Source organism: Dama dama, chromosome 11 (genome assembly GCF_033118175.1).
Source record: "Dama dama isolate Ldn47 chromosome 11, ASM3311817v1, whole genome shotgun sequence".
In the NCBI taxonomy this organism is placed as follows: domain Eukaryota; kingdom Metazoa; phylum Chordata; class Mammalia; order Artiodactyla; family Cervidae; genus Dama; species Dama dama.
In genome coordinates, this window is record NC_083691.1 from 862,122 (window position 1) to 927,594 (window position 65,473).

General features: G+C 60.7%; 6 protein-coding genes across 11 annotated transcripts in view; 3 read left to right on the forward strand and 3 right to left on the reverse strand.

Annotated features, from left to right (window-relative positions):
- The first annotated feature begins 1,057 nt into the window (after positions 1-1,057).
- LOC133064240 (endoplasmic reticulum mannosyl-oligosaccharide 1,2-alpha-mannosidase-like) lies at positions 1,058-15,932 on the forward strand. Its single transcript, XM_061154050.1, has 14 exons — positions 1,058-1,125; positions 2,456-2,825; positions 4,461-4,569; positions 5,210-5,325; positions 6,990-7,066; positions 7,373-7,485; positions 8,217-8,402; positions 9,089-9,237; positions 9,621-9,809; positions 12,737-12,927; positions 13,548-13,668; positions 14,118-14,315; positions 14,393-14,524; positions 15,142-15,932. Exons 1-14 carry the CDS (start codon positions 1,058-1,060, stop codon positions 15,343-15,345), a joined length of 2,223 nt encoding a protein of 740 aa, XP_061010033.1. The 3' UTR covers positions 15,346-15,932.
- A 3,737-nt stretch (positions 15,933-19,669) lies between these two features.
- Positions 19,670-22,698, reverse strand: LOC133064284 (uncharacterized). Of its 3 annotated transcripts, none has more exons than XM_061154173.1 (4): positions 22,307-22,698; positions 21,049-21,154; positions 20,878-20,960; positions 19,670-20,668 (listed from the first exon to the last, which is right to left on the reverse strand). In XM_061154173.1, exons 1-4 carry the CDS (start codon positions 22,663-22,665, stop codon positions 20,602-20,604), a joined length of 615 nt encoding a protein of 204 aa, XP_061010156.1. In that variant the 5' UTR covers positions 22,666-22,698; the 3' UTR covers positions 19,670-20,601. The 3 variants fall into 3 exon arrangements, 2 of the variants coding, with proteins under 2 accessions (XP_061010156.1, XP_061010157.1); XM_061154174.1 differs by having other exon boundaries at positions 21,049-21,176; positions 22,307-22,648; XR_009694603.1 differs by lacking the exons at positions 20,878-20,960; positions 22,307-22,698 and having other exon boundaries at positions 21,049-21,427.
- DPP7 (dipeptidyl peptidase 7) lies at positions 22,636-28,005 on the forward strand. Its single transcript, XM_061154157.1, has 13 exons — positions 22,636-22,790; positions 23,122-23,235; positions 23,312-23,451; positions 23,536-23,699; positions 23,908-24,043; positions 24,120-24,201; positions 25,365-25,531; positions 25,776-25,836; positions 26,242-26,360; positions 26,852-27,008; positions 27,146-27,210; positions 27,471-27,541; positions 27,647-28,005. The coding sequence occupies exons 1-13, from the start codon at positions 22,709-22,711 to the stop codon at positions 27,753-27,755; spliced, it is 1,467 nt and encodes a 488-aa protein (XP_061010140.1). The 5' UTR covers positions 22,636-22,708; the 3' UTR covers positions 27,756-28,005.
- A 1,504-nt stretch (positions 28,006-29,509) lies between these two features.
- Positions 29,510-41,908, reverse strand: LOC133064266 (endoplasmic reticulum mannosyl-oligosaccharide 1,2-alpha-mannosidase-like). 2 transcript variants are annotated; one of them, XM_061154142.1, is made up of 13 exons: positions 41,663-41,908; positions 40,973-41,081; positions 40,218-40,333; positions 38,399-38,553; positions 38,043-38,152; positions 36,554-36,739; positions 35,719-35,816; positions 35,147-35,335; positions 32,652-32,842; positions 31,911-32,031; positions 31,264-31,461; positions 31,055-31,186; positions 29,510-30,437 (listed from the first exon to the last, which is right to left on the reverse strand). In XM_061154142.1, the coding sequence occupies exons 1-13, from the start codon at positions 41,768-41,770 to the stop codon at positions 30,234-30,236; spliced, it is 1,917 nt and encodes a 638-aa protein (XP_061010125.1). In that variant the 5' UTR covers positions 41,771-41,908; the 3' UTR covers positions 29,510-30,233. The 2 variants fall into 2 exon arrangements, with proteins under 2 accessions (XP_061010125.1, XP_061010124.1); XM_061154141.1 differs by having other exon boundaries at positions 35,719-35,867.
- A 2,845-nt stretch (positions 41,909-44,753) lies between these two features.
- On the reverse strand, positions 44,754-52,579 carry UAP1L1 (UDP-N-acetylglucosamine pyrophosphorylase 1 like 1). 2 transcript variants are annotated; one of them, XM_061154153.1, is made up of 9 exons: positions 52,360-52,579; positions 50,996-51,200; positions 50,614-50,789; positions 50,132-50,304; positions 49,776-49,969; positions 49,208-49,348; positions 48,472-48,657; positions 47,860-47,926; positions 44,754-47,405 (listed from the first exon to the last, which is right to left on the reverse strand). In XM_061154153.1, the coding sequence occupies exons 1-9, from the start codon at positions 52,562-52,564 to the stop codon at positions 47,322-47,324; spliced, it is 1,431 nt and encodes a 476-aa protein (XP_061010136.1). In that variant the 5' UTR covers positions 52,565-52,579; the 3' UTR covers positions 44,754-47,321. The 2 variants fall into 2 exon arrangements, with proteins under 2 accessions (XP_061010136.1, XP_061010135.1); XM_061154152.1 differs by lacking the exon at positions 52,360-52,579 and adding an exon at positions 51,782-52,085.
- A 5,711-nt stretch (positions 52,580-58,290) lies between these two features.
- Positions 58,291-65,473, forward strand: part of SAPCD2 (suppressor APC domain containing 2) — a 7,639-nt gene continuing 456 nt past the window's right edge. Inside the window, exons 1-7 of one of the 2 annotated variants that reach the window (XR_009694600.1) lie at positions 58,291-58,882; positions 61,277-61,389; positions 62,601-62,747; positions 62,982-63,089; positions 63,175-63,285; positions 63,400-64,181; positions 64,338-65,473. The exon at positions 64,338-65,473 is cut by the window's right edge and continues 456 nt beyond it. Coding sequence is in view for 1 of the 2 variants with exons in the window: in XM_061154161.1 (XP_061010144.1) it covers positions 58,306-58,882; positions 61,277-61,389; positions 62,601-62,747; positions 62,982-63,089; positions 63,175-63,285; positions 63,400-63,528 (1,185 nt within the window). In the remaining variant the exon portion in view is untranslated. Of the gene's footprint in view, positions 58,883-61,276; positions 61,390-62,600; positions 62,748-62,981; positions 63,090-63,174; positions 63,286-63,399 lie in introns of both variants that reach the window. The other variant, XM_061154161.1, reaches the window with a different exon arrangement.

The following is a 65,473-nucleotide window of genomic DNA, read 5'->3' on the forward strand; positions in this document are numbered from 1 at the left end:
TCACTGCCACGACAGGGCAACCTCTTTACCACATCGAGTTTGTTGGGTAAACTATTAAAACAGCTTGCTTTCACAAAACCTTTTTATTTTCAAATAATTACACCTTCATGTGAGGTTTCGCTCAGCGCAGAGAGGTCCCGGGTACACCTCGCCGTCTCCTGCAATGTCTGTCCTGCTGCGATGCGCGAACACTGTGACCAGGAGACCCTGGTCGTGCTGAGTCCTCTCTCCCGGCTGAGGCTCCCTGTGGGCCGCGGGGTCCCATGGCTACAAGCACCTCTGTCCTGCTTCCTTAGGAGCCACGTGCCCCCATCGTCTCTCACCCAGACAGCTGCTAATTGAAGCAACTGAGTTTTCAAAGATGGACAAGCTCAGTTTTCCCAGAATGCCAGGCTTTCCAGTAAACACAAGGTGCTGTGATCCAGCCCGGCCTGGCGGGTGCGCTGTCTGACCAGCGAGTGTGGTGGGAGCAGCGCTGGGTGTCCCAGGTCTGCGTCCGTCCAGGGGCTGCAGCCTGCTCGCCCTGCAGAAACGAGAGCCCGCAGGCTGAGCTGAACCCAATCTGGGCCGCTCAGGAATCTCCCTGTGCTGCATCCAGCTCTTTCCTAGGGTTGCAGGGGAGCCTGGGAAGATCTAGTGGATCAGGCACCTTCAGGGCTGGTCCAGAAGCTGTCCCTTGAACCAGCTCTCTTGGGGGGAGGGGTGAGAAACCATGACAAAACCCTCCTCCAGATGCCACCGTTTCCCTGGTAACTGGTGTGCAGGGAGGAGTCCTGAGGGCATGGCTGGAACTACCAGTGGAGCTGTGTGTGGAAGACCTGCAGAGGCCCCCGAGATGACCCCTGGAGAGGAAGGGGAGGAGGGAGGGAGGTCTCTGGGTCAGGGGCAGACAGGCCTAGGTGCTGAGCAGCAGGGGCCTGTGCTGGGGAGACCTCCTGAGGCCCAGGAAGGTCACAGCTGGGATGGCAGGAAGCGGTGGGCTCCCCCACGGGGGGAGTGGGCACTGGGACCTGGAGAGCCCTAGGGAGGGGCCGCAGAGAGCGCTGGGCAGGCCCCGATGGAGCGGTCCGGGGCAGGCCGGGCCTCCTTTGCCTGGTTTGCCGAGGGGAAACAGCTCACAGCAAGGTGCAGCGCTCTCTGCCGCATGCTGAAGACTATGGAGTCTGTTGACCTCAAGAATAAGCACTCAGTTATTTTAGCAGCAAAAGTGGACTTTGGAACATCACAGGAACTGCAACTTGGGTCACGCAGGCTATAGCAAAAGCCATAGGTAAGTCCAACAAACAAAGGAGAGGAATGGTTACTTTATAGAGAAAAGTGAGGAAGTTGAGAGTTTGTTTTTTTTTTTTTTTAATGAAATCTTCCTGGGAAAGACTGTGCGTTCAGGGTGAGGATGGTTTCTCGCCGGCTGAGTTGTTGAGGTAGGTGACTTCCTCTAGAAGAAGCGATGCGCTTGTCCCCTGGGGGCCTGTGATGGATGGTTCTTTCCTGTTAGCTTCTTCCATTGTACTTGGTAACTGGCTGTTGACCTGGAACAAGAAATCAGCCAGTTATATTACCAACGTGGGTTTATTCTGGAACAGTTAAGAACCGGAATCCAAGACAAACAAACTAAGGTGACCTTCCAGCAAGTGCTGAGAACAAAAGAAACCCTTTCGTAGATGAGAAAGGGGCCTGTTTTAAACAAAGGGTCCTTTGGAGGAAGCCGGAGCCGGACGTGTGGCGGCTTTTTATTTGCTGCACTGTCTCTCATTGGCTGAATGGTTGCCGGGCGCGGGGGCGGGGGGCGGGGGCGAGTCTCCCTCAGCCTGGGGCGTAGGTTAGCACCTTCCTGTGGGGTCTGCAATTGAGGCTGCGCCACGCTCCTGGCCTCCAGACTGCACCTCCCTGAGGTGACCCCTGACTAATTTTCACTCACAGGGTTCCCTTTACTAATTTTAATAAGTCCAATGGACTTCGCTTTGTGGCTCAGCTCGTAAAAAGAATCCGCCTGCAACGCGGGAGACCCGGATGCGACTCCCGGGTCGGGAAGATCCCCTGGAAAAGGGAACGCTACCGACTCCAGTATCCGGGCCTGTAGAATCCCATGGACTATGCCGACTCTGGGTCGCAAAGAGTCGGGCACGACTGAGCGACTTTCAGACGTATAGGTCCAATGGCTTTCCTGGTGACGGCAGAAGATCTGCCTGCAATGCAGGAGACCCGGGTTGGATCCCTGAATCAGGAAGATCCCCTGGAGAAGGGCATAGAACCCACTCCAGTATTCTTGCCTGGAAAATTCCAGGGACAGAGGAGCCCACAGCCTGGTGAGCTACAGTCATGGGGTCGCAGAGTTGGATACGACTAAGTGGCGTGCGCGCTGAGGCGCGCGCACACACGCTCGATGAAAACCCCGAGGGCCCACCTGTCTGACTCTGCAGCCCTCTGACCTCACTGAGCCCAGCCCCACCCCAAGGCTCCAGGAAGACACCCGGGTCAAGTCCACCCCGAGACTCGGGGCGCCCCGCGCACGTGGCGGGGCGGAGAGACACCACGCGGCGGAGCCGCCCGGGAAGGCTCGGTCCCCACAGGCCTTCGCGGGGGAGCCGGGCGGGGACCGGCTTGACCAGAGCCGGATCCTCGTCCGCGGGGCAGAGCCGGGTAACGGTCGGGCGGGCTTCTGCGCACGCGCCGTACCCGGCAGCCGACGCCGCCCGACTCCGAGGCGCCAGCGCCGCGGCGCCGGCATGCACCCGCGGCCCGCACCGCCCGGGGGCGCCTTGGCGCTGAGCCCGGGCTGGAGACCGGACGGCGGCGGAGCCCGGGGGCCCTGCTGGCCGTGGCGGGTGAGCGTCAGCCGGCGCCTGGCTCAAGCCTGAGGGGCCGGGAGGGCGCGGAGCGCGGCGTGAGACAGCTTCCGCGGGCGGGACAGCTGCGACCCGGCCTCGGACACGGACCCGGAAGCCGCGCCCGCACCCGCCGGGTGCGGGGGTCGCGGTGGCGCGGCGGAGGCCCAGTCAGAGGCTCGGCCCGCCCTCCGCGCGCAAGACCCTGCCAGAGCCCGACCTGGGCGCCGACCCCCTACGTGTGGCCCCCGGCCCCGCTAGTCCCCGCGGGGCCTGCGGTAGGGCCCGCTGTATTGACCAGTGTCTCGGGGGGTCTCTGGCGCAAGGGCCTTGGATGGGGACCCTCAGACGGTAGCAGCGGCCCGTCTGAGACCCCTTGCGCCTCTGTCTCTCGAAGCAGTCACCCACCCTTGACTCTTTAAGGTCACACAGAACTGACCTCTGGCGCTTCACCGACACCCGCAGCACTGAGTATGTGTGTGTGTTCCTAGGAAGGAGTCCACAGTGGGATTTCATTTATCTGATGAGATTGGTGGTTTGGTCAGGTGGCATTCTTTTCTGGCCCGACATCGACTTGCTAATATTGGAGAGTCTGTCTGCTTTCTGTCTGTCACGCCCTCCTAAAGCTGGCCTCTTGAGCTAAGACATTGAGAAACCCATTTCCTTTGGATAAACTTTGTCCCATCATCGTTTATAACTTTATAACAACTTCTTGCTCTGACTCAGGCATATGTCCCCAGAGGTGCTTTTCTTTTACTTCTGCCAGGAATCAGGAGGTTTTTGTCCAGCTACATCAGGAAACCAAAAGGAAAAACACACACAAAACTAAGGTGCCCTCCCTCACCTTAATTCTGTGACTTCTGACTTTCATGGCCTCATGAAAGTGAAAGAAAAACAAACTCGTGTCTCACACCAGACAGGCCTTGTGGTTTTTAAGTCCTTCACATCACTGATCCAGAACTAAGTCGTGAACCTGATCTCACTTCAATAAAATATGCCTGCTGGGGTCACTGTCGTCCTATTACACGGCCTGATGGGTCAGGAGTATCCAGGAGCCACTACCATAGTCCCTTTATCCTCTTTAGTTTGTTGTGGACCTGCCTTTCCTGAGGTGTTTTTTTTTTTTTTTTGACTGAGTCAGGCAGCACCCAGGAGCTTAGTTCCCCAACCAGAGATCAAACTGGGCCCCACGCAGTGGAAGCTCGGAGTCCGAACCACTGGACTGCCAAGGATTGCCCAGTTGGGCCTTTAAAAAATTGTTTTTTGCAGGAGGCCTTTAATGCCAAGCAAGGAACTTGTACCTATGGAAAGGTGGGGGCCTGAGCCCAGCTAGTGGGCTGCAGGGGCGAGGTAAGGTGGGAGGAGGCTACAGCCAGCACACCCAGCAGCCAGTCGTTCTCCAAGCCCATACCAGGGCCAGAAAAGTCTCCCCATGGGTTTCATTCTAAGTGGACCAGTGCACAGCAGTGCCGCCCCAGCCTGCGGCCCCCGTTTGGAGGAAACGTCCCCAGTTCAGAAGCAGCAGACCCCACACTTGGCCTTGGGAATTGCTCCTCATCCTCCTGGAGTCTGACATGGAAGGAGAGATTGCTCCTTGTGCCCCTTTCAGTAAAAAAGTCGTTGTCTGTCCCTCAGAAATGGAAGCAGCTGTCGAGGTTACAGCGGACGGTGGTCCTCTTCCTGCTGGCGGTCCTGATGCTCTTCGGCCTCCGGTCCTATGTCCACGTGGCCGATGAGTGGACAGGTACCAGCTGCGTGATCCTCAGCGGTCCTGAGGGCTGACTAAGGGGTGGCACAGCGATCTGGCAGCGGCGGGAGGTTGTAGACTTCAGCGCATTGGCAGGAAGCGAGATAAGGAGAAGCCTAGAATGTTCCCAGTCCCCCGCTATGAGGTGGCTGTTAATCTGCGGTGTGTGACTGTTTCCCAGACATGCTGTGAGAAGCGGGGTGACGTCCCAGCCGCCTCACACCGAGATCCAGGTCCGAGGGTACACTCGGAGTCTGCGTGCACTGCAGTGCTGGGAAGCAAGCGCAGGTGCCGGGAGGAGGGGCAGCTCCCTCCTGGCTTCTTGGAGGAGGACAGCTGCAGAGCCCCACGGCTTGCTCCTGTGAATGGCCTGTGTGCCACCGTGGGCCCTCCTTGAAGTGGAAAAAATAAAAGCCAAGTGTTTGGGTTGTGGGTGGGGATAAAGACAAGCTGCCTGGAGCCATGGGCAGGGTTTGCTTCCCTGTGACCACTCTGGAATTCCTTGACCTGCCCTTTTCGGAGGTCCCAGCCTGTCCCTTTCCAGGAGTGCTGGCTGTGTAGGTGCTGTTTCCAGCACCCTTTGGCTCTCCTCTGGACCTTGAGGCGTATTTGAGATAAAATAGACTCTCCTGTTTAGCTGTGGACAGCAGGTCGGCGGCAGCATGGCAGATGAGACCAGCAAATCCTCCCGTCTTGCCAGCCCCTCGGAAAGCAGCTGAGAACCCAGAGACCGTGGCGGGGCTGTCGCCTCAGGTACTTGGAGTAAACTCAACGTGGAGTCGTAACTGGGGTCCAGTCCAGAAGCGCTTCAGCACAGCGTGGGCTGTTTGAGAGGGACTGGGAAGAGTTCTGCTTCCTGCCCTATGTCTGAGGTTTTAACCTGAACCTCCTTGCTCTGGGCTGGTGGGACGGAGGAGACGTGGGGAGAGGAGGAGGGCCATCCTGTCCTCCGTCCTCTGCCCGTGTGGCGCTCCGGGTCCTTGGGAGGTGAGACAGATCGAGCCTTTTCTCTGGGAGCTACTGGCCGGGGGCGGTCAGGCGGGGGCTCCACTCTGGACCTGCCCAGATGGAGGTGCTGGGGCCTCAGCATCACAGTGGGGTCAGCAGGGAGGACTGGGAGTTGGCAGGTGCGTGCTGCCTGCCATCCACAAAGGGTGGGGCGGGGTGAGGCCTCGTCCTGGGGGCCCGGAGCCGTCCAGGGTGGGGGGCGTGGGCGGGAGAGCACGTGGAGCCTAGAGGGTGATGGGGTCAGCCAGAGCCGGGGAGAGTCCCCCCCAGGGGAGCCGGCCTTTGAGAGCCCAGGATGCTCCCTGTGGGGACACACTCCCACGGGCTGGGGTGTCCAAGTGGGCCCAGGCGCCCCCAGGGAGAGGCTCTGGGACTGATGCCGGCCTCACGCCCCACAGCGTGCCTGGGAGGGACGGGAGGCTGCTCTCACCCCGTCTCTCTGGAAGGCCTGTGTGTGAGAGAGTGGTTTCTCCCTTTAGAGCCAAGCGCATTCCTTCTGTCACTTCTGTGGCCACTCTCTTGTGTATTGACTTCACGGTCCGTGACACAGAACGTGGCTGTCTCCCCACCAAGAGACAGGTTTCCACACCTCAGCCTCCGTGACCTGGACTCTGGTGTCCAGGAGGGGCCTGGAAATGAAGGCGTGAACATCTCCGTCTCCTGTGGAGCGAGTCTTGGGGCCCCTGCGCATCCTGAGGCCGCTGGCACCTCCTCTCTGGGTCCGATGCCGGCACTCGTCCCCGAGACCTGCTTCATCCGTGGAGCTGTGTTTCGGCCGCACCTGCTCTCGTGACCCGGGGGCCCGGCTCGGTGGGGTTTGAATCTTGGAAGGGGGGGTATCTTCACGGATCCTCCTCCAAGGTGTCCATGGGTGCTGCAGCCAGAGGCTTTTCCATTCACGAGTCTGTGTCCTTGTGAGCTGGAGGAGTTGCTGTCACAGCCCCTGTTGGGCGGCTGGAGCCAGGACGAGTGCGCCCTCCCACAGCGCTTTGTCACTGACCGGCCGCCTCTGCCGCAGCCTTCCGAGGCTGAGGTGGGAGTCCCGGGCGCAGGCCTGGGCAGTGTCCTCTGTGGCTCCATCGACGGGGATGGGGTGGCTCAACCCTGCCCTGCTACCCTTAGGGTCTGACTCCCAGACACGCTCTGGCCAGGGGCTTAACCGACCCTCCAGAGCTACACTCGCCCGTTGGCAGAGCCTCCGTCAGGTAGTCAGAGCCAGGAGCTGCTGAGAAAGGGGCTCCTCCCGAAGCTGCGCATTGTAGGAAAAATGGAAATCATTTCCTTTAGGAAACTGCAGCTGCTCAGCCAGTCCACAGTGTTCCCTGTGTGGTTCCAGGTCTGACTGGGGAGGGGGAGCGTCCTAGAAGCGGGATGGAATCATCGCACAAGTGACCCTTGTCTCTGTCCAGAAGCCCCAAAGGCATTTCCGACGAGGACCCCCCAACCTGCAGACGAGAGCACCTGATGGAGACGCCCAGGAGAGGAGGCAGGCCCAGGCCCAGAGGAGGGCAGAGGTGGTGGGAGAGGCTGGCTGGGGAGCAGAGGGGCAGAGACACACCCTTAGGTACTGGGAGCGTCAGAGATGGTCTGAACGTAGGAAACCCAGAGGCGTCTTTTGGTGGTTTCCCCCTGAAAAACAAAGAGAACCAGCCTGACGCTTAAGGATAACTTTCCTTTGTTGCAGACTGTGCCCCTGGGCAGCAGGGTCAGTGCCTGCTCACTTGAGGTTCCCCGTGTAGAGTGGGAGGGAGAGCAATCCGCCTCTGCTCTGAGTCTGATTCTCTTCCTCCAGCTGGACGGGAGCAGGGACAAAGGCGGAGCAGGGCGCCAGACACCCTCCCAAGAAGGCAAAGGTCCCCCGCTGGCCTTTTCAGCAGCAGGTCCTGACGACTCAGGCCAGTCAAGGTAAGGGCTGCCTGCGCCCTCCAGGCCTCAGCTGGCGTTTGTTCTGAGGGGCGCGGTGTTGGGCACGCTGGAGAGTTGGGCTGGCCGTGCAGCTCCCGTCGTCCCAGAGCACAGGCACCAGGGGTCCTGGGACAGGGACTCTTCAGAGCCTTGGTGATGACGCCAGCCCCTCTGCGGCTGTCTCCGCGGGTCCAGTCCTGCAGCGCGGGATTAACACGGGCAGGAGGCTGATCTCCGCACCCGTGTCCTGGTGATGGAGGCCTGGGTGGTGCTGTGCAGGTCTATCCTTCGGGGATCCTCCCAGGCGAAATAGCCCTGTGTGTACATGTGGTTCCCTCACATTCAGTGAGAACGACCTCGAATGTGCTCCTAGCCCCGGGAGGGGTCTGATCAGCCTTGGGGTGTCAGCTCCCTGTTTTCTCCACCTCGGAAGCACCCTCAGCTGATTGGGCAGAACACAGGTACCACCAGACGAGACCTTCTTGTCCGGGTCACCAGCGCCTGGCACGATTGATGTCCACAAACCAGACTGCACACCCAGGCTTACTGGTTCCTCTGCTTCCGCTCCTTCGCTGTTTCCTGGAGGGTGGTCCCTGCTGGGACTTGGTGGAGGCTGACGAGCCTGGGCCGGGTGCAGTTTCCGCTTGGGCCTTCACTGCGGCCGCCTCACTCGCTGTGGGGCCACAGGGCAGCTCTGTCTGGGTGCCCATGCCCTGCGTTCCTCCTCCCAGCCTCCCAGAACGAGCGCCAGAAGGCCGTGGTGGATGCCTTCCTCCACGCGTGGGCTGGATACCGCAAGTTCGCCTGGGGCCACGACGAGCTGAAGCCCCTGACCAGGTCCTTCAGTGAGTGGTTCGGCCTCGGCCTCACGCTGATCGACGCCCTGGACACCATGTGGATTCTGGGGCTAAAGAAAGGTACCTGCTCGTCCCTGCGGTGGGCTCGAGCTCGCCACGCGTGACCCTCGGGCCCGAGTGAGCCTGGTCTGGGAGGCGACCACACGCCGCGTCCTGCTGGGCTGTGCTTCCCGCTGTCCTGGCTGCCAGTGTGGCTGTGCTGGCCGCGGGCAGTTCTCTGTCCTCACACGTCCGTGCGCCCTGCGCCTCCCGCAGAGCGCCGAGTGTGGCGGAGGGCGGAGTGCAGGGGTGTTTGCAGCCCATGTTTCTGTTGCGGTCAGGAGGGCCCTGTGGTGGGAGGGGACACGTGCGCCGCCGCAGCGGCCGGCAGCGCCCTAAGTCTCCCTCTCAGTCCTTGTCGGTGCAGACAGGGTGAGACGGGCGACGTGCCCCAGATGTTTCTGAGCCGGCGCGCTCACGGCCCCGTCCGTCTTCCAGTCGCACTGCAGCCTCCACCACTCACTGTCTCGTGCTCCTCGGTCGTGTGGCTTTGACGTCGAGCGCTTGTGCTCACGCTGCACGGCCTTCCCCCACTGCCCGCTGGCCCTGTGTTTTCTGTGCGGTTGGAGGACTCCTGGGCTCCCCCTCTTGCATGAGGAGGTGATGCTGAAACCCTGCAGGGGATGTGCGTAGCCCCAGAGGGGGAGCGGTCACGCAGATGCTGGACTGTTAATTTGTTCCTGTACCTCTGCTGTCTCACGTGGTAGAATTTCAAGAAGCCAGGAATTGGGTGTCCAAGAGGTTATTGTTTCAGAAAGATGTGGACGTCAACCTGTTTGAGAGCACGATCCGGATCCTGGGGGGGCTGCTGAGTGCATTCCACCTGTCTGGGGACGTCCTCTTCCTGACGAAGGCTGTGAGTGTCCCGGCCTCAGGGCTGCTCGCGTCCGGGGGGGACTGGGGTCTCAAGTGCTCAGCAGTCAGTGGTTTTCTCGTGGGATTGGGCTGCGGCAGGGGTTTGTTTCCAGTTCTGCCTCCTCCCGTTCTTGAGTCTGCTTCCGAGCACATGGGTGGCTGAAGCGGTGTTGTGCCAGCCTGCTGCCTGTCCGTGAGGTCATTCTGAACTGATTGAGTCCAGCTCGGGGCTTGTAGCTGGCAGGGTTAAGGTCAGGTGAAGCCAGCACACTTGGGTCTGTCCACTGAATTACATGAAAATGGGTATTGGGTTTACTGTCGTGTCACGGAGACAAGGCCTCTGAGCGGCAGGAATCGTTGACTGATCGCTGTGTTGTGTATCAGGAGGATTTTGGAAATCGGTTAATGCCTGCCTTCCGAACACCCTCTAAGATTCCGTACTCCTTTGTAAACATCGGCACCGGAGTTGCTCACCCACCCCGATGGACCTCTGATAGCACGGTGGCTGAGGTGACGAGCATTCAGCTGGAGTTCCGAGAGCTCTCTCGTCTCACGGGGGATAAGAAATTTCAGGTATGGAGGGGCTCTGCTTCCGGCTGGTGCGGGTTTTCTGCGGGGCCATCTCTGGCTCATGGAGGCACGTGCAGGCCTGTGTGGTCATGGGTCCTGGGCCATGAGAGTCCTATCAGTTTTGGTTCTTGTCCCACGTTCTCCTGGAGAATCGCGTTTTCTGGTGATACCAGAGATGCAGACGGGAGATGCCCTGACCAGAGGCTGAGTCCTCTGCCTGGCCCGCCCCCGTGCAGTCCCGTGTCCTCAGGGCCCCGACAGCTGACGGGTTGTCCTGCCGCGCTTGGCGTGGCCTGGAGTCCACTTACCGTTGTCCTGGGCCCTCCTGCAGTGGCGAGGCCCGCCTGCTCTCTTGTGGCTGAGTGCCACGGGGTGTGTTGGAGCTCTGGGCTCTGTAGTCAGGTCAGCGTAGGTGACGTCGTGGTTGTCCCATTTGTGGCATCCAGACTGGGCCCTGCACACAAGTGTCTTGGGTGGGCAGCTGGAGTGGTGTGCGGCGTGGCTCTTGGTATGGGGGTGGGGCAGTGTGGACCCCCGAGTCTTCCTCCCAGGGAAAAAGTCCTAATTTGAAGACCCGGACCAGAAAAAGGCCTCAGGTGTGTCAGGGACTGCTGTGGTCACAGCAGTCTGCAAAGCCGTGAGCTTCTATTCACTACGGGCTTCCCTGGTGTCCAAATGCCTCCCTCAAATGTTCCGGGGACCCTGCCAGCTGAGCCCAGAGAACAGACAGCACCTGAGTGGGTGGGACCCACACTAGTCCCACTGACTTTCAGTGCCCACCACGCTCTGCCTTGTAGAGCGGCTTGGCACAGTGAGAGGCTTCAGCTTATGTAGTTCCTGCTGCAGTCACCATAGCCCTTCCGAGTTGAAACTGGAGAAACCGAGGCAGGCAGGGTGCTGGTTACTTGTGCAAGATCAAAGGTAGTGGGAGATGGGGGATTCAGACCCACTGCATCTACCCTTGAGTCTTTTTTCTTCTATTTTTTATCCATATCAGTATTTAATATTAAGTTGAATGTAAAGTGAATACCAAATCTGAAAGTCCTCTACCTGTCATCGCTTTCTTAAAAAACACACACAGCACAGAATACAGCACAATGACTACTCTCTGTGAACAGCCGCGTGGCATCAGCGCGTTCAGACCATTGTGTAGCCATCATCACCGTCAGCTCCCCAAACTGACCCCCTGTCCTCAACTAGACAGTAACTCCCCACTCTCCCAGGTCCTGGACACTAGCATCTACTTTCTGTCTCCATGAAAAATACTTTCATTTTTAAAAATTTTGCCTCTTTCTTTTCTTATGTGGTAAGAAAATCACATAACATAAAATTCGCCACCATAAAACCATCTTGAAGCGTCCAGTTCATAAGTGTTCAACCTGTTCACACAGCTGTGAAATGGATCCCCATAACTTTCTCATCTGATGAGCAGAAGCTCTGCACGCATTACATACTGACTCATTTCATTCAGTTTTCTGTTTCTATGAAGTGTGCTGTTGAAGGTCTGTCATATAGGTGGAGTCATACAACGTCTCTCCTCGTAAGAATGGCTCGTTTCATGCAGCATAGTGTCCGCAGGGTTCATCCACAGAGTAACATCAGAATTTCCTTCCTTTTGAAGACTGAATAATATTCTATCATACGGAGGGACCACACTTTGCTTTTCCATTCACCCATCAGCAGACACTGGTTTGCTTCCACACTGTGGTCACAGTGAATGGCGCATTTCTGAACACGGCTGTAATACCAGCCTGTTAGATATAATCCCTGGAACTGAAATTATGAGAGCCTGAGGCCACTCAGTGCTCAGTGTTTCTGAGGAAACGCCATGCCATTGTCCCAAGAAGCCGTACCATTCTGGATTTCCACCAGCAGCGCACAAGTGTTTCAATTTCTACACATCCTTGCAGCACTTGTTTTCTGTTTTTTGTTTTGATAGTAGCCATTGAGGTGAGAGTGAGGTGATATCTGATTCTTGTGGTATCTATTTCCATTTCATTAATGATCAGTGATGTTAAACACTTTTTCACATGCCTATTTGTATGTCTTCTTTGGCAAAATGTCTATGAAAATCCTTGGCCCTCATGTGAATCAGGTTGTTGAGGTTTTTTGTTGTTGTGTTGTAGGAATTCTCTATACATTCTGGACAGTAATCCTAAATCAGATATGTGGTATGCAAATATTTTTCTCTGATCTGTAGTTTGCGTGTTTCCCATGTGGATGGTGTCCTTAGATGGACAAGAGATTTTCATTCTCAAGGAGTCAGTCTCTGTTCTGCTGCCTGTGAAGCAGGTCTTCTGTTCCAGTCCCTGGATGAAATGTCAGGTGCTGCCCGAGGTCCAGGAACCCTGCTAACAATGGGGGGACACACCTTGTTCACGTGAGGTCCCCGCACCCGAGGGCAGTTCCACCTGGAATGAGCCACTTGCTCATAAGGGTCACTTGCAAACACACGTATTGCCATGTCTTGGTGGTTGTGAGATCACAGAGGCGTAAAGCTGCTCACTCCAGGGAAGTGTGCGCATTGATGGGCGTGTAACTGTTGGGTCTGGAGGACGGTGAGGAAATGCGCACGGAGCCTTGGGCACAGACACACGTGCTGCCCTGGCTCGATCGGAGCCCAGGTGGGATGGGTCTTGAAAGGGAATAGATGTTTCCTGGTGGCTGAGGACTTTGGGGCAGTTATCATGAGCAGCAACCTTGGGCTGGGAAACAGATGTGCCTGCCAGCCCGGCAGGAAGGGGGAGCACAGGGCAATCTTCAAGAGGAGGTGCCAGGCCCACAGCTGTGGCCTCAGACACTGTCCCAGGTGGAGGCTGGGAAGTGTCTCGAGGACGGGTTCAGTCCCGCGGTCGGCCGTCAGGTCGCTGTGTCGGAGGGCAGCCTCTCCGCGCAGCCCACCCGCTCACCGCCCCCACTGTCTGCCCCAGGAGGCCGCAGAGGAGGTGACGAGGCGCGTGCATGCCCTGCGCGGGAAGCTGGACGGGCTGGTGCCCATGTTCATCAGCACCAACAGCGGCAGCTTCACCCACCTGGGCGTGTTCACCCTGGGCGCCAGGGCCGACAGCTACTACGAGTACCTGCTGAAGCAGTGGATCCAGGGCGGGAAGAAGGAGAGCCAGTGAGGCCTGTTTTTCTGCCTTCGCGGTGGCCCCGGGGCTCGGGGTGGCGGGGCCCTCGGTGGGGAGGCTGTTTCTGCCCATCCGAGTGCAGAGCAAGGACCGGCCATGGGGCACGGCTCCTCCTCGCTGGGCAGCAGGGGTCTTCCTTGGGGTTGTGGCTGCTTGGTCCTTGGCTCCAGCAGAGGCAGCCGGGGACATGAGGGTCTCCTCGTGCTCAGGGCTTGGACGCTGAACATGCAGACATTCCCAGGGAGCAGCCTTGTCCAATTATAAAACAGAGATAAACCCCCGTCGGGTGCTGGGTTCTCTCAGCCTCAAGCCTGGGGGTGACTGTGGCCCAGGAAGTGTTACCGACAGGAGAGCCCGCAGGCTGGTTCCAGGTGAATCAGGCTGGCAGAGGCTGGTCTCCAGTGGCCCCTTGGGGCTGGTTGGGAGGCACTGGCCTCACTGGAGTGGGGGCGGCCCAGAAGCCCATGAGGCTGACCCCCCATGGGGCTGGCGGGGCCGGGCCTCATAGATCCCAGAACAGGGACCGCAGCTTGGGGTCACGCCCTGTTTGTGGAACTGAGGGCTGTGCGCCCACCTGGCCAGAGCACACAGGCCCCGCTGGTCTGCACAGGCTGCTGGAAGACTACCTGGAAGCCGTGGACGGGATCAGGAAGCACCTGCTCGCTAAATCTGAGCCCAGGAAGCTGACCTTTGTGGGGGAGCTCAACCACGGCCGCTTCAGCGCCAAGATGGTGAGTGGGAGCGTATTTCCCCGATCCGGCCTCAAGGCAGCTTGGGGACCCAGCCTCTGTGCTTGATGTCTGATGGCTCTGAGAGTGGGGATGACCCGGGGAACCTCGTGATCCTGGCCGTGGAGTGTGAGCGGTCCCGGGTGGATGTGGGTGTCCCATGACAGCAGCAGGAGGGGCTGAGGTCTGTGGGGTGCCAGGACCCCCACCCCAGAGCCCCCACCTCCTCCAGGACCCCTGCCCTGCAACGAGTCTCCACTTCCATGCTCTCGGGGAACCCCCACTCCCAGTTGCACCCCCTCCTGCAGCCAGGGCTCCATCGACCTTTGAGGTGGTCCTTCCAGAAGCTTCTCCCTGCCCGTGTGGGGCCCCAGGTGCTTGGCTTGCAGCTCTGTGCCCTGTCTGAGGCCTGACGCGCTGGACCCGCTGATGCGGTGACCCCGTGGTTTCAGGACCACCTGGTATGCTTCCTGCCGGGGACACTGGCTCTGGGTGTCCACCACGGCCTGCCTGCTGAGCACATGGAGCTGGCCCAGGCGCTCATGGACACCTGCTACCAGATGTACCGTCAGATGGAGACGGGGCTGAGCCCCGAGATCGCACACTTCAACCTGCACCACACGATGTTTGTTAAGGACGTCCAGGTCAAGGTGAGCCGGGCTGGGCCCAGGGCTGGGGCCAGAGGGGAGTGCTGGGAGGCACCGCCTGAGCCCATGTGCCTCCCCAGGTGGCCGACAGACACAACCTGCTGCGGCCCGAGACCGTGGAGAGCCTGTTCTACCTGTACCGCCTCACGGGCGACCGCAAGTACCAGGACTGGGGCTGGGAGATCCTGCATAGCTTCAACACCTACACGCGGGTGAGCCCCCTGAGTGTCCCCAGGGCCTCAGTGTCGCCTCCCAGGGGCTGCATGGGGAGGCCCTGCCCTGCCCTGCCGTGAGGGCCCGGGGGGTCGGGGCGTCCGTCTTGTCCTGTCTGGGGGACAGCTGTGTTGGGAGGGTCCCTGCAGTGGCTTGAGGCACACAGAACGTGTCTCTCCTGGGTCTTCTGTGCAGCTTGGGCAGCATGTTTCCACTCAGCGGGTGGGTGACCTCTGGGCCGCTACGCCCCAGGCCGGGGGCCACAACCAGCTGCACCCCCTGCTATGCCCAGGGCCCACTGCCCACTCTGGCAGGGCTGAGACTTGACCTCCGCCCTGTGGCCCCTGAGGTGGACTCTACACCCCTCGGGTGGCCTTGGGGCCTCTGTGAGGCCTGCACGGGTTTTGGAGGTGGCACTTGGCATCTGATCACTGAAGGGAACCATGGCTGACCTCCAGGGTGGTCATTCCCCCTGTTGGCTTTGGTGTCCTCCCCGCCCCAGGCCCTGCCCTGGGGGGCCGTGTGTTCTGGGATGGGGGGGTGCGGCGCCTCTGGCTGGCGGCCTTCCAGAGAGCTGAGCCAGCATTGTGATGCTGTGGCCTCGGCTCTCGAGCAGGTCCCCTCGGGCGGCTATTCTTCCATCAGCAACGTCCAGGACCCCCGCCACCCCCAGCCCAGGGATAAGATGGAGAGCTTCTTTCTGGGGGAGACGCTCAAATACCTGTATCTGCTCTTCTCCGATGACCCCGACCTGCTGAGCCTGGACACCTACGTGTTCAACACAGAGGCTCACCCCCTGCCCATCTGGGCCCCCTCCTAGGGCGGGACGGCTCTCGAGTAGGCGCTGCCCAGGAGGCTGACGTGTGCTGTCCGCGAGGATGCCTGTCGGCAAGACCTGGGCCCTGACCTTGGCTGTGTGGTGTCCCCCCAGCTGGCGGCACGTGCTCCGGGCCGGGCTGGTGACAGAGGCCGGCGGGCCACAGGGCCAGGATGTTTCGGGGCCTCGTAGCTGCTCGGGGTGGCCACTGGGCATCCGGTGCTCTGCCGCTGGTTCTGTGCTCCTCGCCTGGTTCCTGTTGGATCACCGTTTGGAACACGTTGGAATAAATGGGCGGTGTGATTCTGGGGATCCTGTCCACTCAGCGAGTTTCTTCCTTCTTCCTAGAAAATCAAATCATGACTACATTCCTGAAGCCTGAACACTCTCCTGCTGCCCTGCAAGGGCTTCCTCAGGGTCCTGGGCGTCTGGTCACCCCAGGCCACTTTGGCCCAGAGCCCGCGATGTGATCAGAGACAGGGGCTGAGGGTACGGCCCGGTGCAGCCCAGCTCGGGGTCACAGCCTGTGAACACGCCCGACCCAGGGGCTCGGGGCGTCCTGACCTCATGGGGATTCGGGCTCCTGGCTGGCTGCGGGTGTTTACACGTTGGACTCAGGGATCTACCCTTGCCTTTGCAAGGCTGGGCCCAGTAGATGGGCTCAGTCGGGATAGAAGCACATGTGCTCTGTGAGGATCTCCGTGTAGATGGACTGGTCTCTGAAACGCTGGGGGTAGATTGAGAGACTCCAGGCTTTTGGGTCCGAACTCCATTTTCTGCCCACTGAAAGTCATATTCTCCCCCTTTGGAAATCCTAATTCTGTTAGGTATATTGAAAAACGTCAGCAAAAAGCTCAGCAAAGCTTAAGAGAAGGGACGGTTGTCAGCCACAAGGCAGAGGAGGCAACTACCAGCTCTTGTTCCCCAAGAGGAACACGCACACACAGAGAACCAATCACAGCCTGCTTTCAATGACAGCAGCAGGAAAATCGCAAGGAAAAATTTAAAAGCAGGAAAGTGGTCTACCCAAAGGAACAAAATTAGTTGATAGAAACCATCCCTGAAGAATTTCAGACATCAGAATTATTAGAAAGCAACTTTAAGAGAATTGTTTAAAAGTGCTAAAAGAGGACTTCTCTGGTGGTTCAGTAGTTGAGAGTCCACCTGCCAATGCAGGGGACATGAGTTCGATTCCTGGTCTGGGGAGATGCCACCTTCTGAGGGTCAGCTAAGCCCACGTGCCACACTGTTGAAGCCTGTGTGCCCTAGAGCCAACGCTTTGCAACAAAGAAGCCCCATAATGAGAAGCCTGTGCACCACGATGCAGAGCAGCCCCTGCTCACCACAACTCGAGAAAGCCCTCACACAGCAACAAAGACCTCGTGCAGTCCAAAACACGTGATTTTTTTAAATACTAAGAGAGCTCACGGGAAACATGCACATGGAAGTAAAGGAAATCCAAAAATAATGAGAATGAGGATCCAGAAAAATCATGAGAAGAAAGCAAAGTCTCAGACTGAAAAGCACAATAACTAAAAGATTCACTCGGGGGTTCCACAGCAGATTGAAGCCGGCAGGGGAAAGAAGGGGTTGGAGTTGGTGCCGACAAGAGGAGCTCGTGTTAAGAGCACAGAATCCAGCACAGACCAGTGAGCAGAGACCAGAGCGCTCTGGGGCCCCGTCCTGCTGGGTCCCACGCGTGCCTTACAGGAGCTTCAGTGGGAAGAGAACAGGGAAAAATGAATAGTTGAAACAATAGTTAAAATCTTACCAAATGTGATGAAAGATATGAACCTACAAATCCAAGAAGTTCAGTGAATTCTAAGAATCAAGTCAAAGAGACTCACACCAAGACACTTTGATAATCAAATTGTTGACAGAATCTTGAAGATAGCACAAGAGAAATGACTGTTATATACAAGCCATCTTCATATTAACAGATAATTTCTCATCAGAAAATGATAGAGATGGACTTCCCTGGTGGCCCAGTGGTTACGAATCTGACTTCCAATGCAGGGGACATGGATTTGTGTCCTGGTCCAGGAGTTGAGATTCCGTAGCTGTAGGGCATCTGTGCACAACCAAACCTGCACACCACAGCTAAGACCCGCCAGAACCAAAAGTAATTAATTTAAAATAGAAAACCATAGAAACCAGAAGGCAATGGCATATTTAAAGTGATGGGTGAATAAAGCTGTCAACCAGAATCCTATATCCAGCAAAATTGACCTTCAAAAGTGAAGAATTTAGGGCATCACTGATTGAATCGACATGAGTTTGAGCAAGCTCTGGGAGATGATGAGGAACAGGGAAGCCTGGTGTACTTCAGTCTGTGAGGTCACAAAGAGGCGGACATGACTGAGCGACTGAACAACAAAGGCATTCCCAGATAAACAAGAGTTGAGGGAGTTTGTTGCCACCAGACCTGCCCTACAAGAACTACTCACGGTGTCCCTTCAGATTTAAGTGAAAGGACATTAGATAGTACCTCCCAAGCCATAGGGAGAAATAAAGATCTCTGATAAAGGCAAAACTATGGGCAAGTATAAAAACCAGCATTATATTTTTGGTTATGACTCCACTTTGTATTTACTGTAGGATTTGAAAGACAAATGCATGAACAGCAATTACAGATTTATGTTACTGTGCACAAATGTGTGAATATATAATTTGCAATGACAACATAAAGCAGAAAGGATGGAGTTGTTTTGAAGCATAGTGTATGTATGTGATTGAGTGAAGCTGTCTACTTAAGCATACTGTTATAAACTTAGGATGTTAAGTGTAATCTCCCTGGTAACCAAAGAAAATACCTGTGAGGTACATATGCAAGAGTCTCTAAGAAAGCTACTAGAGGTAGTAAGTTCAGGAAAGGTGCAGGGTATCAGATCAACAGACAAAAAATCAGCTGCGTTTCTATGCACCTGCAATGAGCAATTCAAAAGGAAATTAAGGAAGCAATTTCACTTTAAATCACATCTAAAAGAATAAAATAACTAAAACTCAATTTAACCAAGGGGGTGATTTAACTGTACATTGAAAACTATAAAAATGGAAATTAAGATCTAAATAGGTGGAAAGATATCCTTTGTTCATGGGTAGAAAGCTTTTTTTCTTTTGGCTGCAACACTCAGCTTACAGGATCTTAGTTCCCCAACCAGGGATCAAACCTGGCCCCAGCAGTGAAAGTGGAGAGTCCTAACCTCTGGACCATCAAGGAAGTCCCAGAAAGACTTAATTTTAAGATGTCAATACTACCCAAAGTGATCTGCAGTTTCAATGCAATCCTTTGCAAAATTCCAACTTTTTTTTTTTGCAGAAGTTGAAATATCAATACTCAAATTCATATGGGATTGCAAGGGGCCCTGAATAGCCAAAATAATCTTGAAAAAGAAAAAAGAAGACACACATTTCCCAAGGTCAAGACTTCCTACAAAGGCACAGTATTCAAAACAGTGTGGCGTTTTCATAAGGCTAGGATAGACACCTAGATCATGGAAAACAAGAGAGCTATGTTGTTGTTCAGTCACTAAGTCATGTCCAGTCTTTGTGACCCCATGGACTGCAGCACACCAGGTTTCCCTCCCCATCCCTGCTCCTGGAGCTTGCTCAAACTCATGTCCATCGAGTCCGTGATGCCATCCAACCATCTCATCCTCTGTCGTCCCCTTCTCCTCCTGCCTTCAGTCTTTCCCAGCATCAGGGTCTTTTCTAGTGAGTTGGCTCTTCGCAGCAGGTGGCCAAAGTATTGGAGTTTCAGCTTCAGCATCAGTCCTTCCAATGAGCACCCAGGACTGATCTCCTTTAGGATGGACTGGTTGGATCTCCTTGCAGTCCAAGGGACTCTCAAGAGTCTTCTCCAACACCACAGTTCAAAAGCATCAATTCTTCGGTGCTCAGCCTTCTTTATGGTCCTACTCTCACATTTATGCCTGACTACTGGAAAAACCATAGCTTTGACTAGACCTTTGTTGGCAAAGCAATATGTCTGCTTTTTAATACGTTGACTAGGTTTGTCATAGCAGTGATGTTGGAGTCCAAGAAAAGAAAGTCTGTCCCTGTTTCCATTTCCCCCCATCTGTTTGCTTGGCTGTCATCAAAATAACCTCTGCGCGCTGGAGGACGCTGTCAGGAGTTCACAGGCCCCACGGGACAGACGGGAGAAGACAGTTTCCAATAAGGGTTTAATAACCAAAATATACTTTTTAAAACCTCTAAAACTCAAGAACAAAAACTCTTGAAACTCAACAACAAACGAAAAAACTAAAAAAAAAAAAAAACACCCAAATTAAACAACAAAAAAAACACAACAATGAATAAACGGTGGAAACACTTTTTATGTTAAAAGGGTACATTATATGTATAATTTAATACATGCACACACATGTCAGCTTTGACACAACTGCGGGTGCCACTTGGGTCAGAGCTGAGAGCACTGAGCCCTGCTTGGAGACACCCCTTGCCCCTTCAAACGTCTCTCCAGAGACTCACACACGCTCACAAAGTGCATGAGAAGGTGACGCCACTAGTCAGGAAAATGCCAATCAAAGTCACAGTGAGAGACCACTCTCACTGTGGCAATGCTATCTCTCAACAAAACAAGTGTTGGAGAGGATGTGGAGAAATGGAAACTTCTGTGCACTGCTGGTTGGGATCTATAACGATGCAAATGCCGTGGAAAGCAGAGTAGAGCTTCCTCGGAAGTGAACAGAATTACCCCGTGGTCCTGCACTCCCACTTCCAGGTGTACCCGCCCCCACACTGAAAGCAAGGTCTTGAAGAGATTATCGCACACCCGAATTGACAGCCGGGATTTAAACACAGGCAAGAGGTGGAAACAATCTGGTGTCCACTGATGGATCAATGGATATGCACAATGTGCTCTGTCCATAAACGGAATATAATTGATATTTATCTGGAAAAAAGGAAGGGAATCCTGACACAGGCTACAACATGGATGAGCGTTGAAGACTTGATGCTCAGTGAAAGCCAGAAACAAAGATAAATTGCGTGTGGTTCTACTTGTGTGAGCTCTCTAGAATAAGCAGACTCATAGAGACAAGACAACAGAGGTCATCCCGGGATTGGGGGGAGGGGTTCAGTGGTAAAGAATCCACCTCCAGTGCAGGAGACACGGATTCGACCCCTGGGTCACGAAGATCCCTGGAGAAGAGAATGGCAGCCCACTCCAGTGTTCTTGCCCGGAGACTCCCATGGACAGAGGAGCCTGACGGGCTGCTGCCCACTGGGGTCTCAGAGTCAGACACGACTGATGACTGAACCATCAACAGCCTGGGGGAGGTGGTGTTTAATGAGTGAGGAGTTTCTGTTTGGGAAGATGAAACAGTTTGAGAGTTAATGATGGTAGTTGCACAACAGTATGGATGAACTTACAGCTGATGTATTTAAATGTGGTTGAAAGCGTATAATTTCACACACACAGCTGAACACGGCCTTAACTGCAGGTGCTGCGTGGGTCAGAGCTGAGAGCCCTGGGGCCTACTTTGGGAATATCTGTGCATCCCAAGTGCCTACCTCTGGTTCCTGGCGGCTCTGAGGTCTGAAAGGGGTAGTGTAGGCTCTGGTAAGGGGCTGGGCCTGGCTCCCAGATCCAGGGGCTGTGGAGGGGGAATCAGGCCCCAGCTTTGTCCCCAGAGTCAGTGGCCCCGGGCAGTTGGGGAGAGGGATCTGGTCCCCCAGACATACCTGCGTGCTCAGGGCCACAAGTCGTGGCTGGAGTCTCAGAGGAATCAGATGCTCCTCTCTGGGACTTCCCGCTGCTACCCAGGCATGGAGGAGCCACCTGGAGCATCTGCAGGGGTTATGCGGTGGGCCTGCGGTGGGTCGGGGTCCAGCCTCTTAGCTGACAGAGGAGGGGCTGCCATCCACGGGAAGCGACTCCTCTGTGAAGAGGCGGGCCTCTCAACACAGGCCAGGCGCCCCTAGATGCAGGGCCGGGAGCACAGGAACAGGCCCAAGGGGACGCGGGAGCAGGGCCACTTTGGCACGCAGAGATAAGAGGCGGGGGACACGGGGACGCAGGGGCGGGGGCACAGGGGCACGCAGGGGCGGGGGCAGAGGGGCGCGGGGACGCAGGGGTAGGAGCAGAGGGGGACGCAGGGGCGGGGGCACAGGGGGACGCAGGGCCGGGGGCAGAGGGGCGTGGGGACGCAGGGGTAGGAGCAGAGGGGCATGGTGACGCAGGGCCGGGGGCAGAGGGGCGTGGGGACGCAGGGGTAGGGGCACAGGGGCATGGGGACGGAGGTGGGGGCGCGGGGGCGCGAGGGACCCAAGGGTGTGTAGGGATGGGGACGCGGGAAAGGGACTGGGGTGATTGTGCTGTGGCCCTGGGTGGCCTCAGGGCGGCCACACCCACAGGGCGGAGTCACCTGGTGGACAGTCATTGTCACCACACTGAGCCGCAGCCTGGGGCCCCACCGGGCGGGGCACGCGGCTCCCTCCCCGCCCAGCCCCAGGCCAGCTGCTTTCCAGCGGGTCCAGCACCGGACGGGCGAGGCCTGGGCAGGCACCAGGGTCCCGTGGGCCAGGGACCGTCCTGGGAGTGGGGACGGGCGGCTCCCTCCCCTCTGCCACGCGTGCGGGGCCACCCCCCACCCACCGGCTCCGGGCCCAGCTCACAGGCCGCATCCCCAGCAGGACTGTGGTCAACACAGCCCCGCCTGAGACCTAGCAGGCCACCTGCTTGGCCTGCCTGGCCCCTCCAGGCCCTGGACTGGCACCACGGCAGTGGGGGCCCTTCTGTCCTCTGGGTACCGGGGCGCCAGAGAGGGGCTGGCCTGAGGGGGTGGGAGAGGGTCCCAGGTTCCAGCTCGGCATCCGAGCGAGCCGTCCAGCTCCTGCGTGGGCGCTGAGGCCCAGCCCACCCTCCTCTGCCCGCCACGTGGCCCTCGAGGTCTCTTAGGCGCTGGGCTCCTTTCCCAGGGCCGCTGACCCCACTCCTCACCCCAGGCTCGAGAGCTGTCCTCCCGCCAGCCCCGTCTTCTGAAGTCTCCCTTCCTCCCCCTCAAGGGCAGGCCTTCCCCAGCCGGGCTCTGGAGACTGGCCCGGCCGGGAGGGGGCCGGGTGGCAGGGAGGTCCCCTTCCAGCCACACGCGCATGGCATGGTGCCCGAGCTCGCAGCGGCCGCGGAGGATGGGAGGCTGGGCAGGCACACCCCCGCCCCAGCACGGACCCTGCAGCCCTCAGCCCACTCCTGTGCCCCCACGGTGACCGTCTCCACGGTGACGCAGACAGAAGGGCGAGTAGGGAAGTGCTGCTCACAGCCCCGCCCGAGCTGTCACGTGAGGGGTTCCCGCTGGTCATGTGACCCCAACCGCCTGACCCGAAGCTGCGGGGCGAGGTGGACATGAGCCCCCATCCCTGGCTGACCCTGCCCTGGGCCCTGGTCCTGCTGCTGGGACTGCAGCTGCGAGGCCTGGAGGCCAGGGGTGAGTGTGGCCCAAGGCCCCCACCCCGCCGGGCCCCCTCCCATCCCCCTCAACCCGCGCCAGGCACCCCCGCACTCACCCCCGGGCTGCAAACCCCATCCCCCACAACCCCACACCGGACCCCCAATCCCTGTGCCCCCCACCCGGCTCCCTCCCATCCCCCGTGACCCCCACCAGACCCCCAATCCCAGCTCCCCCCACCTGGCTCCCTCCCATCCCCCGCGACCGCCCCCACTCCCTCCCGTCCACCTTGATCGCTCCCCGGGACCCCCACCCCGTCCCCTGCGGCCCGATGGCTGCCCCCACCCCTGCTGAGCGTGGTGCCCTCCAGCCCACAGACTTGGGGACCCTGAGTTTCAGGAGGCCTACTTCGAGCAGCTTCTGGACCATTTCAACTTTGAGAGGTTTGGGAACAAGACCTTTCTTCAGCGGTTCCTGCTAACAGGTGAGTGGCCCGGGGACAGCGCCCACTGCTGGTGAGGGGGTGCCCTCCCCCCACCTCACCCACCTCCACCTGACAGAGAAGTTCTGGAAGAGGGGCGAGGGGCCCATATTCTTCTACACCGGCAACGAGGGGGACGTGTGGTCCTTCGCCAACAACTCGGGGTTCATCCTGGAGCTGGCAGCGCAGCAGGGGGCCCTGGTCGTCTTTGCCGAGCACGTGGGTACCGGCCGGGCCAGGGGGCATGGGAGGGTCGCCCTGGGGGCTCAGAGTCAGTCCGCCCACCCGCCCACCTGCCTGCAGCGTTACTACGGAAAGTCGCTGCCTTTTGGCGAGCGGTCCACGGGGCGCGGGTACACGGAGCTGCTGACGGTGGAGCAGGCCCTGGCTGACTTCGCGGGGCTGCTCCGGGCGCTGCGGCAGGAGCTCGAGGCCCCCAACGCCCCAGCCATCGCCTTTGGCGGCAGGTGTGCCCTGTCTCCTCTCTCCCCCCAGCAAGCGTGCTTGGCCCCGCCCAGAGCTTCTGTGGGTCTGGGACGCGTTGGGTCCTGGGAGGCACGGGGTGGGAGGACGTGGGTGTCGGCGGCACAGCCTGCACGCTGAGGGGCCGCCGAGTCTCCCTTGCAGACGGTGGGGCACTGGGGGTGCCCTGAGCTAACTCCGCAACCGCACCAGCTACGGGGGGATGCTCAGCGCCTACCTGAGGATCAAGTACCCGCACCTCGTGGCGGGGGCCCTGGCGGCCAGCGCCCCTGTGGTCTCGGCGGCAGGCCTCGGCGACCCCTACCAGTTCTTCCAGGACGTCTCCGCAGTAAGCCAAGGCCCCGGCCCCTCCCTACCCTGGGCAGCCCCAATGGTGGGTGCAGCCACACCCTTCCTCCCTCCAGGACTTCCAAGGCCAGAGCCCTGAGTGTGCCCGGGCCGTGCAGGACGCGTTCCGGCAGATCAGGGACTTGTTCCAGCAGGGAGGTGAGGCGGCTTCCCCACCCCGCCACCATCCCGCCTCCCTGCATGGGCCTGCAGCCCCCACAGGCCCGCGTCCCCCCCACCACAGCCCCCACAGGCCCCTGTCCCCCCCACAGCCCCCACAGGCCCCTGTCCCCCCCCACAGCCCCCACAGGCCCCTGTCCCCCCCACAGCCCCCACAGGCCCCTGTCCCCCCCCACAGCCCCCACAGGCCCCTGTCCCCCCCACAGCCCCCACAGGCCCCTGTCCCCCCCCACAGCCCCCACAGGCCCGCGTCCCCCCCACCACAGCCCCCACAGGCCCCTGTCCCCCCCACAGTCCCCACAGGCCCCTGTCCCCCCCACAGCCCCCACAGGCCCCTGTCCCCCCCCACAGCCCCCACAGGCCCCTGTCCCCCACCACAGCCCCCACAGGCCCCTGTCCCCCCCCCACAGCCCCCACAGGCCCCTGTCCCCCCCCCCACAGCCCCCACAGGCCCCTGTCCCCCCCCACAGCCCCCACAGGCCCCTGTCCCCCCCACAGCCCCCACAGGCCCCTGTCCCCCCCACAGCCCCCACAGGCCCCTGTCCCCCCCACAGCCCCCACAGGCCCCTGTCCCCCCCCACAGCCCCCACAGGCCCCTGTCCCCCCCCCCACAGCCCCCACAGGCCCCTGTCCCCCCCCCAGCCCCCACAGGCCCGCGTCCCCCCCACAGCCCCCACAGGCCCCTGTCCCCCCCCACAGCCCCCACAGGCCCCTGTCCCCCCCACAGCCCCCACAGGCCCCTGTCCCCCCCCACAGCCCCCACAGGCCCCTGTCCCCCCCCCACAGCCCCCACAGGCCCACGTCCCCCCCACAGCCCCCACAGGCCCCTGTCCCCCCCCACAGCCCCCACAGGCCCGCGTCCCCCCCCCACAGCCCCCACAGGCCCCTGTCCCCCCCCCACAGCCCCCACAGGCCCCTGTCCCCCCCCCACAGCCCCCACAGGCCCCTGTCCCCCACCACAGCCCCCACAGGCCCCTGTCCCCCCCCACAGCCCCCACAGGCCCGCGTCCCCCCCACAGCCCCCACAGGCCCGCGTCCCCCCCCACAGCCCCCACAGGCCCCTGTCCCCCCCCACAGCCCCCACAGGCCCGCGTCCCCCCCACAGCGCCCACAGGCCCGCGTCCCCCCCCACCCCCCCGCAGCCCCGCACGTTGTCAGCCAGGAGTTTGGTACCTGCCAGCCCCTCTCTGGACCAAAGGACCTCACCCAGCTCTTTGGCTTCGCACGGAACGCCTTCACTGTGCTGGCCATGATGGACTACCCGTACGCCACCGACTTTGTGGGCCACCTTCCTGCCCACCCCGTCCAGGCACGGCGCCCGCCCCTGCCGTCCGGAACCTGGGGCGGGGCCTGGCCACCCTGGGTGCTCAGAGCGGGCCGCCCCGGGGCCTTGCACCCGCTCAGCCCTGGGACCAGGGCAGGGGAGGGGAGTGGGTAGGGGGCCCGGCCACCCTGGGTGCTCAGAGCGGGCCGCCCCGGGGCCTTGTGCCCGCTCAGCCCTGGGACCGGAGGGGGGGCGGGGGGCGCGGCTGCTGAGGCACCGTGTTCCCCAGGTTGGCTGCAGCCGGCTACTGAGCGAGAGCTCGAGGATCGCAGGGCTTCGCGCGCTGGCCGGTGCGTCTGCCCCCCTGCCCCGGCCGCTGCTGAGCGCAGGGGCCCCGAGTTGGTGGGGGGCAGCCAGGCCCAGGGAGGGCGGTGTGGGGCGGGGCGTACGGAGGCCGGCACTTGACCCCTGGGGAGGAAGAGGCCATCCCCCGTGGCCATCCCCCCGCGGAGCACGGCCTCTGGAAGGCCCGCAGTGTAAAGGGCGGCACACCCGGCCCCAGACCCCCCTGCTGGGAGGGGCACGTCAGGTGGGCTGTCTCGCAGCCCTGAGCAACCCAGACAGAGCGGACGGCACAGCCTGCCCCCTGGGACCAACACCCCACTCCTCGCTGGGCCCACGGGACCCCTGCAGAACCCCTCTACGCAGACAGGGTGGGTGTCCAGGCACCTGGTCCCAGCAGCCCTCTCCCCCAGGGCTGGTGTACAACTCCTCTGGCACAGAGCCCTGCTATGAGATCTACCTGCAGTACCAGGCCTGTGCCGACCCCACGGGCTGCGGCTTGGGCAGTGACGCCAAGGCCTGGGACTACCAGGTTTGGGTGGCTGGGGGCCTGGGGCGGCCGGGTACGGGGGATGCTGGGGGCCCGGGGTGGCCGGGTATGGGGGTGCTGGGGGTCCGGGGTGGCCGGGTGCGGGGGTGCTGGGGGCCCGGGGCAGCCGGGTACGGGGGGTGCTGGGGCTCTGGGGTGGCCGGGTGCGGGGGTGCTGGGGTCCCTGGGACTGCCAGATACTGGGGGGGTGCTGGGGGCCCGGGGAGGCCGGGTGCGGGGGGGCTGGGGGCCCTGGGACTGCCAGATACTGGGGGGGTGCTGGGGGCCCGGGGAGGCCGGGTGCGGGGGGGCTGGGGGCCCTGGGACTGCCGGGTATGGGGGGTGCTGGGGGCCCAGGGCGGCCAGGTACGGGGGGTGCTGGGGGCCCGGGGCGGCCAGGTACAGGGGTGCTGGGGGCCCAGGGTGCCCGGGTGCAGGGGGCTGGGGGCCCGGGGCTGCATGGGCCGGCCTGATCATGGCGCGGCATCCCGCAGGCCTGCACTGAGATCAACCTGACGTTCTCCAGCAACAACGTGTCAGACCTCTTCCCGGAGCTGCCCTTCACTGAAGCCCAGCGCCAGCAGTACTGCCTGGACACGTGGGGCGTGTGGCCCCGGCAGGACTGGCTACAGACCAGCTTTGGGGGGGCTGGTGAGGCCCACGGCGGGGGTGGGGGCGCGGTTCCTCCCCCTGCACTGAGCAGGCTGTTTCCCAGGCTCCAGGACCCGGCTCCTGGGTCAGGCTGAGGGGGCCCCCTGTGCCCACCACGCTCCCTCCGCCCCTTTCAGACCTCACAGCTGCCAGCAACATCATCTTCTCCAACGGAGACCTGGACCCCTGGGCTCGGGGCGGGGTGAGTCACGCGGGAGCTGGGCCGCGGGCGTGGGTCCTGGCCGCACTCCCCACCCATCGCTGCTTCCTCTCCCTCTGTTGGTTCCCCTTTTCCTTCCGGTGGCCTGGCGTCTACTCGTTCACAGTCACCTTTCCTTTATAACGGAGCCACTTTCCTCAAGCCCCTGCAGGGGCCACATCCCACCTGCCGGGACGAGCAGCCGGGGGGCTGGGGGCTCAGCCCCGAGCTCGCGCCCCTGACGCAGTCTCCTCCAACGACAGATCCAGAGCAACCTGAGCGCATCTGTGCTCGCCATCACCATCCGCGGGGGGGCGCACCACCTGGACCTCAGGTGCGGCCAGCCTGGGGAGGGGGCGCGGTGCCCGGTCTGGGTGGGCAAGGGTGGCAGGGCTCAGGGTCGGCCAGCCCAGCTGAGCGCCTCCCTGCCCGCCTCCAGAGCCTCCCACCCAGACGACCCTGCATCCGTGGTGGAGGCCCGCAGGCTGGAGGCCGCTCTCATCGGCAAGTGGGTGGAGGCGGCGAGGGGCACGCGGCTCCGGGAATGAAGGCTGCCCGCCGCAGGGCCAGAGACCACCAGCTGGGGCCTGAGGCGAGGCAGGGGCAGGCGCCAGGCCCCAGCTCCTGCAGCCGGAGCCGTGCCAGGGTGGGCAGGGCCTTGCCCAAGGAGGCGCTGGACAAACACTGCTGGCCTGTCAGGCATGCCGGGTCCTACCCCTGTCCCTTCTGAGGCCCTGGACCCTGGCAGGCTCACACCACCTCCTCAACTCAGCTGTTGAATAAAGCAGAGTAATCGGCTCCGCGTGCTGTCCTGCGTGTTGGGCGCGGGGCCTTTACCACTGCAGGAAAACCCGAGCCACAACCAACGGCCGCCTCACCGAGCCTCCACCCTTCTCAGCCATCCTCTCCCCCTAACTACTGCAGTGGCCCCGCAACCCAAAATCCACCTGCTTGGGGCCAGGCCTGCACAGGGTGGAGGGCAACCTGCTTCCCTGGGCCGACTGTCCCCGCCGGGCCGCGGAGCGTCCAGGAGGAGGCCTGCAGTCCAGAGTTCGGACGAACCACTGCCTGAGCGGCCCCTGGGCTGCAGCATGGGGATGGGCGCACCGTGGGCTCTCGGCTGGGCTTCTGCACACAGGCGGCCAGCAGCCACAGGAGGCAGGCCCTGCAGACCTGAGAGAAGCCCCGCTGGGCTGTGGGCGAGAGGGGGCGGTGGCCTCACAGGACGGACACGGGAGGGCTGCCGGACAAGTGCCCACTGCGGGTGAACCAGGGCGGGCAAGCCCTGCAGGCCGGGGGCTGCGGCCTACGCAGAGGCTGCCAGCAGCAGCAGCATTGTCTCCTCACACACCCGGGGAAAGGGTCAGCCCGGCCCACAAGGGCACTGGGCTGGGACTGGGCCCAGCCCAGGGATCTGGCTTCTTGCTGGAAAGCCACACCCTAGTCACTTCAGTTCAGTTGCTCAGTCATGTCTCTCTGCAACCCCATGGACTGCAGCACACCAGGCCTCCCTGTCCATCGCCAACTCCCGGAGTTTACACAAACTCACATCCATTGAGTTGGTGATGCCATCCAACCATCTCATTCTCTGTCGTTCCCTTTTTCCGCCTTCAATCTTTCCCAGCATCAGGGCCTTTTCAAATGAGTCAGCTCTTCGCATCAAGTGGCCAAAGCATTGGAGTTTCAGCCTCAGCATTAATCCTTCCAACGGATACTCAGGGCTGATTTCCTTTAGGATGGACTGGTTCCATCCTTGCAGAACCAAGGGACTCTCAAAAGAGTATTCTCCAACACCAGTTTGAAAGCATCAATTCTTCGGTGTTTAGCCTTTATGGTCCAACTCTCACATCCATACATGACCACTGGAAAAACCATAGCTTTGACTAGACAGACCTTTGTTGGCAATGTAACATATCTGCTTTTTAATAAGCTGTCTAGGTTGGTCACAGCTTTTCTTCCAAGGAACAGGCATTGTTTAATTTGACTTTCACACCCTGGGCAGCCCTAAGGAATGGGTGCTGCCGGCCACACAGGACCGTGACAGGCACCTTGAGAGGAGCAGCAGGCGCTGACACCCCACACCCAGGGCACCGGGCAGAGCACAGGCCCACTGAGGCCCACAGCCAGCATCTCACAGCCTCACCCTGGGGCTGCCTCGCCCAGCACCGGCGCTGTGGGAGGACATTTCCAAACTCCCTGGGCAGAGCCAAAGCTGACGTACGGACACAGGGGAGACCGGACCCACCAGTGGCCCTTGCCCCGACCTCACACTTGAAATCAGAAAATAGACGAAGCAATGCCATTCAGAACAAGTGTACTTTTATCATGGATTAGAAGTCTGTCTGTTGGGCTGGGAGACGGTGAACATGCCGCCCAGCCCTGCCCAGCCTTGCAAAGGCAAGGGTAGATCCCTGAGTCCAACGTGTAAACACCCGCAGCCAGCCAGGAGCCTGAATCCCCATGAGGTCAGGACGCCCCGAGCCCCTGGGTCGGGCGTGTTCACAGGCTGTGACCCCGAGCTGGGCTGCACCGGGCCGTACCCTCAGCCCCTGTCTCTGATCACATCGCGGGCTCTGGGCCAAAGTGGCCTGGGGTGACCAGACGCCCAGGACCCTGAGGAAGCCCTTGCAGGGCAGCAGGAGAGTGTTCAGGCTTCAGGAATGTAGTCATGATTTGATTTTTTAGGAAGAAGGAAGAAACTCGCTGAGTGGACAGGATCCCCAGAATCACACCGCCCATTTATTCCAACGTGTTCCAAACGGTGATCCAACAGGAACCAGGCGAGGAGCACAGAACCAGCGGCAGAGCACCGGATGCCCAGTGGCCACCCCGAGCAGCTACGAGGCCCCGAAACATCCTGGCCCTGTGGCCCGCCGGCCTCTGTCACCAGCCCGGCCCGGAGCACGTGCCGCCAGCTGGGGGGACACCACACAGCCAAGGTCAGGGCCCAGGTCTTGCCGACAGGCATCCTCGCGGACAGCACACGTCAGCCTCCTGGGCAGCGCCTACTCGAGAGCCGTCCCGCCCTAGGAGGGGGCCCAGATGGGCAGGGGGTGAGCCTCTGTGTTGAACACGTAGGTGTCCAGGCTCAGCAGGTCGGGGTCATCGGAGAAGAGCAGATACAGGTATTTGAGCGTCTCCCCCAGAAAGAAGCTCTCCATCTTATCCCTGGGCTGGGGGTGGCGGGGGTCCTGGACGTTGCTGATGGAAGAATAGCCGCCCGAGGGGACCTGCTCGAGAGCCGAGGCCACAGCATCACAATGCTGGCTCAGCTCTCTGGAAGGCCGCCAGCCAGAGGCGCCGCACCCCCCCATCCCAGAACACACGGCCCCCCAGGGCAGGGCCTGGGGCGGGGAGGACACCAAAGCCAACAGGGGGAATGACCACCCTGGAGGTCAGCCATGGTTCCCTTCAGTGATCAGATGCCAAGTGCCACCTCCAAAACCCGTGCAGGCCTCACAGAGGCCCCAAGGCCACCCGAGGGGTGTAGAGTCCACCTCAGGGGCCACAGGGCGGAGGTCAAGTCTCAGCCCTGCCAGGGTGGGCAGTGGGCCCTGGGCATAGCAGGGGGTGCAGCTGGTTGTGGCCCCCGGCCTGGGGCGTAGCGGCCCAGAGGTCACCCACCCGCTGAGTGGAAACATGCTGCCCAAGCTGCACAGAAGACCCAGGAGAGACACGTTCTGTGTGCCTCAAGCCACTGCAGGGACCCTCCCAACACAGCTGTCCCCGAGACAGGACAAGATGGACGCCCCGACCCCCCGGGCCCTCACGGCAGGGCAGGGCAGGGCCTCCCCATGCAGCCCCTGGGAGGCGACACTGAGGCCCTGGGGACACTCAGGGGGCTCACCCGCGTGTAGGTGTTGAAGCTATGCAGGATCTCCCAGCCCCAGTCCTGGTACTTGCGGTCGCCCGTGAGGCGGTACAGGTAGAACAGGCTCTCCACGGTCTCGGGCCGCAGCAGGTTGTGTCTGTCGGCCGCCTGGGGAGGCACATGGGCTCAGGCGGTGCCTCCCAGCACTCCCCTCTGGCCCCAGCCCTGGGCCCAGCCCGGCTCACCTTGACCTGGATGTCCTTCACAGCCTTCGTGTGGTGCAGGTTGAAGTGTGCGATCTCGGGGCTCAGCCCCGTCTCCATCTGACGGTACATCTGGTAGCAGGTGTCCATGAGCGCCTGGGCCAGCTCCATGTGCTCAGCAGGCAGGCCGTGGTGGGCACCCAGAGCCAGTGTCCCCGGCAGGAAGCATACCAGGTGGTCCTGAAACCACGGGGTCACCGCATCAGCGGGTCCAGTGCGTCAGGCCTCAGACAGGGCACAGAGCTGCAAGCCAAGCACCTGGGGCCCCACACGGGCAGGGAGAAGCTTCTGGAAGGACCACCTCAAAGGTCGATGGAGCCCTGGCTGCAGGAGGGGGTGCAACTGGGAGTGGGGGTTCCCCGAGAGCATGGAAGTGGAGACTCGTTGCAGGGCAGGGGTCCTGGAGGAGGTGGGGGCTCTGGGGTGGGGGTCCTGGCACCCCACAGACCTCAGCCCCTCCTGCTGCTGTCATGGGACACCCACATCCACCCGGGACCGCTCACACTCCACGGCCAGGATCACGAGGTTCCCCGGGTCATCCCCACTCTCAGAGCCATCAGACATCAAGCACAGAGGCTGGGTCCCCAAGCTGCCTTGAGGCCGGATCGGGGAAATACGCTCCCACTCACCATCTTGGCGCTGAAGCGGCCGTGGTTGAGCTCCCCCACAAAGGTCAGCTTCCTGGGCTCAGATTTAGCGAGCAGGTGCTTCCTGATCCCGTCCACGGCTTCCAGGTAGTCTTCCAGCAGCCTGTGCAGACCAGCGGGGCCTGTGTGCTCTGGCCAGGTGGGCGCACAGCCCTCAGTTCCACAAACAGGGCGTGACCCCAAGCTGCGGTCCCTGTTCTGGGATCTATGAGGCCCGGCCCCGCCAGCCCCATGGGGGGTCAGCCTCATGGGCTTCTGGGCCGCCCCCACTCCAGTGAGGCCAGTGCCTCCCAACCAGCCCCAAGGGGCCACTGGAGACCAGCCTCTGCCAGCCTGATTCACCTGGAACCAGCCTGCGGGCTCTCCTGTCGGTAACACTTCCTGGGCCACAGTCACCCCCAGGCTTGAGGCTGAGAGAACCCAGCACCCGACGGGGGTTTATCTCTGTTTTATAATTGGACAAGGCTGCTCCCTGGGAATGTCTGCATGTTCAGCGTCCAAGCCCTGAGCACGAGGAGACCCTCATGTCCCCGGCTGCCTCTGCTGGAGCCAAGGACCAAGCAGCCACAACCCCAAGGAAGACCCCTGCTGCCCAGCGAGGAGGAGCCGTGCCCCATGGCCGGTCCTTGCTCTGCACTCGGATGGGCAGAAACAGCCTCCCCACCGAGGGCCCCGCCACCCCGAGCCCCGGGGCCACCGCGAAGGCAGAAAAACAGGCCTCACTGGCTCTCCTTCTTCCCGCCCTGGATCCACTGCTTCAGCAGGTACTCGTAGTAGCTGTCGGCCCTGGCGCCCAGGGTGAACACGCCCAGGTGGGTGAAGCTGCCGCTGTTGGTGCTGATGAACATGGGCACCAGCCCGTCCAGCTTCCCGCGCAGGGCATGCACGCGCCTCGTCACCTCCTCTGCGGCCTCCTGGGGCAGACAGTGGGGGCGGTGAGCGGGTGGGCTGCGCGGAGAGGCTGCCCTCCGACACAGCGACCTGACGGCCGACCGCGGGACTGAACCCGTCCTCGAGACACTTCCCAGCCCCGAGCCGGGGGGACAGGTTAAGAGCAAGCGGCCTGCATGGTGTGACCGTGTCCCAACGACAGGACAGCACAGGACCCCCAAGTCAGTGCCTGGCGGCCAGGGACCTGCTGGCGCCCTCCTACACAAAAGACCGACGGCACACGCACTCACAACACGGAAGACATGGCACATGGACTCACAACGCAGAAGACACATGGCACACGGACTCACAACACGGAAGACACACGGCACACGGACTCACAACATGGAAGACATGGCACACGGACACAGAACGCGGAAGACACACAGCACACGGACTCACAACACGGAAGACACGGCACACGGACTCACAACGCGGAAGACACACGGCACACGCACTCACAACACGGAAGAGACACGGCACACGGACTCACAATGCGAAGACACACGGCACACGGACTCACAACACGGAAGACACATGGCACACGCACTCACAACACGGAAGACACACAGCACATGCACTCACAACGCAGAAGACACACGGCACACGGACTCACAACACGGAAGACACACAGCACTCGGACTCACAACACGGAAGACACGGCACACGCACTCACAATGCGGAAGACACACGTCACATGGACACAGAACAGGGAAGACACATGGCACACGGACACACAACACAGAAGACACGTGGCACATACGGAAGACACGGCACTCGGACTCACAACACAGAAGACACACGGCACTCGGACTCAACACGGAAGACACGGCACACACACTCACAAGGCGAACACACACGGCAATGCACTCACAACACGGAAGACACGTGCCACACGGACTCACAACGCGGAAGACACACAGCACACACACTCACAATGCAGAAGACACACGGCACACGCACTCACAATGCGGAAGACACATGGCACACACACTCACAATGAGGAAGACACACGGCACACGCACTCACAACGCAGAAGACACACAGCACACGCACTCACAACGTGGAAGACACACGGCACGCGGACACACACACACACACAGCAACATACCACTGATTAAAAAATCAAATCCAACTGGAGACAGCGTCACATACCCATATGGACAGACAACTGACAGCTGGATGGTGGACCAAGGCACGTCTGGACAGGTGGACCCAGCCTGGAGCCCTCCTGCCAACGTCCCCAGCAGCACACCGGCTGCAGCCAGGCAGTGACCAGCCCAGAAATGAGTCCACCACGTCAGGGGTTCTCTAAGCTGAGAAAGGATGGACCCTGACCGGTCCCGCCCCCTTGAGACAGCAGGCTACTGAGCATCCAGACCGCAGCCAGGGCACGAGAGGGCGGGGCCTGTGAAGTGCCAGGAAGCTCCGGACAGCAGCCTGTGTCCGGCTGCCCAGGGCAGTGGGGTAACGAACGGGGTTTCGGTGAACAGTGCTGGGGTTGCTCGGGTGGAGGGAACAGTTCTAGAGGGTGAAGACAGCCAGACACGTGAGCACAGATAGCCATAGTCACAGGAGAGGGCGGGACCTCTCCACACAAACATCTCAACAAAAAAGATGGGGATGAGCAGAGAGAACAGGGAAACCTGAACGGATGCCGACATGCAGACAGACCCGCCACAGGAGCGGCCCCGCGGAGGAAGGTGGCAGACGCTGCTGAAGACACGGAGACAGCCAGACAGACACACAGGCCCGCCATGGCGCGACATGCACGGTCAGCACCGCGGGACAGGGGCCACGCGAGCGCAGCACCCCACTGCCCCCAGGACAGCATGCGGGGCCCAGTCAGGGCACCACAATGGGACAACCACGACGTCACCTACGCTGACCTGACTACAGAGCCCAGAGCTCCAACACACCCCGTGGCTCTCAGCCACAAGAGAGCAGGCGGGCCTCGCCACTGCAGGAGGGCCCAGGACAACGGCAAGTGGACTCCAGGCCACGCCAAGCGCGGCAGGACAACCCGTCAGCTGTCGGGGCCCTGAGGACACGGGACTGCACGGGGGCGGGCCAGGCAGAGGACTCAGCCTCTGGTCAGGGCATCTCCCGTCTGCACCTCTGGTATCACCAGAAAACGCGATTCTCCAGGAGAACGTGGGACAAGAACCAAAACTGACAGGACTCTCATGGCCCAGGACCCATGACCACACAGACCTGCACGTGCCTCCATGAGCCAGAGATGGCCCCGCAGAAAACCCGCACCAGCTGGAAGCAGAGCCCCTCCATACCTGAAATTTCTTATCCCCCGTGAGACGAGAGAGCTCTCGGAACTCCAGCTGAATGCTCGTCACCTCAGCCACCGTGCTATCAGAGGTCCATCGGGGTGGGTGAGCAACTCCGGTGCCGATGTTTACATCGGAGTACGGAATCTTAGAGGGTGTTCGGAAGGCAGGCATTAACCGATTTCCAAAATCCTCCTGATACACAACACAGCGATCAGTCAACGATTCCTGCCGCTGAGAGGCCTTGTCTCTATGACACGACAGTAAACCCAATACCCATTTTCATGTAATTCAGTGGACAGACCCAAGTGTGCTGGCTTCACCAGACCTTAACCCTGCCAGCTACAAGCCCCGAGCTGGACTCAATCAGTTCAGAATGACCTCACGGACAGGCAGCAGGCTGGCACAACACCGCTTCAGCCACCCATGTGCTCGGAAGCAGACTCAAGAACGGGAGGAGGCAGAACTGGAAACAAACCCCTGCCGCAGCCCAATCCCACGAGAAAACCACTGACTGCTGAGCACTTGAGACCCCAGTCCCCCCCGGACGCGAGCAGCCCTGAGGCCGGGACACTCACAGCCTTCGTCAGGAAGAGGACGTCCCCAGACAGGTGGAATGCACTCAGCAGCCCCCCCAGGATCCGGATCGTGCTCTCAAACAGGTTGACGTCCACATCTTTCTGAAACAATAACCTCTTGGACACCCAATTCCTGGCTTCTTGAAATTCTACCACGTGAGACAGCAGAGGTACAGGAACAAATTAACAGTCCAGCATCTGCGTGACCGCTCCCCCTCTGGGGCTACGCACATCCCCTGCAGGGTTTCAGCATCACCTCCTCATGCAAGAGGGGGAGCCCAGGAGTCCTCCAACCGCACAGAAAACACAGGGCCAGCGGGCAGTGGGGGAAGGCCGTGCAGCGTGAGCACAAGCGCTCGACGTCAAAGCCACACGACCGAGGAGCACGAGACAGTGAGTGGTGGAGGCTGCAGTGCGACTGGAAGACGGACGGGGCCGTGAGCGCGCCGGCTCAGAAACATCTGGGGCACGTCGCCCGTCTCACCCTGTCTGCACCGACAAGGACTGAGAGGGAGACTTAGGGCGCTGCCGGCCGCTGCGGCGGCGCACGTGTCCCCTCCCACCACAGGGCCCTCCTGACCGCAACAGAAACATGGGCTGCAAACACCCCTGCACTCCGCCCTCCGCCACACTCGGCGCTCTGCGGGAGGCGCAGGGCGCACGGACGTGTGAGGACAGAGAACTGCCCGCGGCCAGCACAGCCACACTGGCAGCCAGGACAGCGGGAAGCACAGCCCAGCAGGACGCGGCGTGTGGTCGCCTCCCAGACCAGGCTCACTCGGGCCCGAGGGTCACGCGTGGCGAGCTCGAGCCCACCGCAGGGACGAGCAGGTACCTTTCTTTAGCCCCAGAATCCACATGGTGTCCAGGGCGTCGATCAGCGTGAGGCCGAGGCCGAACCACTCACTGAAGGACCTGGTCAGGGGCTTCAGCTCGTCGTGGCCCCAGGCGAACTTGCGGTATCCAGCCCACGCGTGGAGGAAGGCATCCACCACGGCCTTCTGGCGCTCGTTCTGGGAGGCTGGGAGGAGGAACGCAGGGCATGGGCACCCAGACAGAGCTGCCCTGTGGCCCCACAGCGAGTGAGGCGGCCGCAGTGAAGGCCCAAGCGGAAACTGCACCCGGCCCAGGCTCGTCAGCCTCCACCAAGTCCCAGCAGGGACCACCCTCCAGGAAACAGCGAAGGAGCGGAAGCAGAGGAACCAGTAAGCCTGGGTGTGCAGTCTGGTTTGTGGACATCAATCGTGCCAGGCGCTGGTGACCCGGACAAGAAAGCCTTGTCTGAACAATACAGAAGTTCCTTAAAACACTAGTAGCAGAGCTGTCATGTGACCCAGCTACCTACTCCTGGCCATACATCCGGAGAAAAACGTGACTGAATGGATACAAGCTCCCCAGTGTTTACTGCAACACTGTTTACAGCAGCCAAGACACGGAAGCGACCTAAATGTCCCTCAACAGAGAAATAAAGAAAATGTGTTGCATGCATACAACAGAATATTACTCAGCCACTCAAAAGAATGAAGTAATGGCATTTTCAGCAACACGGATCGACTTAAAAATTGTCATAGTGAATGAAGTAACTCAGACAACGACGTATCCTATGACATCCCTTATATATAGAAGCTAAGAAAAATGATACAAATAAACTTACTTGCAAAACAGAAAGGGACCCATAGGCTGAGAATGAACCTTCCTTCCGGAGAAGAAAAACGGGGAGGAGACAGGAGATTGGGACAGATGCCTGTCACGCTCTACTCTAAACGGGTCAACAACAAGGGTCTGCTTCACAGCACACGGAGCCCTGCTCAGCGCTACATAGCCGTCTACATGGGAGAAGAGTTTGCCGGAGAGCGGATACATGTATATGTACGGTTGAGTCCTTTCCCTGTTCATCTGAGACTCTCACAACAGTTAATCATCTACGCTACTGCTGCTAAGTCGCTTCAGTCGTGTCCGACTGTGTGCGAACCCATAGATGGCAGCCCACCAGGCGCCCCCATCCCTGGGATTCTCCAGGCAAGAACACTGGAGTGGGTTGCCATTGCCTTCTCCATTAATCATCTATACTAGAATACAAAATAAAAGCTAAAATAGCTGCAGCACTGGACCCTGAAAGACGTCTGTCCAGGAGCCAGACCCCGTCACCAAAGCTACAGAGACACCTGACCCACAGGAGCCTGGTCCACCTGGCTGTCCGAGGCTGAGCAGACTTTAGACAGACGGCAGGAGCTGCAGTGCGGCCCCAACTCTCGAGTGTGTCCTTCGCCGTGACCCTCAGAACCAACGCCAGCTGAGGCCCGGAGGGGGCAGGCAGACCCTACCTGGGTTGGCCTGAAACCTCACAGCCTTCGGCGAAGGCCTGGGGGGGAGCTCTGCCTTCTCGCCAGGAGGTTCAGTGCCCTGCGGTGGCTTGGTCCCTGCACCCCTCCAGCTGCGGGGAGAGAAACGAGAATGCTCAGGACAGGGACAGAGGTGTGGATGCCGCAGGCCGCACCGAGCTCAGGCCCAAACGCGAACACCGCCCAGGGGGACCGCGAGTGGACGAGCCGGCAGAGGCCCTGCTCCACGAGGGTGCGCAGAGTGAAGAAAGGAAAACACTTGTTAGCAATTTCTCTTATTAAAAAAACACCAGGAAACACTGGTGCCCACATTCAGACCATTTCTAAGCTCCCGGTACCTGAGGCCGTCTCTCTGCGACTCTGCTCTCCAGCCAGCCTCTCCCACCACCTCTGCCCTCCTCTGGGCCTGGGCCTGCCTCCTCTCCTGGGCGTCTCCAGCAGGCGCTCTCGTCTGCAGGTTGGGGGGTCCTCGTCGGAAATGCCTCTGGGGCTTCTGGACAGAGACAAGGGTCACTTGTGCGATGATTCCATCCCGCTTCTAGGACGCTCCCCCTCCCCAGTCAGACCTGGAACCACACAGGGAACACTGTGGACTGGCTGAGCAGCTGCAGTTTCCTAAAGGAAATGATTTCCATTTTTCCTACAATGCGCAGCTTCGGGAGGAGCCCCTTTCTCAGCAGCTCCTGGCTCTGACTACCTGACGGAGGCTCTGCCAACGGGCGAGTGTAGCTCTGGAGGGTCGGTTAAGCCCCTGGCCAGAGCGTGTCTGGGAGTCAGACCCTAAGGGTAGCAGGGCAGGGTTGAGCCACCCCATCCCCGTCGATGGAGCCACAGAGGACACTGCCCAGGCCTGCGCCCGGGACTCCCACCTCAGCCTCGGAAGGCTGCGGCAGAGGCGGCCGGTCAGTGACAAAGCGCTGTGGGAGGGCGCACTCGTCCTGGCTCCAGCCGCCCAACAGGGGCTGTGACAGCAACTCCTCCAGCTCACAAGGACACAGACTCGTGAATGGAAAAGCCTCTGGCTGCAGCACCCATGGACACCTTGGAGGAGGATCCGTGAAGATACCCCCCCTTCCAAGATTCAAACCCCACCGAGCCGGGCCCCCGGGTCACGAGAGCAGGTGCGGCCGAAACACAGCTCCACGGATGAAGCAGGTCTCGGGGACGAGTGCCGGCATCGGACCCAGAGAGGAGGTGCCAGCGGCCTCAGGATGCGCAGGGGCCCCAAGACTCGCTCCACAGGAGACGGAGATGTTCACGCCTTCATTTCCAGGCCCCTCCTGGACACCAGAGTCCAGGTCACGGAGGCTGAGGTGTGGAAACCTGTCTCTTGGTGGGGAGACAGCCACGTTCTGTGTCACGGACCGTGAAGTCAATACACAAGAGAGTGGCCACAGAAGTGACAGAAGGAATGCGCTTGGCTCTAAAGGGAGAAACCACTCTCTCACACACAGGCCTTCCAGAGAGACGGGGTGAGAGCAGCCTCCCGTCCCTCCCAGGCACGCTGTGGGGCGTGAGGCCGGCATCAGTCCCAGAGCCTCTCCCTGGGGGCGCCTGGGCCCACTTGGACACCCCAGCCCGTGGGAGTGTGTCCCCACAGGGAGCATCCTGGGCTCTCAAAGGCCAGCTCCCCTGGGGGGGACTCTCCCCGGCTCTGGCTGACCCCATCACCCTCTAGGCTCCACGTGCTCTCCCGCCCACGCCCCCCACCCTGGACGGCTCCGGGCCCCCAGGACGAGGCCTCACCCCGCCCCACCCTTTGTGGATGGCAGGCAGCACGCACCTGCCAACTCCCAGTCCTCCCTGCTGACCCCACTGTGATGCTGAGGCCCCAGCACCTCCATCTGGGCAGGTCCAGAGTGGAGCCCCCGCCTGACCGCCCCCGGCCAGTAGCTCCCAGAGAAAAGGCTCGATCTGTCTCACCTCCCAAGGACCCGGAGCGCCACACGGGCAGAGGACGGAGGACAGGATGGCCCTCCTCCTCTCCCCACGTCTCCTCCGTCCCACCAGCCCAGAGCAAGGAGGTTCAGGTTAAAACCTCAGACATAGGGCAGGAAGCAGAACTCTTCCCAGTCCCTCTCAAACAGCCCACGCTGTGCTGAAGCGCTTCTGGACTGGACCCCAGTTACGACTCCACGTTGAGTTTACTCCAAGTACCTGAGGCGACAGCCCCGCCACGGTCTCTGGGTTCTCAGCTGCTTTCCGAGGGGCTGGCAAGACGGGAGGATTTGCTGGTCTCATCTGCCATGCTGCCGCCGACCTGCTGTCCACAGCTAAACAGGAGAGTCTATTTTATCTCAAATACGCCTCAAGGTCCAGAGGAGAGCCAAAGGGTGCTGGAAACAGCACCTACACAGCCAGCACTCCTGGAAAGGGACAGGCTGGGACCTCCGAAAAGGGCAGGTCAAGGAATTCCAGAGTGGTCACAGGGAAGCAAACCCTGCCCATGGCTCCAGGCAGCTTGTCTTTATCCCCACCCACAACCCAAACACTTGGCTTTTATTTTTTCCACTTCAAGGAGGGCCCACGGTGGCACACAGGCCATTCACAGGAGCAAGCCGTGGGGCTCTGCAGCTGTCCTCCTCCAAGAAGCCAGGAGGGAGCTGCCCCTCCTCCCGGCACCTGCGCTTGCTTCCCAGCACTGCAGTGCACGCAGACTCCGAGTGTACCCTCGGACCTGGATCTCGGTGTGAGGCGGCTGGGACGTCACCCCGCTTCTCACAGCATGTCTGGGAAACAGTCACACACCGCAGATTAACAGCCACCTCATAGCGGGGGACTGGGAACATTCTAGGCTTCTCCTTATCTCGCTTCCTGCCAATGCACTGAAGTCTACACCTCCCGCCGCTGCCAGATCGCTGTGCCACCCCTTAGTCAGCCCTCAGGACCCCCGAGGATCACGCAGCTGGTACCTGTCCACTCATCGGCCACGTTGACATAGGACAAGAGGCCGAAGAGCATCAGGACCGCCAGCAGGAAGAGGACCACCGTCCGCTGTAACCTCGACAGCTGCTTCCATTTCTGAGGGACAGACAACGACTTTTTTACTGAAAGGGGCACAAGGAGCAATTCTCTCCCGCCGTTTCAGACTCCGGGAGGACGAGGAGCAATTCCCGAGGTCCAGCGTGGGGCTCTGCTGCTTCCAAACTGGGGACGTTTCCTCCAAGCGGGGGCCGCAGGCTGGAGCGGTACTGCAGTCGACACCCAGCACCGGCTTCGTGGGTGCTCTTGGCTAGTAGCGTCCCACTCCATTGGAACCCCATGGACTGTAGCCCGCCAGGCGCCTGTGTCCATGGGATTTCCCGGCGAGCACCCTGGAGAGGGGAGCCACCTCCTCCTCCAGGGGGTCTCCCCGACCCAGGGATCGAACCCGCGTCTCCTCTCGACAGGCTGGTTCTTTACCGCCGAGCCACCTGTGAAGCCCCATTGGTCAGAGCTGGAGAAAGGAAACCCCCGCAGAGACCTTCTGTGCCCACAGTGGACGGCGTAGAGGGACCCGCAGCCCTCCTCGCCTGGGCCCCGCGAAGCCGGCCGCGCTCGCGCCCGGACCCCAGACCCCGGGTCGGGGAAGCGCCGACCTGGCCGCCCGGCCCGCCCCTCACCCGCCAGCACGAGCGACGCCTCAGGCCCTGGCCGCCACCGTAGCTCCGGCCGGGGCTCAGCGTCACCGAGATGAAGTCCCGACGCGCCGGCGCCGGCGGCGGGTACATGACGGCCGCGGGGGCCCGAAGGGCCTCGCCCTCCGGCGGCGTCAGGAAGCCCAGCTTCGAGCCGGGCTAAAAGACCAGTCGGCCTGAGTCGGGTGTCCGGCCATAGCGGTGCCGTCAACTCCCCGCCCATCGCGCCGCGCCGCCAATGCGCCTCTGCCGCGCCTCCGGAGCCCCACTGCGCCTGCGTCCGTTGTCGCGGCTCTGCTGAAGGCAGGCTCGGGTCCTACGCCGCTTGCGTCGGCTCGTGCGCGGTGACGTCACGCCCACACGGCCGCGTCTGCGCGCAGCTCACTGGCATGGCTTCCCGGCGCTGCGACAGGCTTCTTGAGGGGTTCAGGGCCGCTGAGCCGTCCTGTGCCCTCGCGCGGCTCCCCCGGGGCCTGTGGGCATCGAGGATCAGCCAGGGCTTCTCACGGCAGTGCTGACCGCGGGCAGGTGTCCCCCTGCTCCACGACGTCAGCCGGGAGCCCCTGAGCTGCGGACTCCAGGGCTGGACCCTGCCCTACCCAACCCCACCGGGTGGATTTGACCCAGTTGATGCCTGGGTGGGCAGGAAGACGCGGGGCCCGCTGCGGAGTTAGAAGCCCGGGGATTTTCATCCATCGGACCTGTCAACCGTAAAAGTAGCCAGCTGTTTGATCAGCAAAATGAGTTTGTTCGGGCATGGCGAAGGGTTTGCAGTTAAGAACGTGCAACTGTAGCAAATAATAGCTATGTCGAGACCAGGAGAGGAATATTACTTTTGTTGGTGTTTTCCAAGATCTGGCGGCCTAAGTATCGATGCTGAGTTTGATCAAATGCAGCTCTTCATGGAGACTTTATGTCCAAATCAGCCTTTAAGGTTTGTGAAAGGAAGGAATTTCAGTGAAACCTCGGGGCATTCATGTCCAGATGCGTTGTTGTCCTTCCCAAGTGGAATCTGAGCTGTCTTGGCTAGCCTTATCAGCTGGCATGCAGGCGCACCTCGTCTTATCATACTTTGCTTTATTGCACTTTGTGCATACTGTGTCTTTCAAATTGAAGGTTTGTGGCAACCCTGCATTGAGCAAGTTCATGGGCACCGTTTCTCCAACAGCATTTGCTCACTTCCGGTCTCTGTGTCACATTTGGTAATTCTTGCAACTTTTCAGTGAGCAGTTTTTTGCAATAAAGTATTTTTTAATGAAGTACATACATTGGTTTTTTAGACAATGCCTTTGCATGTTTAATAAACTACGGAAGAGTATGAACAACTTTTATATGCACTGGTACCAAAAGGTTCATTTGACTTGTTGTGAGTCCTTGTTTTCAGTGGTCCTGAATGAGACCCACAGTGTTCCTGTGCTAAAGAACACACAACATAACTACAGTGAAAATTGTTGCTTTCAGCAGGAGTGCTTGCAGAGGGTGGGGGTTAAGAACAGGCTGTTGAGGGGCAGCAGCGTTGATTATGGCCTGCAGGTCCTGGACAGACCTCCACCCTCAGCCCCTGGGCTTCCTCACGAGTTCCACTTAGCAGTGTTACAGGTACTATGCCCTGAGCCCTGGAACCCTGTCACGGGCTCCAAACCTGGAGGGGCTTCTCTACTTAGGGTGTTGGTTTGTTCTGGGGAGAGGATTTGACGGACTTAAATTTGAGTCTTGACGGGAAGAGCACTTTGGCTTTTGTCAATATCAGGTGGAGATGTTGCCCACAAGGAGAGTGGTAGCTGATTCAATAGGAACAAATGGTCAATGTCTCCAGAAACAGCTCCAGGACTGAGAGACAAAGCAAAGGCGGTGAACAGTTTACGTTGTTGGCTATTTTGATTGTTACTGTGAATTCCTAGAATTACTTACCCTTTTGGAAGAAAGAAATTTCCAGCACGGTATTTTCTAGGATGTCTTGGCCTAATGAATGGAGGTGGAAGAATTGAGGAGAGGGAGTGGTGGGTATCTTGGGGAGCCTAAGCAAAAACAAACAGGTTCAGAGACAGGTTGAGGTTCATCAGGGACCACCACCATTTGGACCACTTTAGTTTTCCAAGACAGGGGCTACTTTACCACAGTTGAGCTGAGTGTGGTAAGAGATTCATTCCCAAACTGGAAACTTGTTTCTCTGAGCTGATGATGAGCAAGGTTTGGAAAGAGCCTCATCTCTGGGGGCTAGGAGGGCGCTGGAAAGGCTGGTTGGAACCTGAAGGCACTTGAAGTACTTAAGCTTGTCACAGTCTCTTTCCAGTGTCCTGGCTTTTTGCAACACTAGCAGAAACTAAAAGGGTTTTGTTTAGGGACCATTATTCACTGGAGTTGAAGGTTAAGGATTTGAGAGGTCTCGCTTGGTTGAATGTAGGCTAAATTTGCTAAATCTGGAGTAGACATGGTTTCCTGTTTGATCCCAGTCCTTTGAACTAAAAGGGAAGGATCTCCTTTCAGCCAGTTAATGAACACAGAGCTGAAGGCTGCCTCAGTGAATCTGTTTTGAAACCAAACTCAGGTCCACTTGCCCACACACTATAGTCAGTCTCCTGATACCAAGATCAGCCTGCGGGCTCTCGTTTCCGCAGGGCGAGCAGGCTGCAGCCCCTGGAGGGACGCAGACCTGGGACACCCAGCGCTGCTCCCACCACACTCGCTGGTCAGACAGCGCACCCGCCAGGCCGGGCTGGATCACAGCACCTTGTGTTTACTGGAAAGCCTGGCATTCTGGGAAAACTGAGCTTGTCCATCTTTGAAAACTCAGTTGCTTCAATTAGCAGCTGTCTGGGTGAGAGACGATGGGGGCACGTGGCTCCTAAGGAAGCAGGACAGAGGTGCTTGTAGCCATGGGACCCCGCGGCCCACAGGGAGCCTCAGCCGGGAGAGAGGACTCAGCACGACCAGGGTCTCCTGGTCACAGTGTTCGCGCATCGCAGCAGGACACATTGCAGGAGACGGCGAGGTGTACCCGGGACCTCTCTGCGCTGAGCGAAACCTCACATGAAGGTGTAATTATTTGAAAATAAAAAGGTTTTGTGAAAGCAAGCTGTTTTATTTTATTTTTTTTTTTACTTGACTGTATTTTTATTGAAAGTCTTCCCACAAGAAAATTCCAGGCTTAGGTGCCTTCATAAGGAATTTCAGCAAGCATTTAAAAAAGAAGTATCATTTATCCTTCAAAACTCCTCCAGAAAATAAGGAGGAGGAAACAATTATTCTTTGACATCAGAATTACTCTGATGCCAAAGTCAGAGAAAAACAGATCTATAAACCCACTACCATTCATCTATCTATACAATACATTAACAAAATATCAGAAAAATGACTCAGCAATATATACAATGGATTATACAAGATGATCATGTGGGATTTCTTGCAGGAAATGCAAGATTAGCTCCCATGGACAGAAGAATCCGGCAGGCTACAGTCCACAGGTGTACAGAGTCGGACATGACTGAAGCAACTTCGCACACATGCACCATTTAAATAGAAGACAACAAGGAAAACAAAAACAAAAACACAGCCACGTGATGATTATCTCACTAAGTGCAAAAAATGAATAGAAACCACAGAAACAGATCCACACTAATACAGTAAACTGATCTTTGAAAAGGGAGCAAAGGCAAAGGAATGAAGAAAGGATAGTCTTTTCAACAGATGGGGCTTTAAAACATGATCCAGTGGTTAGGACTCCCTGCTTCCACTGCAGGGAACATGGGTTAAAATGCCTGGTTTGGGAACTAAGACTCTACAAGCTGCACAGCACGGGGGGGGGGGGGGGGGGGGAAGTGATCCAGACACAGACCTCACACCTTTCACAAATATTTTCTCAAATGGATAATAAGCCTAAATACAAAACAGTAAAACACGTAGACAATAGTACAGGGGACACAGACCTTGGGTTAGGCAATGATGCATTAGACACACCAAAAATATAATCCATGAAAGAAACACTGAGTAATTTGGACTTGACTAAAGTTTAAAATTTCTGTTCAGCAAAAGACACTGTTAGAAGAATATAAAGATATTCAGCATATTTCATTAGAGAATTGCAAATGAAAGAAACAACAATATACTATTACTACATACCGACTTGAATGGCAAAAACCAAAACATTGACAACATCAAATATAAGAACATGGAGCAACTGGAACTCTCACCTACTGTTGGTGGGAATGCAATATGATACAATCACTTTAGAAGGCAGGTTTTTGTTTTGTTTGTTTTTTAGTTCTACCACTTTATTGCTACCAACCCATCACCCTCCACCCTCGTGCACACATGCTCAGTCATGTAATCCCATGGACTTCAGCCCGCCATACTCCTCTGTCCATGGACTTTTCCAGGCAAGAATACTGGAGTGGGTTGCCATTTCCTTCTCCAAAGCAAGCTGTTTTAATAGTTTACCCAACAAACTCGATGTGGTAAAGAGGTTGCCCTGTCGTGGCAGTGAGGAGCCAGGCAGGACCCTCAACCTCCTCCTTGGTGACCCTCTGCCCCAGGCCCTCTGCTTGCCTGTGGAGCAGCTGGGGGAAGGCAAGTAAGGCACAGTTAGGACTGATGGCAGAGCCTGGATGGATGGAGACGCAGTCATCCTCCCGGCCCTGGGCCCGGCCCTGGCCCCACAGTCACACCCGGGGCGGGAGGCGTGGACGAGCCACCCATCCACTCCAGGCCCCTGGAAGGGTCACTGCCACTGAAGCTCCCGGGACAGCACCCTTCCTGGAGGAGACGGCCGCACGTGGGCTGGAGGAGCGGGGAGGGGTGGGGCGGGCCTGGCCGAGCTGTGGCCGCACTTAGGACGCTCTTCACAGGAGGAGGGGGCAGGTGCCCCGTGCTGCTCTCCAGGCAGGAAGCAGGCAGGGCCCGAGACCACAGCCAGCCGGCTTCTCCCCACCTTGAGCAGGCCGGGGGTGTGCAGTGAGGCGCTGTGCCCACCCCTTCCTGGGGAGCCGTGGGGGGAAGGAGTGTGAGCACTGAGTTGTCAGAAGCTCCCTATAGGCATGGGGTGTCGGCGAGGTGGGGCACCCTCCATGGGTCCCACTGTTTTCTGGGGGCTGAGGCCTTGGACGGAACTTGAGAGAACCCTGCCGGGCATGCAGGCCAAGCTTCCCAGAGAGCCAGCTCCAGACCTGCTGTGGGCCTCAGCCGGGCAGGGAAGGCGGGCCAGGTTGTGACCCACAGGCTCAGCTGTCCCTCCCAACATGGAGCCCTGCAGGTGCTGCCGTCCCCTCATCTCTGCAGAAAAGCGCAGCGTGGCTGCTGCTGCTCCCGCCAGGCGGGTGTGCAGGGGCCCAGGAGCCCACTCAGCTGACAGGCCCGTGCGCCTCTCAGCACCTTCCGCACCCGCCTTGGCCCCACCCCAGTCCCCTCAGTCCCTCTGCCTCCAGCCTGGACGCCACAGCAGGAGTTAAGCCAGAGCACCCCAGGGGCCCCGCAGGCCTGGGGTCACCTGGCTCCCGGGGACGGGGTGGCGGGAGGCCTCCCACCCCAGTGGAGGAGGCCTGCTCCCTTCTGGGCTCCCCGGTCTGCAGCCAGAATCACAGAGCAGCTCTCCTGACCGGAGCCCAGGCGGGGCTGCGTCCTGAGCCTTGGGCCCCGGGGTTGGCGGAGGTCAGGGCTGCAGCTCCCTCGCCGTGGCCTCATCCAGGATGAGCGGGGGCCGGAACTCGCGACCTTGCAGGTACTCCTCCAGCCCCTGGAGACAAGCAGGTCGTGATGACCGGATCCCACGTCCTGGTCCACCAGGCGAGGCCCCAGGTCGGCCCAGAGCCAGTGGGAGGCAGGGCCAGAGGGGCTTCTGGGAGCAAGGGCTGGATGCCACCTGGGTCCCCGGGCCCACGCGGCCCTCCCACAGGGCCGGCCAGAACTGCCCACGGGAGGCAGGGTGGCTGTCCTCCCACGGAGAGGCTCCCAGTGGCTCAAACCCCAGGCCCAGATGGACCTGGTCTGCCTTCCCCAACCCTTCCAGGCTTCTGACAGCTTGCTGCACCCCAGTTCTTTGACAGTCCTCTGCCACTGAGGGACCGCTGACCCTGCCAGTTGACCGTGGCAGAGCTGTGACTTCCCAGCCAAGCGCCCAGCTCACCCTGCCCTGTCCGACCCCGCCAACCCAACCCCAGGGGAGCCCCCGCTGGCTGGCCGGCTCTTACCTCTCCAGCGTATGACACCAAGGGTGAGATCTCACAGATGGCTGGAGGCTCTGCGCTGCCAGGCAGGCTGGGGGGTGCACGCGTCAGCATCAGCTCAGGGTCCTGTCCCAGCGCCCTCCCTGGCCCCACCCACCAGGGAGCTGGCCAGTCCCTGCCCACCCGCAGCCCTCCTCTAGACAACCTCCTCTTCCTCTAAACACCTGGCCCCGGGCACCGCCCCAGAGCAACAGGCCCTGACTTGGTCTGGAAAACCCTCCTTGCCCCCTGCAGGCATCTCACAGCCTGAATAGCCAGACTCAGGAGGTGGCTGTGGGCATTGGGGTAGAACCTAAGTTCCTGTTCTTTCCCCACCCTGGAAAGTGGCCTGCCTGCTGTTTTCTGGGTGCCCCGCCTGGGAAGGTGCAACCCTCACGTCCCCGGGGCCCTGAGCAGACCTCGAGGGCCGGGCACACAGCCACCCGCTTTCAGCGTGGTGCCAGGGCAGCAGCTCCCACCCCAGCTCAGCAGCTCCCACCTCAGCTCAGCAGCCATGCCAGCAGGGCCTTGGGGTGAGGCTTGGGCTGTGACACCCTGACACCACTGTCCGGGCCACACTCCGCAGCCCCCACTCACCTGGGCTGCTCGGGGAGCTGGGCCCCGTGCACGTCCAAGAAGCGGGCGCCGGCCTGCAGGGCCCACCGGCAGTGCTGGGCGAGCAGGGCCCGCCGGGACGTGGAGGGGCTGTCCCTGTCGGCCGAATCGGCGTTCTTGAGGGGGGAGAACTCCTCCTCCCGCAGCACTTGGAAGGCCACGAAGTTCCTGGGGGGCGGGGGAGACAGCTGCAGACTGGACGTGCTGGCCCAGGGGGCCTGGGCCCTAGCAGCTGAAAGCCAGGCCGGAGTGACACAGACTACATGGGGTCTGTTCTCTGGGCCCCCGGGCACGCGTGAGTCTTTATTCCAAGACCCAAGCTACCCAAGCCAGGACCAAAGCTATCTTTGGTCCTATCTTCCCTCCCTTTCCCACCACCCTGATCCCCAGAACCTGGGACCCCAGTTGGGGGCCACCTACCCTGGGAGCTCCAGCTATTTCCCCTGGAAACAACTTCAGGGCCCCAGGCCAGGGCAGAGGGGGGCTCATGAGGAAGCACAGGTGTCCCCCCCAAGTCCACAACCCCGAGGGTCCAACTGCCCTAGATGTGCCCTCCGCTCCCGCCCCAGGGACTGCTTCCTCTGGGCTTCTCGCACCAAAACCCGCCTGCAGCCCCCCAGCCCCGCTGTGAAGGGGCATCTCCATCTCCCTGCCTGTTGGGCCTCAGAACCACAAGTAGGGCGCGGGGGACAGGAACAAACACGGCTTCTGCACTGACTTGGCAAACGGGAGCACGTCAAACACGAACTTCTCCATCTTGATCCCGTTCGGCTGGAGCGGTTTTACCGGGTTCCCGTGTTCGTCCACACAGGGCACCTTCTTCACAGCCACGTGTGGCTGCAGCAGGTGCTCGAGTTCCCTGGGGACGCGAGGCCCACAGGAGGTAAGACGCAGTTCAGACAGGACGCCTCGGGGCCCCAGCCTGCCTCCCGCAGGCCTGGCCAGGCGGGGCACCTGGACAGACGGACGCAGCGGACACAGGGCACTGAGGGCCCAGCTGAGCCCTGTCTCTGCAGAGCCAGAGAGCCGGCCACCATCAGCCTCACCCCTGCCCAGGCACAGAGGCAACGGCAAGCCCCGGGGTGGAGGTGGGCAAGCCCCGGGGTGGGCGGCACCCGCCGGCACAGCCTCTCTACAGGAGGGCCAGGCCCACTTGGCTGCCGAGCTCTCTGGTGCCTCCAGCTTGTTTAAACTCAAGAGCCCTTCTGCACTGCAACCCACAGCAGCTCAGGTCTGCCCCCAGGCCCGGCAGCCAGGCTGGCCGGGAAGCCACCTGCCACGCACACCTGGTGACCATCCGCAGGAAGTCTCGGGTGAAGAAGTGGTTGCAGATGTTGCCTGCGTTGTACAGCAGGCCCCCACCTGGCGCGCGCAGCTGCGCCACCTCGGGGCTGATCTCGCTGTACTCCACCACCTGGGGGACGCCGTCCACCTGGCACACCACGCCCACCGGCTCCTCAGGGTAGGCCTTCTCCACCACCTGTAGCCGCAACAGGATGGATAGATGCCTGGCTGGGCAGATAAACTGACTGGGGCGGGACGGGCAGGGAGGGCGGGGCGGGGCGGAGGGCGGAGCTGGAGGAGGAGGCGGGGTCAGGGCCGGAGGAGGAGTCAGGGCAGGGCGGGGCGCGCGCCGGCTCACCTTGGCTCCACAGTCGGCGCCCCGCAGCACGCAAAAGCCTATGAAGACTGGGTCGGCCAGCCGCACCAGGATGTTGTCCACACAGTACACGTGCACGAACTCCACTCCTCGCCGCTCCATGTCCTCTAGGATCTGGTGGTCCTCCAGCGCGCTGTACAGGCCCCCATTGCCATCTGCCAACGGAGGAGAAAGGGCCTTGCAAGGGCTCCGGCCGGCCTCCAGCTGATGGTGTGCTAGAGACAGGGGAGGCCCCTCGGGGCTGGACCTTGCGCCCAAGGACGCGCTCGATCGCTATCCAAGTAGCCCTGTGACTGTTCCACGTGACAGATGGGAATCAAGGCCCAGAGAAGGGAGGCCACTTGCTCAGAACTACACAGCCTCTGGGCAGGATATTCTGGCCCCTGTCCCAGGCCTCTTGACCCCGAGCTAGCTCCCCATTCTCGGCCAGGCAGACCCTTCCTGCCTCAGAGACGGGGGCGTACCTGGCGCCATGGCGACCTTGTCTTTCCTCTCCAGGATGGCCCTGCCATCGAAGGTCACAGCAGGCAGCATGCGCTGTTCAAACATGATCACGTTGTTGGGATCCAAGTGGAAAAAGTCATGCTCCTTGAAGAACTTGGCCGTGGGCCCCAGCGTGAACTCACTGGTCATGATGTACCTGCAAGGGAGGTGAGGCTGAGCCAGCCTTGCGGAAGGCCTGGTCCCCCCGGCAGATGGGGCTGGCAGGCCTCCCTCTGGGTGGGGGCTGGGCTCCGTCTGGGGCTATGCTGGGGTTCAAGTCCCGGTGTGGAGCAGGACTGGGGCTACACAAGGTGGGGGACGGGGAATCACTCTGGGGCCCAGAGAGTGCAGGCGGGCGCACACCAGGGCACGGTGCAGCGGGTCCCGTGGCGCTCGCCGGCCAGCTGCTCCACCCGCCGGATCCGTTCCGCCTGCAGCTGGTACAGGGTCTTCTGGCTGGGCAGCCCCACCTGATACATGCCCTTGGGGTAGGTCACGCCCAGGCGGGTGCCCTGCCCACCGGCCAGCAGCAGCACGGCCACCTTGTTCAGGGCGATCTGATGGAGACCTGGAGGCAGGAGGCACCATGAGGGGTTCCCGAAACCCAGCACGCAACCACCGCTTCATTTTAGCGCAAACCAAACGAGCCGGGGTCTGCGAGCCACAGCGCACAACTTTCCAGATGACACTCTGACCTGGGCCGGGGCCGCACCCACCCGTAACCCTACCCCGGCCCTGCCGAGGTTCTGGCCACGCCCTCCTGAGTCCTTCAGGGGAAACACCCCGCGGGCCTGTTCGGGACCCGGGGCCGACTCCCCTCCAAGCGCAACAGCCTCAGCTACGGGCCCAGAGGCAAGGAGCACAGTTCGCCAACGCCGCTGTGAAAAGGAGCCTGTGCAAGCGTCCAGGGGTCCCCTGCTGTTAGTTAGCGGCAGCTGGCCATCCAGGGGCGCCAAGCACGAAGCACAGCCCCCGGGAATTCGGCCTGGGGGCGGCGTCCCCAGAACCAGCCCGAGCCGGTACGCGCGAGACGGCAGGCGATTTCAGGAAGAAGGCAAACTGAGCTCCAATCTCCGCTTCCCCGCGAGCCCCGCTCGGCCTGCTCCGTGGGCGTGGCCCCTTCCGGCCGCCCGGACCCCCGCCGCCTACCTTCCTCCTCCCAGAGCCGCCGGGTCTGCGGGTCTGCCTCGCCCGCGCTGCCCACGCGCTCAGGAGGCAGGGGCTGCAGCCGCGCGGCCAGGCCGGGCGGCGGGCCCGGGGGGCGCGCGCAGGCGGCGGCCGCGCGCTGGCAGTGCTGGCGCAGCGCCTCGGGCTCCAGGGCCTCGAGCTGGGCCAGCAGCGCGGCTCGGGGCTCCGGCGCCAGCTCGGCGCAGAAGCGCAGGAGGTGCTGCTGGCCGGCGCGCTGCAGCCGGGCGCGCAGGTCCGCCTCCGAGGCCATGTTGCCGCCACCGCCCCCGCCGGCCGCGCTGGCGCCTGTGACCAGCGCTCTCCGGCCGGTGTCACGGGACCCGGCGGGCGGCCCCGACTCTAGCCGGGCGGGCCCGGGGCGCCCCGCCTTGACCCCGCCCCGGCCCGGGCCGGCCGGGTCGCAGACCCCGACCCACTCCGCCTCTCTTCCGCCCCCCCCCCGATCCGCCCCGCCCCGCCACTATTCAGCCTGGGAGGCCGCTCCGAGCCCCGCCCCTGCCCGCGCTGGCGCTGGAGGGCGGGCTTCACTTTTAGTTCACCTCCTAGCCCCCAGCCCCCAGGGGAGGCTAGGGTCCGTCCCTGCCAGTGCCCGTGTTTGCGTCTACCAGGACACCTGGCGCCAGGGACCACAGTCCGGGGGCTCAGGGCCGGCAGACTGAGGGCTGGGCCGGGGCGGACAGAGCCAGATCCCCAGCAGGGCCCCCCAGAAGGCCAACCTTCCCGCCAGTGGCCCTCCCTTCTCATTCCTCCTCCTGCCCATCGCCGCGTGACCGGAAGCACGCGGGGGCTGCCCCCCGCACTGCCTTTTCACTTTAACCACCAGGTTTTAAACTTCTTGCTGTTCACAGCCTCCTTGGTAAAAAATATGAAAGAGTAGCTTCAGGCACTAGAGGACAAAATTTTCCTTTAGAAACTAGTTTCATTAAGTCTAAAAGTCATAGGTACCCACGGTTAAAACAAGTTAAAATGGTGCTTTAGGACCTGAAATGAAAAGATCTCTGGGACTTCCCTGGTGTTCCAGAGGCTAAGACTCTGATCTCCTGATGCAGGGAGGCTGAGTTCAATCCCCAGGCGGGGAACTAAGATCCCACATGCTCCAACTAAAGATCCCAGATTGTTGTTCAGTCATCAGTCGTGTCTGTCAGTGACCCCACGGACTGCAGCACGCCAGGCTCCTCTCCTCCACTGTCTCCTGGAGTTTGCTCAAATTCATGTCCATTGAGTCCATGATACTATCTAACCATCTCATCCTCTGCCACCATATTCTCCTCCTGCCTGCCATCTTTCCCAGCATCAGGGTCTTTTCCAATGAATTGGCCAAAGTAATGGAGATTCAGCTTCAGCGTCAGTCCTTCCAATGCACATCCAGGGTTGATTTCCTTTAGGATGGACTGGTTGGATCTCCTTGCAGTCGAAGGGACTCTCAACAGTCTTCTCCAACACCACAGTTCAAAAGTATCATTTTTTTCTGCTCTCAGCCTTCTTTATGGTTCAACTCTCACATGCATACATGACCATTATAGCTTTGACTGTATGAACCTTTGTCGGCAAAGTGATGTCTCTGCTTTTTAATACACTATCTAGGTTGGTCATAGCTTTCCTTCCAAGGAGCAAGCATCTTTTAATTTCATGGCTGCAGTCACCATCCCCAGTGATTTTGGAGCCCAAGAAAAGAAAATCTGTCACTGTTTCCACTTTTCCCCTTCTATCTGCCATGAAGTGATGGGACCAGACGCCATAATCTTAGCTGTTGTTTCTGTTGTTTTTTAATGTTGAGTTTCATGCTGGCTTTTTCACTCTTTGACCTTCATCAAGAGGCTCTTTAGTTTCTCTTCACTTTCTGCCATTAGCATGGTATCATCAGCATATCTGAGGTTGCTGACTTCTCCTGGCAACCTTGATTCCAGCTTGTGATTCATCCAGTCCAGCACTTCCCATGATGTACTCTGCATTTAAGTTAAATAAGCAGGGTGACGATATATAGCCTTGCTGTATTCCTTTCCCAATTTTGAACCAGTCAGTTGTTCTATGTCTGGTTCTAATTGTTGCTTCTTCTTCCTTTTCTTTTATTTAAATAATTTTATTCATTTACTTTTGGGTATGCTGGGTATTTATTGCTGCATGGGCTTTTCTCTAGTTTCAGAGAGCGGGGTCCACTTTCCAGTTGCAGTGCATGAGTTTCTCACTGTGGTGGCTTTTCTTGCGGAGCACAGGCTTTAGGGCGCTCGGGCTTCAGTAGCTGCAGCTTCCAGGCTCTAGAGCACGGGCTCAATAGTTGTGGTGCACAAGCTTAGCAGCTCTGCAGCATGTGGGGTCTTCACAGAGCAGGGATGGAACCGGAGTCTCCTGTATTGGCAGCCTGATTCTTTACCACTGAGCCATCAAGGAAGCCCTAACTGTTGCTTCTTGACCTGCATACAGGTTTCTGAGGATACAAGTAAGGTGTTCTGGTATGCCCATCTCTTTAAGAATGGTCCACAATTTGTTGTGATCCACACAAAGGCTTTAGCATAGTCAATAAAACACAAGTAGATTTTTTTCTGGAATTCACTTGCTTTCTCCATGATAAAATGAATGCTGGTAAATTGATTTCTGGTTCCTCTGCCTCTTGGAAACCCACCTTGTACATCTGGAAGTTCTCCATTCACAAGTATGTGAAATCTAGTTTGAAGGATTTTACCTTGCTAGCGTGTGAGATGAGTGCAATTGTGTGGTAGTTTGAACCTTCTTTGGCATTGCCCTGCTTTGAGACTGGAATAAACACTTAACATTTTCCAGTCCTGGGGCCACTGCTGAGTTTTCCAAATTTGCTGACATGTTGAGTGCAGCACTCTAACAACATCATCTTTTAGGACTTGAAATAGTTCAACTGGAATTCCATCACCTCCGCTAGCTTTATTCATGGTAATGCTTCTGAAGGCTCATTTGACTTCACACTGCAGGGTGTCTGGCTCTAGGGAAGTGACCACGCCATCGTGGTTTTTCCAACTTACAGTTCTCCAGTAAATTCTTGCCACTTCTTAATCTTTCCTCCTTCTCTTAGGTACTTACTATTTTTGTCCTTTACTGTGCCCATCCTTGCATGAAATGTTTTCCTGCTATCTCCAGTTTTATTGAAGAGATCTTTAGTCTTTCCCATTTTGTTGTTTTCCTGTATTTCTTTGCATTGTTCATTTAAGAAGGCTTTCTTATCTCTCCTTGCTATTCTCTGGAACTCTGCATTCAGTTGGGCATATTTTTCCCTTTCTCCCCTGCCTTTCACTTCTCTTCTTTCCTCAGCTGTTTGTAAAGCCTCCTCAGACAACCACTTTGCCTTCTTGCATATCTTTTTCTTTGGGGATGATTTTGGTCACTGCCTCCTGTACCATCCCGCATGCCACAACGAAAGATCCTGCATGCCGCAACTAAGACCCAGTGCAGCAGGAAGGAGACAGACAAAGAAAGAAAAAAAAGAAAAGAAAAACCTCCTCCAGCCTGTCCAGTGAACGCCTGTTAAGGTACAAGCCCCATCTCTTCCAAGTACCCTTCCTGGGTTAGGAAGCAGAGCTTAACAGCCTCTTGAGGGCCCCCTGCACTTGCTCGGGACCTGAAAGAAGTGGGCCTGCCTCAGGGCCTTTGCACCTGAATGGCTTGTTTTCAGAAAGTCAGAGGACTTCCTGCTCCACTTTGCTAGATCTCTGCTCACAAGTCACACTTGGGGAGACCCTTCTATCTTTTTCTGTTCCTCCTTGCCTTTCTGCACCCTCCCCTGCCCGGCTTCCCCATGGGAACTGAACCCCCCGAGAGCTGGCTGTTGTCTGCTTCACTGCTGTGCGCCATCACTTGATCCATGACCAGCACACAGTGGACACTCAGCCAACGCGTGTTACCGGAATGATCATGCTGGGCCCCAGGTCTAGCACCGTGACTGGGCTGGACGGCTGTGAGGGTGCACGCGCTGTGTGAGGGGCTGGTCCGCTCCGTCAGTCTGTGGCCCTGAAGGGAGGTCTGCGACAGGTGCTCCAAGTGGACAGTGTGCATGGGAGGTTGGGACTCAGCTGAGGTCAGAAGGATTTGGATAGTTGAGGCCACGTAGCCAGAGGCACCTGCAGAGCCAAGAGTAGCGGGGCCGGCCCACCTGGGCAGAGGGGGCAGTGACAAACGGGGGTACCTAGGAGGCGCAGGTGGGTGACAGCTTCTTGGGCCACAGAGGACAGCGTGGTCAGTGGTCAGTGGTCAGTGCCCCTGCCGGCTCCAAAGAGCTCCTGGCTGCCACAGAGAAAATTACAACGAGGGTGGGTACCTCACAAGTTTAAAGGCCGCAGAGGACCTACCTCTCCCATCCCCCACCAGGGTGACAGCAAACCTGAAAGCTACAGGTGGGAAGGTGTTGGGCAGGTTGGAAAGCAACATGGAAGGAGGAAGCGATCAGAGTTCAGGATCAGAAAGACATGGGGACCACGCCTTAGTCCCACGTCCAGAGCTGGCACTGACTCCAGCTTCTCCATGCCTTTCTCCAGTGCCTAGTGAGGGGCCATCAGAACACCCATGGACCAGGAGCCGGCAGGGCTCACCTTTTCCACGGCTCTAGAAGCCCTACGGGGCTTTTGCTTCCTTGGCACAGCGGGCTCAGGCTTACAAGGGCCGTGGCCTAGCCTGGGTCCCGCTGGGCATGCCGTCTGAGAGGCAGCAGCATTGCCTGCTGCCAGCCGCCGGCCTCCACACCCACGCTAACCCCATAGAGCTGTCCCCAGGCCGCCCCCTCCCACAGGCCTCGCCCTGGTTCAGCGTCCCACCCAAAGATGCTCTTTCTGCTGCTACCTCCAGGGAGGTTTCCACTGAGCACCACTGTGGACCAAGAAGCACAGGGCTCAGCCTTCTGAGCAGGAGGGCGTTCCTAGCAGGAGAGCCCCCAGTGCAGAGACTCAGAGCTGGAGGAACGCCAGGACCCTGAGCACAGGGGGCTGGGGTGGGGTGGGGGGTGGTTGCTGGAAGCAGAGAAGGGGAGACGAACGGCGGGACAAAAGACCTGAATGCCTCTGGGGACTTTGGCTGGTCCTGCCACTAAAGGGGAAGGCAGGGACAGACCAGTCTCCATGGGGTGACTCTAGGCTCACAGCTTTCTAGGTACCCCCCAAATTCCTCACCATAAGAGTCCTCACTTTGAGGGGTAACCCCAGGGGAGAAGTGGACCCAGGACACTCCCTGGCCAGGGCAGCTGCCCTTACAACAGCTTGAGACTCAGACCAGTGCCTGGGGCGCAAGGACAGAGGCACAGGTAGGCAGGCCAGCCACGGGGTGGAGCCCATGGAGGAGGTGGCCGTCAACTCTTTGTTCTTTTACCCGCCAAGGTAAACAGTCTTCTTCTAAAGCGGCAGGTAACTCATGTGCTCTGTTCAGTGGCAAAGTGGGGTATCAGTTACATGGAGAAGACCATCAGTGGAGGAAAGGGAGCGGGGCAGGGCCTCAGGGCAGGCTAAGGGGAGGGCAGGGTCCCAAGCAGGCAGCTTCTTGGGTCCTTCCCTGATTTGGGGAAGGTCCCATCAGTGGGCCCTGAGATGAGCCCCTCCCAGAGTGACCAGGGAATGAAGCAGGGGCAGTGGGCCGGGTGCGAGGGGGGTGCACAAGCCTGCCTAGCTGGCTTCAGGGGGCCGTGAATGCCCTGGTTGCAGCCGGAGGAGGTGTCCAGCCAGAGGATGGGGCCACAGCAGACGACCTTGTGAGCACACGGCAATCTGGGGACACAGGAGAAGTGTCTTTGTCCTGCGGCCGGCAGGAAAGGCCAGGCTGTCCCAAGGGGCCCGGCGGAGGAGCGAGCAGTGGCGGGGACAGAGAGGCTTCTGTGAGCGGAAGCGCCCAGCTGGCTGGAGCCCACAATCCCCTCGGGGCCCGCCTGGCGCAAGAGAAAGGAGCCCCAGGGCTGCGCCGAGGCAGCTGCGAAGAGCGCGCGGGGCAGCTCAAGGCGGAAGGGGGGTCCCTGGAGGGCTGCTCTCCCGCTTACCCCGGGAGGCCACCTGGGGACAGGTTGCCGCCGGCCCCGGGCCCCGCCCTCCGGAAGGTGGGCTGGGCGGCCAAAGCCAGCGAGGTCGGGACCGCGGAGGGAGCGGCCGGCGCGGTGGGGACAGGGAAGTCTACGGGGGTGCTCGGGGGTCCCGCCCCCACCCGCAAGCTCGGGAGGGAGGCGGACTTGGGGGACCCTGCCCCCTGCCGCCGGGCGCCTCTGCGCGCCCCCGGCCCCTGTGGGCACGGCGGGAGCGCGCGAGCCACCGGCCCCTCCACCCGAAAATCAAACCGGGGCTGCCGCCCCTTCAGCCAATCAGAGAGGAGACGAGCTAGCCTCGGCCAATGGCCGCAGAGAATGCTAATGAGCGCTGACGCCACGCGGAGGCCCATTCAAAAAGTCGCCGCTATTGTCGCGGCGGGTCGCGCGCCGCCGGGCCCGCCGTCGGGCCGCGCGGAGGCCGAGCCGGGGCGGCCCGAGGCCCGAACGCTGCGGGCGGGCGCCCATGGCCGGAGCCGCCATGGCCGAGTCGGGCGGCGGGCCGCCTCCGGCGCCCGGCACGGAGGGGCTGCCGCGCGCCTTCCTGCAGAGCCTGCGCACGCTCTTCGACATCCTGGACGACCGGCGGCGCGGCCTCGTGCACCTGCGGGAGATCGAGTCCCGCTGGCGGGGCGCCGACGCGCGCGAGCTGCCCCGCGGCGTGCTCGAGGGCCTGCGCCAGGTGGCCCCAGCCAGCGGCTACTTAACCTTCGAGCGCTTCGTGGCCGGCCTGCGCACCGCGCTGCCCAGCGCCGACGGCGGCACGCGGGCCCCTGCACGCGCCCCGGCCCGGGGAGGCTGCTCGGTGCCGCCCGGGGGCCAACCGCCGCCCCAGCGCCTGGTGTTCGCGCCGGCCGACGAGCCGCGGACGGTCCTGGAGAGGAAGCCCCTGCTCCTGGGCGCGCGCCTCCCGCCGGCTGGCCCAGGCGTCGCGAGTCGGAACCTGGAGAAGCCGTGCGGCCCGGCGGAGGCGGCGCCCGGTCCGGCGGAACCCGAGCGGCCCCAGGGCGCGGCGCTGGAACGGAGCCCGAGCAAGGACTCAGGTGAGTGCGGGGCGGCCCCGGGGTCCGCCCCGTAGCTCCCCGCGGGCTTGTGAACCTGGGTCAACCCGGCTTCCTGGAGGGAACGAAGTTCCTCCGCACCTCGGGTGCTCGGGGACACGGCCAAGGAGCTGGTGGGAGCCCCCACAGACCCCACCAGGAGCCCACTTCGAGCTAAACCCGAGCGGGTAGCCGTTTCGGTCTGAGGGCTCTCCACCTCAGTACTTGCTCACACCCGGGCCCTTGGGCTCATCTGGTGAGTCAGGCATAGGCAGTTCTCACTGGTGTCGAGGGAGGGGCCTCTGGCACCTGGGAGGGATCAACCACAGCCCCTGGGGTTGGCCCAGCTTCCGGTCCAGTTGGCAGGGACAGGGCATGACTGAATGGTCCCCTGTTTATCCCCCAGAGAGCCTGCCCTAGGAACAAGACTGGCATTATGGGGGAGGGGGGGCGGGGCTCCTCCGCCCATTCAGCCTGGGCAGGTGCAGGGCTTCTGCTGGGCAGCTGCGGCTATTTCCATACTGCCCGCCGCTCTGACAGCCTTGCTGGACCCCCTGCCCAGGCTCAGACATACTCCCCAACCCCATGACTGCCAGCTGGAGCTGCGGTGGCCCCTGCCTCCCTATTGAGCCCATCAGATCCTCGGCTGGGGGCTCCCGAATCCAGGCTCCTCGCTGCCCAGCCTCCGCATCCCCCCGGGTGTGAAGGGGAAGCGGGCTTCGGGGCGTGCGGCCCTGAGTGCGGCCCGTGCTGTCCGCGTGGTTGCATGCGGTTGGGAATCCGCCATGGGACTGGGGTTTGCAGCCTCAGGCCTGTCGTCACACCAGGTCCATCACTGCAGTCCTCTAAGGTCCAGCTGCGGCATCCACTGTCACCTTTCACTGGCCGAGGCCCAGATGGGGCTCATGACATACTGTTTGGGTTCAAAACCTGGAGGTCCAAGAACCCTTAGCACCGCAAGAAGAGAAAGCTGCCCCACGTTCACAGACCCCCAAGCCCTCCCCTCCGTCCAGGCCCTCCTTTCTGTTCCCTGTTGGGGTTCAGTATGCACCCCAGGCTGGCCTTGAGCCCCATAGGTACAGGCTGCTAGATCCCGTTCATCCGGGGTGGGGTGGGGTGGGGTGGGGCGGGGCGGGGTCAGGGATGCCTCTGCCTGCTGGGCCCCTAGCGTGCTGTCATCTGGGGGCCCTGGGCTGCAGACCTGATGGTGCAGACCAGCCCAGGTGTTCCGGGGTGCCCCCAGCACCCCTCTGCTGTGCCTTCTCTGCCTGTAGCACAGCTCGGCAGGTTGGAGCGTGAACTCAGCCTGCCTGGAGCTGGGCTGCCAGGGCTGGCTGGTTGGAGCCGGTCTGCCAGGGCTGGCTGGTTGCCCATGTGACCAGCTGGTGCCAGCCCTCCGGATGTGTCCCTGTCAGACATACCTGTGCCTGCTTCTTGCGTCACCTGCCCACCGCCGTGCCAGGCAGGGTATAGGGCTCGGGAGCCCAGGGAGGGCGCCCTCTTCACCTGCACCCCACTCCCCCCTCACGGGCAGCCCTGCTCGCCCACCCTGTCCTCCAGGGAAGCTGGTGGCCCTCCAGGAGGTCTGCCCAGGGAAGCCCCTGGCCTTCTGGCTGCACGCCAACTCTGCGGGTGGCCACGTGTGCGTAGGAGTTACTGCTGGGGCTCCACTGGTGCAGGTATGCAGGGACCATGCTGTAGTCTCCTTCCTGGGAGAACGCTGGGCTCTGCTACCTATATGTCCTACATTCCTCCTGCTTGAACTCCGTGTGTGCTAAGTCGCTTCAGGCATGTTTGACTCTTTGCAACCCCATGAACTTCTGTCCCTGAATTTCTCCAGGCAAGAATACTGGAGTGGGTTGCCATCCCCTCCTCCAGGGGATCTTCCCGAGTCTTTTTGTGTCTCCTGCATTGGCTGGGGGGTTCTTTACCACCAGCACCACCTGGGAAGCCCCAGTCACCTTTAAAGGGCCCGGGCGGACAAGGAGAGAGGATTGGAGGCCAGAGGTCGCCTCTCTGGCTCTGAGTCCAGCAGCCTTTGAGCACTTGAGTTATGGGCCCTGGGTGTGCAGAGACGAATGAGATGGAGCCCCTGCCCCCCGGGAGCTTGCACAGATGGTGCGAGTGCAGACCTGCACCTCGGTGGCCGCACGGCTGTCTGCAAGGCAGGTGTGAGGGCTGAGAGAGGGCCAGACTCCACCAGGCCCCGGCAGGGTGTGGCCGCGGCAGAGGCTCTGGATCGCTGAGGATCCCAGAGGCACGCAGGCCTGGGCACCTGGCTTTGTGCAGCCAGGGTTGGTTGGGGCGTGGCTCCTGGATGGATCTTTGGGGGCTTGGGGGAGTCAAGCTTGCCTCACAGGCCTGGAAGTGAGCCAGGCTCTCACTTCTCTGCTGCAGGAGCAGTGACCTGCAGGGCCTGGGAACTTGGCATGGGGGATGCCCCCTGGGGGCCCCGAGCCCGAGGGGAACGGCGGAGACACACCATCACCAACGGTGTGGACTGTGACCTGGTGAGTGGGGCCCGGGGGATTCTACCATCTTTCCTGGGTTTGGACTCGGCCCCCACACTCGTGGTTTCCCGGACCATTCCTCTGCCTGGGAGGGGACAGCTGGGCTTGGGTTCCAGGGGACCCTGTGGCAGGAATGTCGGCGGTTCTAAACCTCAGTTCCTGTCCTGGGTTTGAACCCACCTGGGAGCTGGCCCACGGTCAGGTCAAGAAGTCCTTTGGTCAGCCCCTCCCCGGCACTGCACTGGCCCCTACCTGCTTCCCTGGCACGTCAGGCCAGCCCACTCGCTGAGAGTGACCACGTGCCATAAAGAGGGGGGAAGGTTCCCTTGGGGACGCTGTGTGGAGGGGCTGAGGAAGGCCAAGACTGCCCCCCAGCCCCCGGAGGAGGAGCAGGGCTGTGTTCCCAGTGCAGAGGCTCACAAGGACTCCTGTTGGTACCGGGGTGTGTGAGTGCAGGCGTGCAAGGAGGTGTGTGTGAGCGGGGGTGTGCGCGCGGGCTGGTAGTGAGTTCCAGGCACGGGCCAGTGCAGGCCATCCTGTCCTGCTGTGTGCCGCGTGGTGCCCGTGGGTGACATGGGGCGTGCTTGTGTGGTGCCCGTGGGTGACGTGTGTGCCCATGGGTGACATGGTGGGTGACGTGTGTGCCCGTGGGTGACGCGGCACGTGCCCGTGGGTGACGTGTGTGCCCATGGGTGACGTGGCATGTGCCCGTGTGGTGCCCGTGGGTGACATGGTGCGTGCCCGTGTGGTGCCCGTGGGTGACATGGTGCATGCCTGTGTGGTGCCCGTGGGTGACGTGTGTGCCCGTGGGTGACGTGGCATGTGCCCGTGTGGTGCCCGTGGGTGACATGGTGCGTGCCCGTGTGGTGCCTGTGGGTGACATGGTGCATGCCTGTGTGGTGCCCGTGGGTGACGTGTGTGCCCGTGGGTGACGTGGCATGTGCCCGTGTGGTGCCCGTGGGTGACATGGTGCGTGCCCGTGTGGTGCCCGTGGGTGACATGGTGCATGCCTGTGTGGTGCCCGTGGGTGACGTGTGTGCCCGTGGGTGACGTGGCATGTGCCCGTGTGGTGCCCGTGGGTGACATGGTGCGTGCCCGTGTGGTGCCCGTGGGTGACATGGTGCATGCCTGTGTGGTACCCGTGGGTGACGTGTGTGCCCGTGGGTGACGTGTGTGCCCGTGGTGACCTGGCACGTGCCCGTGTGCGGCAGCTGAAGCAGATGAGGGAGCTGCAGCAGGAGCAGGAAGTGCTGCTGCAGGGCCTGGAGATGATGGCGCGGGGTCGGGAATGGTACCAGCAGCAGCTGCAGCGCCTGCAGGAGCGCCAGCGCGGCCTGGGCCAGAGCAGGGCCGCCTCGGTGAGTGACGCTGCTCCCGGCCCGTCCCCACCCCCACCCCCGGGCGCAGCCACCCTCCCCCCGCAGTGCCCCTGCCCAGGTGGCGCAGTGATGGGCAGGGGACAGTGGGTGTCTCTCTACCCAGAGTGCTGGGCCACACCCCCCCGCCGCGATACTCCCCACCTGTGACACCCCTGGGCTCCCTGCCCCTGGGGCCCCCCTGCTCCCTGACCGCCCCTCCGTGCTCTCCTCCAGGACCTCGGGGCTGAGGGCAGCCCCCGCCTGTTGGGGCAGCTGCTGCCCAAGGTGCAGGAGGTGGCCCGGTGCCTGGGGGAGCTGCTGGCTGCAGCCTGTGCTGCCAGGGTGAGTGTCTCCCAGACCAGCTCATGCCACCCTCACCCTTGTCCTAGAGGCTGTGCCAGGCCCGCCTGACCGTGCCCTCCTGCAGGCTCTGCCCTCGTCCTCCTCGGCGCCCCAGGGCCCTGAGTCGCCCTCGGCCCCCGACTGGCAGCAGCAGACCATCCTCATGCTGAAAGAGCAGAACCGGCTTCTGACCCAGGTGAGCGCGGGCGGGGCGCGGGGTGCCGGCGGGGGCTGGAGCCGGGGCGGGGCGCGGGTGGGGGCTGGAGGCCGGGTGCAGGCGGTGGCCCTGACCGCCCTCCCACCTGCCCAGGAGGTGACAGATAAGAGCGAGCGGATCACACAGCTGGAGCAGGAGAAGTCCGCCCTCATCAAGCAGCTGTTTGAGGCCCGTGCCCTCAGCCAGCAGGACACCGGGCCCCTAGACTCCACCTTCATGTAGCCGGCCCCGGGCACGGACATGGGACCTTGCCGCCTGGCCGGTCTCTCAGCTCCGGGCAGAGGGGCATTTCCTTGGCCCCCGCTCTGAGGCAGAGGTGCCTGGATGTCGCCTCCCTCCTCCCTTCCCATCTGGGCTTCGGGGCTGGCGGGGGGGGAGACTCCATCTTGCTGGCACACAGCTTGGAGCCGCCACCAGTGTCAGTGGGGAGTGGGGACCCCGGCCTCAGCAGCTCTGGGCAGGCCTGCTCCCGTGTTCTGCTGGCCTGTGTCCCCTCCGCCTGGGGTCTCCAGTCCGTGGCCCTGCTCACTGCGCTGCTAACTGGCCTTGGAGCCCACATTTGGGTGTCTCGGATGGGGCCTGGAGTAGGCGACCCTGGGGTGGGATGCCTCAGACCCAGTGGTGATTGGCCCCGCGGGTCCACCGGCACATTTCCTCCCTCAGGATGAGGGGTCCCGCCTCAGCCAGGAGTCCAGGGGCTTCTACTGGTGTCCAGCTTCAGGTTCACTGCATTCCTGCCTGAGCCAGAGCTGGCCTGCTTTCCCTTCCTCGTGGACCTTAGATGCTAGACGAATGGGCTGGCGGTCATCCCTGCTGGCCCAGACTCCACTGAGCAAACAGTGACCCGGGCCCAGAGCCTTCCTTGGGCTTGCCAGGTAACCAGGCCAGGGCCGTGGTCACCAGGGCGGCTTAGGGGGCCCTCTGTGGGGAGGGCCCTGTCCTCAGGGCAGGCGGTAGCCCTCTGGCATGCCCCAGGAAGTCCCATAGACCCAGCAGCCTTAGCAGCACCCCACCAGATGCCCGCTTCCTAGGGAATGAAGACCAGCTGCCTCACTCCAAGCCCCAGCTTGGGCCTGGGTCTGGGTCCAAGGAAGGGGGACCTGAAGGACGCTGGAAGAGCCTGGCAGCGGGGCCCCGCCGGCGGTCGTTTGTTGCTTGTTCCCCCACGCCTGGCCTGCTCTCAGGGAGACCACCTGCTCAGCTGGCCTGTCGCCACCCCGGGAGGGGCTCCGAGCGCCCCCAGGGCCCTCCCCTGGAGCTGAGGGTGCCCAGGCTTTGCAGGCAGGCCGTGTGGTCAGGGGCCTGGACACACGTGGGTGCTTACAGAACTGGGATCTGAGGGCTGACTGCACAACCTCATGTGCCTGGGAGTGGCAGCCTGCCCAGAGAGGAGGGGTCCAGGGTGCTGCCCCCATGGGGCCCAGCTCTGCCTGTGCCAGCTGGAGCCCTCCCCACCACCGGCAGCCAGTGGAGGAACGTGGTTGTCTCAGGTCCGCACGCAGGCTGCTTGACCTTGACCTGGGCAGGTTCCCAGGGATGTGAGGCAGAAGAGGAGCTGGACCCAAAGGGCGGCACTGGGTCTCCAGCATCCAGGCCAACTTGCCACGCAGTGACTGGGCCAGGCCCCACCAGGACCTCCCGGAGGCTGCCCCTTTCCTTATTCCCCTGGTCGTCCCCCTCTGCCAGCCCTTGACCAGCCCCCACACCAGCTCAGGCCCTGAGCCCCTCACTAGGAGTCCGCTTAATTCCAGAACTGAAAACAGCCCTCCCCAGCTCCGAATCCTTCTCCACCCACGAATGACTCAGGCCAGGCCAGGCCCCAGGCCGCGGGCCATCCTGGCTCTGGGCTCTGCAAGTGCTGCTCTGGCCCCGGGAGCTCCCTCCCCCGCTTCACCTGACCAGCTGCTGCCCAGCCCTTCCCGAGCCTGCGGGGGCCGGAACAGCAGAGGTGGCAGCCTTTGCCCTGAGGGGCTCTGCATCCCTGCTGAGAGCTCGGTGTTCACCCCAGGGGTACCACCCACTGCAGGCAGTCCCTTCAGTTGCAGGGTGAGTGGGAGAAACCCGTGACTTGCAGAGTGGCCTTTAGTGATGATGCTGGCCTTCCGTGCAGGACGGAAGATGCACCCTCCTTATTTGCAGCCTCCAGTGAGGCTGCCTATGCCGCCCT

What these genes read in the sequence shown, in the direction of transcription:
- DPP7 (XM_061154157.1), top strand. Translation starts at nt 22,709, where the DNA reads ATGAGCCCCCATCCCTGGCTGACCCTGCCCTGGGCCCTGGTCCTGCTG. An exon ending in TCTTCCAGGACGTCTCCGCA is followed by an intron (nt 24,044 to 24,119) that starts GTAAGCCAAGGC and finishes TCCTCCCTCCAG; the next exon opens with GACTTCCAAGGCCAGAGCCC. An exon ending in GACCAGCTTTGGGGGGGCTG is followed by an intron (nt 27,009 to 27,145) that starts GTGAGGCCCACG and finishes CGCCCCTTTCAG; the next exon opens with ACCTCACAGCTGCCAGCAAC.
- LOC133064284 (XM_061154173.1), bottom strand. Translation starts at nt 22,665, where the DNA reads ATGACCAGCGGGAACCCCTCACGTGACAGCTCGGGCGGGGCTGTGAGC. An exon ending in TTGTGGCCCTGAGCACGCAG is followed by an intron (nt 20,961 to 21,048) that starts GTATGTCTGGGG and finishes CCCCCTCCACAG; the next exon opens with CCCCTGGATCTGGGAGCCAG. An exon ending in AGAGCCGCCAGGAACCAGAG is followed by an intron (nt 20,669 to 20,877) that starts GTAGGCACTTGG and finishes CTTCCCAAACAG; the next exon opens with AAACTCCTCACTCATTAAAC.
- LOC133064240 (XM_061154050.1), top strand. Translation starts at nt 1,058, where the DNA reads ATGGAGCGGTCCGGGGCAGGCCGGGCCTCCTTTGCCTGGTTTGCCGAG. An exon ending in TGGCGGGGCTGTCGCCTCAG is followed by an intron (nt 5,326 to 6,989) that starts GTACTTGGAGTA and finishes GTCTCTGTCCAG; the next exon opens with AAGCCCCAAAGGCATTTCCG. An exon ending in GGAGACGCCCAGGAGAGGAG is followed by an intron (nt 7,067 to 7,372) that starts GCAGGCCCAGGC and finishes CTCTTCCTCCAG; the next exon opens with CTGGACGGGAGCAGGGACAA.
- UAP1L1 (XM_061154152.1), bottom strand. Translation starts at nt 52,070, where the DNA reads ATGGCCTCGGAGGCGGACCTGCGCGCCCGGCTGCAGCGCGCCGGCCAG. An exon ending in GCGGCTCTGGGAGGAGGAAG is followed by an intron (nt 51,201 to 51,781) that starts GTAGGCGGCGGG and finishes TCCTGCCTCCAG; the next exon opens with GTCTCCATCAGATCGCCCTG. An exon ending in GCGCCGACTGTGGAGCCAAG is followed by an intron (nt 49,970 to 50,131) that starts GTGAGCCGGCGC and finishes TTGCGGCTACAG; the next exon opens with GTGGTGGAGAAGGCCTACCC.
- LOC133064266 (XM_061154141.1), bottom strand. Translation starts at nt 41,770, where the DNA reads ATGTACCCGCCGCCGGCGCCGGCGCGTCGGGACTTCATCTCGGTGACG. An exon ending in TGGCGGGGCTGTCGCCTCAG is followed by an intron (nt 38,554 to 40,217) that starts GTACTTGGAGTA and finishes GTCTCTGTCCAG; the next exon opens with AAGCCCCAGAGGCATTTCCG. An exon ending in TCCTCTTCCTGACGAAGGCT is followed by an intron (nt 35,336 to 35,718) that starts GTGAGTGTCCCG and finishes GTTGTGTATCAG; the next exon opens with GAGGATTTTGGAAATCGGTT.